Genomic DNA, 72,089 nt, shown 5'->3' with positions numbered 1-72,089 from the left:
GTCTTTTTAGCCTAAAAAAATAGTCTTAAAAAATATTCATTTTTGTACATGTTACTAACCACTAATTATATTTCATTAATTTTGTTTATCATTAACCTTTGTTATTGTGATTTTGGTATTATTGATTTATATTTGTTTTATATCATTTATATTCACTAACCATTATTATTGTGATATTGTTTCTTTATCTTGTAATTTACTTTTATGTCATTACCTTGTAATTTACATTAAAGGACTCATCATCATCATCATTGTACAAATTCATCATGCATGTTTATTTACTTGTTATTTATTTTATTGTCATCAAACATTAAAAACAACAAAAACATGATAAAATGATAAGACAAAAATATTCATTCCACTCTTAATCAACTTGGACTTAGAGGATTTCATTTTAGGACCCTTGCTTGGAGGTCTTTCCCTTATCTTTGTGATACTTTGTAAATGTTGGATTTTATTTGTAACTTACATTCATGTTGTAAGAATGGCATCATGGCACCACCTTACGCGGACATGTTTGTAAGACCATTATCCTTTGTTTAGATTAGGTCATTTTTGCACACAAAAGGATTTATCTTGGGCTACCTTACAATGAGACTCTTTAATTTCTTGTTGGTTACTTTGCATTCATGTTGCATAAGCCAAATTTCATAATCAAAATAAAATAAACCCTTGATTCAACATCAAGTGGCATTTTCTTAGCCAAATTCAAAAATACTTAATAATTACGATTATTATTGTGTGCCACGAGCCTTAAGTGGTGGAGAATGAGTGAGAATGGAGCATTCCTACCCTTACTCTGATTATTTTGGACGCAAGACACTTGACTTGTTGTCAAGAATAATCACCTCCGCTCATAGGCTTTAGTACAATATAATCACAAACACCCATTTCATAAAACCCTTATTCAAGGTAAGAATAATACAACTCATCAAACTCATTTTTGTGCCTTAGGGCATCATCCCGAAAACCCTTTTTTCAAAGGCAAAATCAATCAACACACAAACATTTTCTACTCCGAACTACGGAGCTCTGAACCCCGAATGAGTGATACGTAGGCACAAGGGCCCCAATCCTTGGCGAGCACTATAATAACAAAAACACACCCTTTTTTCACACATTCTTTTGAAAATAAAACAATGATAGATAAATCCCATGTATGTAAAACAACCCAAATGATTCCCATGGAGTACCATGAACGTAAGGGGTGTTAATACCTTCCCCTTACGTAACCGACTTCCGAACCTAAATCTCGGTTGCGAGACCGATTCCTTATTATATTTTAGCGCTTCCCGTGGGCTTATCCTTTCCGAGGGTTTTATCGACTATTTCCCCTCTCCTCTCTGATAGAGGTAAACTAAATAAAATTCGGTGGCGACTCTTCTGACTTTGCCTCTCTTTGGCATCTCTTTAATCCCGGTTTCGTTATCGTGAAATCCCGATAGCGACAGCTGGCGACTCTGCTGGGGACACCAAAATTCTCTAAGCAAGTCTTGCCTAGTTTGGGTTGTTTCTCTTTTACATACGTAGAGATTTATCTATTATCTTTTTTCTGTATATACTGCTTTTATTGCTAACCTGTACATATTTTCTTTGTTTGCCTATTGGTCCGAAACTTTGGTTCTGTGACGAAGAATTTTTGGAAGCAATAATGATTGCAAAGGAAAAAACTTTGTGTGAAGTACTCCCCACCCGAGTCTGAGAGTTTTGCTTGAGATAGGAGAGGTTGAGTAGTATTGATCCGCGAGGTGCCTTCTTCGTTAGGGTCGTACGAGAACCTCACTTAGTGGTAGATTCTCTTAAGGGGATTGATGATCGTCGTGCTTTCGGCGTAAGCATCTTTTCTTTTACTAGAGTAAATGACCCTAAGACCCCTTTTAGAACCTTTAAAACTATGGCTAGCCTAGACCGACGGTCACGTAGTATAGGCCACCGAGGTGCCTTCCTCGTAAGGGTCGATACGAAGATCTCACTTAGAGTAGATGACTTTGATTGAGCAGTCGCTTGGAAATTAAATTTACATAAGTGACTAACAGTCAAGGAAGTTCATGACTCTAGGTCCAGTGTCTTACACCTAATTTTCCAAAAGCCTTAGATCACACAAAGCGAGAACCTTGGTTTACTAAGCAGTCATTATTAACTCCATGCTTCGTCGCGATGGTCCAAAACCATGAACCCATGCCTAAAATCCCGTGGAAATAAAAAAACCAATCATTCATTCATACATTCATTCGTCATCAAAATAATAAGCAAAGCTCTTAAAATTTTCGTTTGTTCGGACGCAGAATTACAAGACTATTTTCCGACACAATCATGGATACTTCAACAAGGAAAAGCACTTCTACTTTCCGCTTCAAGAGTCCCGACATCAGTTCATTAAAGGTCCTCTGTTCAAAGGTCGTAGCTCTCAAAGATAACACGTTTAGAGCCAATTTTAGGAACATCGTAGATCTTCTAACCGAGAAGGTTGACTATGGTGATATCACTACAATGTACCAATACTATGACGTCCCTTTAAGATGCTTCACTTTCCCCGACTTCCAAATCTCTCCAACCTTGGAAGACCTCGAGAGACTCCTCAATCGACCAATCAAAGAATACAACCCATTCCCGAAGTTGGAAGAAGGCTTCTGTTTGACCGGGCTCTCACTCACCTTGGGTATCAACGCCAACAAGCTAGTGGATAATTGGGGCGTTAAAGAATCCATCAAAGGTTTAACTCAAAAGTTACTAGAAGCCCATGCTTGGGAAATGATTAAAAAAGGAAGACCCGACTTTTGTAGTGAAACCTTGGAACTTTTGATTCATGGAATTGTCATCTTCCCAAATGTGGACAAGTTCGTGGATCAGTTAGCAGTTGAAGTCTTTTTAACAAAGAATCCGGTGCCTTTTTTACTTGTCAATTTCTATCATACCTTCCATACAAAGCATGAGAAGAAGGGAGGTACTTTCCTCTGTTGCGCTCCTATGCTACATTTTGTGATGAGGGCCCGCATGCCTCAAAGTGGACCCTTCGCTGAAAATAAACTGACATGGCCGCAAAGATTCGCATCTCTCTCTTCCGACTCAATTATATGGTACAAGAGGGAATGGGATACAAAGGACGTCATCACAAGATGTGGAGAGTTCTCTAACGTACCCTTAATAGGAACGTGAGGTTGCATCAACTACAACCCTGCTATACTCAAGAGACAACTAGGGTACGCCATGACGAATCCCCCCGAAGAAAGAGATTTCATTCCACTCGTCATCAATATCGTGGATACACTTGATTCAAACGTGAAAAGAGTGAGAAAATCTTGGACAAGCATAGTCCGTATTGACCATGAATGGGGTAAGAAAAACATCCTAGCCAAGGAACCCTACTATGTGTGGGTAAAAGAGAGGGCTAGGATTGTTAAGATGTCGTTTCTTTTTTATCCTTCTTCATTCCCGTTGATGCCCGAGCCCGAGCCTATCTTACAAGAGGACATGGACAAACTTACCAGCCAAATCAAAGAGCTCGAGTTGGAAAACACTCAACTACGAGTCCAACTGAATCGTGCCAAGGGACGTAACCACGTCTTGGAGGATAAGGGTAAGCAAGTCTGTGAAAAATTTGAAGATAGCAAGAAAAGGCTCAGATTAGCCGAGGGACAAAAAGTTTGGGTTGGTGGAGCTTTACAAGGAGCTAATTCTGAGCTAGACTTCCGCAACAAAGAGTTGGATCGAGCGTCCTGAATCATCAAGGACCTTGAAAATACTGTCAAGAGGTCTAATGCCATGAAGAAAGAAGCGAGGGAAGATTACGAGGCCCATATTCTCGAACTAAGGACCACTCTAAAAGAGTATAAGGACTTTCTAGCCAAGGAGCAACTAGAGAAAGAAAAGATTCACCGAAGCTTCATGCGTGAGCAGTTCAACCTTGGACGAGCTTGCGAGCAAATCAAGAACTTGAAGAGGGGAATCTATGACCAAGCCTATGTAGAATTGCAAAACAACTGCAGACATTGGGAGGAGCGTTGCCATAGATTCGAACCTGCCATTGCTCAAAGGGACGAAATCATCCATAATCTCCAAGCCCTTTATGAAGAATGGAGGGACAAGTACACCCACATGACGGTATTAACTAACTATGCCCTTCAAGACTTTCCCAACAAGTTGAAGGAGGCGGATCTGATCATGTGCCCAGATAATACCCCCAAAGAGGTCTACCACTTCGTCAAGTTCTACAAAAGAACAATGGTCGAACTCATCACCGACATTGAGGCTCTCCGCAAGTCTCAAGGGGTCACTTTTAGGGTGGATATCTAGTTGGTTTATTTGCTTCCATTACTTGTATTTTGCAACTTCTATGTATTGCAGTCTATTTTCCCTTCAAAGGATGAATGAAAGTTGTGATTTTTCTATATTGTGTTTTCCTTTATATATGATTGTGAACGTGAATCGTCAAGTAGTTTTTGCAATGAATAAACATGAATAACTAAAAAGATCTTTGCTTTAACACAAAAAATTCATGCATCATCTGCATCTTTCAAAATACAAAAACATAAAAAAACTCATCCATCCACCCTTTTTTCTGACCAGAACTACTCTCTAAAGCTGACTTTTCGGTACGATACACGAGGACGTCGACAAGTTGTCATGGAGCAACTTCAACAGAACCATGTTGTCCTTCAGGAAGAAGTATCCCAGATGCAGTCCCAGATGCGGCAGTTGATGGAGACTATTCAATCAGTCGCAAGGCCAAGAGGTTATGGCAAAAATCCAAGAAGAAATTAACCAATGTGCCAGTACTACCAATCCTCCTACCCCTCCAGTGTTCGAGACTCCTACTCCAGTTCCTCAAGTTGACCCTCTAATTAACATTAATGTACCTGACGGTGTTCCAAACGACAATCCTCGTCCTCATGTGTTTGAGACAGACGACCAACACGATGCATTCTTCAGCCTAAGGGATGCTTCTCAAGATGACGCCTTCGGTTTAGCAACCAACGAGGTGGAGAGGAAGGTGAAGGCTATCGAGGAAAAGCTCAAGGAAATGTGGAGCACTGATGTTTTGGGCCTTGATGCGGCAGAAATGTGCTTGGTACCTGGGGTCATCATTCCAGCCAAGTTCAAAGTTCCGGATTTTGAAAAATATAAGGGAAATAGCGACCCTAGGACGCACATTAGGGCATACTGCCGAAAGATGGCTGCCTATTCCAGCGATGATCAACTTTTAATGCATTTTTCCAGGATTCCCTCAGTGGGGCATCTTTGGATTGGTACATGCAACTTGAGGGCAACCATATTCACACATGGAGGGAAATGGCTGAGGCATTCCTCAAGCACTATCAGTACAACACTGATATGGCACCTAATCGCACGCAGTTACAAAATCTGACTCAGAGGTCTGAGGAGTCCTTCAAAGAGTATGCCCAGCGGTGGAGGGAATTAGCTGCTAAGGTATAACCCCCATTGCTAGAAAGAGAACTGGTAGACATGTTTATAGGAAACCTGCAAGGTCCGTACCTTGATAGAATGGTAGGGAGCACCTCTTCGGGCTTTTCCGACCTAGTCTTAGCCGGTGAAAGAATAGAAAATATGATTAAAATGGGAAAGATCCAGAACTCTTCCAGTACTTCTAGTGCATCTAAGAAACCTTTTGTTCCCTACGGTAAAAAACGAGAAGGCTAGACCAATGTCGCCTCCATCATTCGAACAAGAAATCCCACTTATCCACAAGTAGTCGCCATAGCTCCCGTCCAACCAAGTCAACAACAACCATTTATAATTCCTGTTCAAACTCAACAACAACAACAACAACAACGGTATCAACAACAACCGAACCGTCAGCAACCACAGTATCAACAACAACAACAAAGGATGCGAAGGCCCGAGAGAAGATTTGACACAGCTCCCATGCCTTATAGCCACATTCTACAATATTTATTGAGGGGATCACTTGTACAACTAAGGGAGTTAAGACCCCCACCAACGGTTTTACCTCCCGGTTATGATGTAAATGCCCGCTGTGAATTTCATTCTGGCGTTCCTGGGCATTTGATCGAGAATTGTAAAGCATTAAAGTACAAGGTTCAAGATCTTATTGATTCTAAGGCAATCACGTTCGCCCCCAAGAGGCCGAATGTAAATAATAACCCGATGCCCCCTCACAATAATGCATCCGTGAATATGATGGAAGCTGACAATGGAAGGAGATTGATGTCCTGTGTGGACAAGTTAAAAACACCACTTATCGAGATCAAGAATGCTTTAATGAAGGATAATGCCTTTCCCATCTGTAGTAATGACTGTGAACACTGTCTAATTAACCTGCAACAATGTAGAATGTTGAAGTCTGTCATACAACAATTGATGGACCAAGGGATCTTGGTGGTAGACTGCCCGTCCATAAAAGAAGATGTGTCTACCCTCGAGATACCATACGACGAAGTCCCTCCTCTGCAAATTCCATATGACTTCTCTCAGTTAACTCTGTCAACAAATCTTGTTACTCCAATCATAATAACAGTTCCCACACCATTCCCATATGTTGACACCAAGGCAGTCCCATGGATGTATGACACTTCAGTCTACATTCATGGTCAGAAGATTCAAGAAGAACCGTTAAAGTCTAGTGATCCAATGATCAATATCCCGGCACTAGCGGAATCACGAGAAGTGGAAGGATATTTGCGTCGACACCCACTCTAATTAGAACTATCAATCCTTCAACTTCAGACAAAGGCAAACAAATTGATGGCGCTCAGCAAAGACAAGACCCCGCACCTTCCAATGAAGTAGACGAGTTCTTACGCATTATCAAAAAGAGCAATTATCGAGTAATTGATCATCTTAACCAGACACCCTCGAAGATCTCAATGTTGTCTTTATTAATGTGCTTGGAGGCCCATAGGGATGCTTTGGTAAAGTTTATGAGGACAGCTCACGTACCGCAAGAGATATCTGTTTGTCAGTTTGAAGGAGTAGTTAACAATATTGTTACTAGCTTAAGCTTGGGTTTTAGTGATGAAGAGCTTCCCGCTGAGGGGAGGAATCATAACAAGGCTCTCCACATTTCTATTGAGTGTGTGGACACAGTCCTATCAAGATTTTTGGTAGACACTAGGTCTTCCCTCAATGTGATGCCTAAGAGCTCCTTTGCTAAACTAATTGTTGAAGGACTCGTAATGAAGCCGAGTGAGCTTATAGTAAGAGCATTTGATGGGTCTAGAAGGACTGTAATCAGTTAGGTGAATTTTCCTATAAAGATTGGTCCCTATACTTTCCTTATCACTTTCTTCGTAATGGATATCTATCCAGCCTAAAGTTGTCTGCTTGGGAGGCCTTGGATCCATTCAGCTGGTGCAGTCACTTCAACGCTCCACTAAAAATTGAAATTCTTAGCCGATGATAAACTAGTTATTGTCGAGGGTGAGAAGGACATTGTGGTAAGTCACCTCGCATCTTTCCGATACGTTGAAGAAGAAGGGGAGATGAGGGAAATCCCATTCTAATCATTTGAAGTTATCAATGTTGAAATGGTTTGCCCAACAAGGGATGAATCAAAAGATTCCGAATCTTCAATGGCATCTCTTAAAGACGCCCTAAAAATCATAAAGGATGGATACCCCCAAGGATGGGGAAGATTGCTTGAACTTCCTACCAACAAGGACCGCACCGGTTTAGGATACAATTCCCAAAATTTGAAGAAGCCCGCGCCGATAGCTACAAGAGGATCAGTGCTCCCGTTATCCGAAAACTTCTCAAGTGTTGGTTACCTTGATGACAACCGTATCTATGTCGTGGAAGAAGAAGAAGAAGAAGATGATGGGTTGATCTTCACAAAGACTGATGGAAATGGTGCCACCAAATGGACCAATATTGAAATACATAAAGTGACCTTGATTGAAATGTAACTCCCAATGTTATTTTCCTTCCTTTTTATCAAAAGAACCCATGTCAATCCCAAGGCATGAGGCAATCATTTATAGGGCCTCATCAAATTTCCTTATTAATCATTAATGAAAAAAGGTTCATGTTCGCAATCAATTTTGAGATCCTTGTGTTTAATTTATTTATTTCACCTTTTTTAAATGGAATTTTTCTTTTTAAAAAAAAATCTTTTCAAATCATCATTTCTTTCATACCAATAAAAGTGTGGACCTTAAATCATGCAAATCATCCTCGAGAACCACCAATGACAATTCTGCTATGGTCTCATACGACTTTGACAACCTGATTAATCAAGCTGATGAAGAGTGTGAGAAAGAGGCCGAACTCCCAGAAGAGTTGGTAAGGCTTCTCAAGCAGGAGGAAAAAGTCATCCAGCCGCACGAAGAATCAGTGGAAGTGATTAACCATGGGAAAGATGAGGAAGCGAAAGAAGTCCGAGTTGGCTCCGCTCTACAAGACGAGGTGAAGACATAATTGATGGAGCTCTTGAAGGAATACAAAGATGTGTTTGCATGGTCATACCAAGATATGCCCGGCCTCGATACTGACATTGTGGTCCACCATCTACCCCTTAAAGAAGAATGCCATCTAGTAAAGCAAAAGCTACGAAGGACCTGTCCCGACATGGCTATGAAAATCAAGGAGGAGGTACAAAAGCAGCTCAACGCCGGCTTCCTAGCGATCTCCAATTATCCTTAATGGATAGCTAACATTGTGTTTGTACCTAAGAAGGATGGAAAAGTAAGAATGTGCATAGATTATAGAGATCTAAATAGAGCAAGTCCCAAAGATGACTTTCCACTGCCACATATTGACGTGCTAGTAGATAATACCGCTAAGTTATCTATTTTCTCTTTTATGGATGGTTTCTCCGATTATAACCAGATCCGCATGGCTCAAGAATATATGAAGAAAACCACTTTCATAACACCATGGGGCACCTTCTGCTACAAGGTGGTGCCTTTTGGATTGAAGAACGCCGGCGCCACATACCAACGACCCATGGTCACTCTCTTTCACGATATGATCCATAAAGAGATTGAGGTCTACGTCGACGACATGATAGTCAAGTCTCAAACCGAAGAAGAACACCTTGTCAATCTAGAAAAGTTGTTTGAGAGGCTGAGGAAGTTCAAATTGAGGCTTAATCCCAACAAATGCACATTTGGGGTAAGATCCGGCAAATTGTTAGGTTTTATCGTCAGTCAACGTGACATCAAAGTAGATCCCGAGAAAGTAAAGGACATACAAGCTATGCCTGCACCCAAAACCGAGAAGGAAGTTCGAGGATTCCTAGGTAGATTGAACTACATTGCTAGGTTCATATCTCACCTTACTGCCACTTGTGATCCAATCTTCAAACTTCTTAGAAAGGATCAAGCCATCATTTGGAACAATGACTGCCAAGACGCATTTGAGAAAATAAAGGAATATTTGCAAGAACCTCCTGTGTTGATGCCTCCTAGTACCTGGTAGACCATTAATCATGTATCTCACCATTCTCTAAGGATCAATGGGTTGTGTCCTCGGCCAACATGACGAGACTGGTAGAAAAGAGCATGCAATATACTACTTGAGCAAGAAGTTCACTGATTGCGAGAGTAGGTATTCGATGCTTGAAAAGACTTGTTGTGCATTAGCATGGGCTGTCAAACATTTAAGACAATACATGCTCACTCATACGATATTGTTGATCTCTAAGATGGATCCTGTCAAATACATCTTTGAGAAGTCGGCTCTAACCGGTAGAGTAGCCCGATGGAAAATGGCTTTAACTGAGTACGATATCCAACATGTCACTCAAAAAGCCATCAAAGGGAGTGTATTGTCTGATTATCTTGCACAACAGCCCTTGGAGGACTATCAGTCTATGCGTTTTGAATTCCCCGACAAGGATATCATGTTGATTAGGGATTGCAACATCCCCGGTCCCGAGGAAGGACCCGAGCCTGGATCCCGATGGACCATGGTTTTTGATGGAGCTTCTAATGCTCATGGAAATGGCGTTGGGGCAGTAATCACTTCTCCAACTAATTTCCACCTCCCCTTCACCGCCCGATTATGTTTTGAATGTACAAACAATATGGCCGAATACGAGGCTTGTATCTTTGGTATTGAAGCTGCTTTCGATCTTAGAATCAAAATCCTGGAAGTCTATGGAGATTCAGCCTTGGTAATCATCCAAGTCAAAGGAGATTGGGATACTAGAGATCATAAGCTCATTCCTTACAAAGAGCATATCTTGAAACTAGTCCCCTACTTTGATGAAATTACATTCCACCACATCCCTCAAGAAGAGAATCAGCTAGCTGACGCTTTGGCAACTTTGGCGTCCATGTTTAAAGTTAAGTGGAAGAATGAAGTTTCGTCCTTTCACCTGAACTACTTAGACGAACCTGCTTACTGTCTGGCAACAGAAGACGAAACTGACGGTCATCCTTGGTTCTATGACATCATGAAATTCTTAGAGAACCAAGAGTATCCTGCGGACGTGTCCATCACCGACAAGAAGTATCTTCGATTCTTAAGTGGAGGGGTATTATACAAGAGAAATTATGATTAAGTTTTGCTTAGATGTGTTAACAAGCAAGAAGCAAACCAGATTATAATGGAAATTCATGAAGGATACTTTGGGACGCATGTCACTGAGAGCACTATGATGAAGAAAATTTTAAGGGCCGGATACTACTGGATGACTATGGAGATTGATTGTCATCGCCACGTCTAACCCTGCCATAAGTGCCAGATCTACGCCGATAAGATCCATGTGTCGCCAACTCCTCTCAATGTCCTAACATCACCTTGGCCTTTCGCCATGTAGGGCATTGACGTGATCGGACGCATAGAGCCAACTTCCTCAAACGGACACCGCTTCATCCTTGTAGCCATTGACTATTTCACAGAATGGGTAGAAGCAGCCTCGTACGCCAACGTTACCAGACAAGTGGTGACTCGATTCCTCAGGAAAGAAATCATTTGTCGTTATGGGGTCCCCAACAAGATCATTACTGATAATGGATTTAACCTCAATAATAAAATGATGAAAGAGCTATGCCAAAATTTCAAGATCGACCACCACAACTCATTGCCTTATAGGCCTAAGATGAATGGAGTTGTTGAGGTAGCTAACAAAAACATCAAGAAGATCGTGCAAAAGATGGTGGAAACCTACAAAGATTGGCACGAAATGCTCTCATTCGCATTACACGGCTATCGTACTTCCGTACGCACTTCCACTGGGGCAACTCCCTTATCCCTGTGTACGGCATGGATGCAGTCTTACCGGCCGAAGTAGAGATTCCTTCCTTAAGGATTTTGACAAATGTTAAGCTTGATGAGTCTGAGTGGGTACAAGCTCGATTTGACCAACTAAACCTCATTGATGAGAAGCGCTTAGCAGCCATCTGCCATGGCCAACTCTATCAAAAGCGCATCAAGAGGGCACATGACAAAAAGGTTTTCCCCCGCAGCCTAAAGGCCGGAGACCTCGTATTGAAGAAGATTCTTCCAATCCATACTGACCCAAGGGGAAAATGGACGCCAAACTACGAAGGTCCGTATGTTGTAAGAAAGGTCTTCTCCGGAGGAGCCTTGATCCTTGCAACTATGAATGGTGAAAATCTTCCATCCCCAGTGAATGCGGATGCAGTCAAAAATACTATGCTTAAAAAAATATATATAGCCCGATATGTTGAAAACCCGAAAGGGCAACTTATGGAAAAATGGGTATCCCGGTAGACTGAAAACCCGAAAGGGAGGTCTAGGCAAAAATTAGGGATTTAATAAGAGCAAGAGACTGCATCCCGCAAGGAATCGTTCTTCATTCCTTGGCGAGTCAATTATGTTAGTCCCCAGCAAGTCAATCCTATCACCCTCCTTCAAAAAAGCAAGATCAAAGGGCGACCAAAGGCATAGAGGCTATAGCAGAGTCGGAATTTGGTGGTGTCGCACCTCGAAAAATGGGGATACGACTTTGAAGCGAAGCGCGATCGCACGCTCGCAATGATGGACTGAACAGAGTCGCCACCGAACTTTATTTATTCCTAAAAAGGAAAGGGGAAATATCGATAAAACCCAAGACAAATGAAAGGATAAGATATGGTCATCGCAACCAATATCAGGGTTCGGGAGTCGATTACGCAAGGGGAAGGTATTAGCACCCCTCACGTCCGTTGTACTCAACGGGAACCATTAGGTTAGTTGTGTGCGTTAGTGTTAGTTGAAATGTTAAGCTTTTCAAGTTATTAGGTGGGAAAGAAAGAGTAAAAGAGAGGAAAATGTTTTTGGATTTTTGACGAAGGACTAAACCTAAGTTTTTTATTAGTGGGCCTGACAAGATTTAAAAATCCTGCTCCTACGTATCTCAAAAGAGAAATCAAGGCTTACGTAGTTCTGGGTAGAAAAATGTTTGTTTGTTGGTCGATTTTAGCGAAAGCTATACTATATTAATCGACGAAAACATTATTTTACCCAAAACAGATGAGGAGTGGACGCATACCACACATCGAACGGATTTATAAATCTACATTCGGAAAAGCGTCATTTATCTCTACTCAACAATCGTGGCCGAAACATTGTTTTGTATCACTTAAGACAATATGTCTTTCATTTAAAAAAGGGTTCTTTGACTAATCGCACGGCAGCGAGAAAAAGTTTGATTGGTTGGATGTATTTTGAGGGATGGCGAGAACTTGGATGAGCGAGATATACATCTCGAATCCTAGCCTCAGGAGTGCATGGTATACACCATGTTCCATTTCCATCTTTATAAAAAGTTAAGATATGAATTAAGTATTTTTGGAATTTGACTGAGAAAGGGTTTGAAGAAACCGCATTGACAATTTTAGACGATGGCGAAAGTTAAGATTGGCGAGGCATACGTCTCGAATCTTAACCTCAGGAGTGCATGGTATACACCATGTTCCATTTCCACCTTTATTGAAAAAGTGTTAAATAAGATTTAGGTATCTTAGATTTGATTGAGAAAGATTTGAATGAGTGTTTGAGAGAAAACAAAGTGGATAAATTTGGATGATGGCGAGAGCTAGGATTGGCGAGATATACATCTCGAATCCTAGTCTCAGGAGTGCGTGGTATACACCACGTTCCACTTCCATCTTTATTGAAAAAGTCTTGACTATGAATTAATATTTTTTTTTTGAGTTTTTATTATGAGAAATGGCTTGACGTTGGATCAAGCATTTGATGAAGTTTTTTGAAAGAAAAGGAATAGAATGGAGAGAGAAATGAATTGATTTGTTTATTGAGAAAATACTCGACGTTGGATCGAGTCATATTTTTTGCATTTTTTGAAATTGTTGATTTTATTCTTGTGTTAGTATCTAAAATAGAAAAATAAAACAAATACAAAATTATATACACATTGGGGAAGTGGGGTACATTTTGTCAAATGGGGATTCAAAAATCATGAAGTAATTAAACCGGGCCCAAACAATAAAATGATGCGAAGTATGAGTGTAAGTGCAAGAGAACCGGCTCATTGTAAGAAAGCCCAAGAGTAAGCTATGTGAGGTTGATGGCGATGCTTAAAAAAGAAATCGACTTACAAGGGTGTGGAAATGGGCTCGATATTAAATCGAGAAAAGTATGATTTTTTATAGTTTTCAAATGGCTTCGAACACATGATGCAATTAAAAAGAAAAAACAAATCTATGTTATAAAAGCTATGAGTAATAAAACATAAACGTAAAAGAAAAAACTACACATAAGGGTATTGAACCCACTACACTAAAGACCTAGACACCACTCCCCTCCACCAGACCACTTACTAACTAATTGTTATCTTAATGCTAACTTAAATATATAAACTAAGATAGATTAAAAAAGAATTAAAATAAAAACTAAATAATAAAAAAAACTGTTGGTCTACTAGTAATTAAACCCAGCCGCATGGCTGTTGGGTTTACAAAGGGGAATAAGTTGGAAATGGTAAAAAAAGAACCATAGTTAATTACCAATATTAATATCTACATCCAAAAGTCACTAAATTAAATTAAAAGGTTTTTAACCAGACTTAAAGTGAATAATAAATAAAAAAGAAATTGAAACGAATTGGACAGAACTCTTCCTCTCTCAAAGCTCTCGATCTCGTCCTCTCCATCGCTGTCACCATCTCACGATTTTTCTCACCTGTATCTCTCAATCTCACGATCGTTTAACCTCACTCACCGCCGCTCACTCATCGCCGCTCACTCCCCTCTCCACTCACCGCCACTCTCCACTTCTCTCACTCACCGCCGCTCTCCACTTCTCTCACCCTATAACGCAAGGGTCCAAGGTTTAAGGAGAAGCAAGAAGAAAAAAGCTCACCTTTGGTGAAAACTACGGAGACGATGAAGATTCGAACCTCCCCCCCCCCCCCCTTCGCCTCTTCAAAAGGTTTGTTTTTGATTGATTTTTTGATTTAGGGTTTTCTGTTTGGCCGCCTCCCTCTCTCAATTTTTCCGTCTTTTTTCTTTTTCTTCTCTCTGAATCGCTCTCTTCCTTTTATCCTCACAGATTAGGGTTACAAAGGTCTTCCAAAGGTTCCAATGGAGAAAAACTCCAGAAGCGCTTTTGTGTGCTCAGAAACAAATTTATCCTGTTTTACGCTACAATCCGGAAACGGTACTATGAACTCAACCTTTCCCTTTGAGTTTTGTCTTTATCCCGATTTGGAATTTTTTTGGAATTTTACTGCTTGACAGTTATTTTGTTTTACTGCAGTGAATACATTGAAGATTCCAAAAGCATTTTCGGTTCTGATTACCGCTCAGGTTTTGGGTGGTGGAGGGATTTGGTCCAGAGACGTGGCTCGTTTGCACCTGCAGCTTGCAGCGGCATGGCCTTGCTACCTCTTTCAAAGGCAATTACCCTATTTATGTGCTCTTCATTACCAACTGTTTTTCGATACCAAATTTGTTTGCCTGCAAAGAACTAGTTGGACGTGAAGGAAATGTATGGTTGTACAGACCAAACTTGAGAGAAAAGGTTCAGCTTCCAGTTGGATCATGTGAGCTTGCACTTCCTATGAGAGGCAGAGGTATGCAATACTCACTTTCCATCTTGAACAATATTGTATTCACATGTACTGTTCCATTATCATGTTTGTCATAAAACTGAAACAGAATGAATTGAAATACAGAGTTGGCTTACAATGGAAATGCTCCAAGAGAAGCATATGCAACAATTCTGCATTCGGCTCATGTTTATGTTTGTGGAGCCATAGAATGAATGGAACTACAGCAAATTCAAGTTATGGCAGGTGTGATCGGTTATGGACCAGGTAAATTACTTGTTGGTAACTGAGGAGATTGTGAGTTTAGAATTTTCCCAAAATTACTTTCAGATCCATTAGTTGCATCTCTAACTTCCACTGAACTTTTTGTGTACCATGTAGGAGTGCTGACACAACATGTGGTGTTTTCTTCTTCCATGAGGTTTCCTTAATTTTGTAACAATTTGACATTATTTGTTGTTGTTTTTGGCAGGATATTGCTCTCACCCGGTTTCTTCTCTTTGCTGCTGTTGTAGTTTTAAGCTCTTTTTCGACCGAGCTGCTCTCACCACTTCGTAGGACAGTTGCCACACCAGCTTGATAAGCACGTAGTTCCTCCAGAGCTCTTTCGGCATTTGTTTCTGTGATCACTCCCGTTTCACTTCAGCAGCAGCATCTAAACATTCTGGTCTTGCATCACTTGAATCTATTTGCAAAGGGACGATAACTGGTAAAATATTGCGTGGTACTCGTGAAAAAAAGCCGACATCTTGGAGACCAAGCCTTGCCCTTCCAAATAACGTGACAGGCGAGCGATTATTCGGAAGAGCCAACTCTTCCAGTGCTTTCGCATCACTGTACAGCTTGATAGGTGATTTAGTTTTTCCACAAGGCTGGCACAAGATAACAGTTGGTTTGACAAATTCATCAACATTGCCAGAAGTTTCCACAGTCAAATCCAAGCTTCAACACAGAGTTATTGAGACCGAATTTAGAGTTAAAACAGTATTTCTTAACATAATTGAGCTCCATAGATTCTCGAAACATTCTGGATTTTGGGCTTTATCAACATATATCTTTGCTCCAAAGGTTTGGGATACTTGAATAAGGATGTCTTCCTGACCCAAGATATCACAGGTAAAATACACTTTCGACGCATCAGGATGCTTCCATATACAATTAACAACCTGTTGAAAGGAGGATTGTTTTAATTATGCCTTAATTAACCGTGTGTTACTCAATGTTGTAGGTTTTGTGTGTACTTGCTGTAAGCTCTGGTTGAATATGAACTCTTTTGGATGCTCACAACTATCCCCGCCATGAAGTAAGCACAACTTATATTCAAACTGCATTCCGACCTTCATGATTTGGTGCTTCCAAATGATCTAAACTCAAAACAACTATGCTTCCTCGAATTTTGCTAATTTATCAACCTTGATAGTTCTTTGCAGGATCTTTGGTAATCTCATGCAAGCCGTTATTTTGCAGGTTGCTTCATGTTTTGACTTGGATCAAGATTGCAAATTTGTTATGTCTTGGTGTGTTGGCGTGGTGGAAACCCAGCTTTGGCATCCTTCATGACTAATCAACTTGGAATTTGGGAACATGCCAACACCTATTGGAGAGCAGTTGAATGATGAAGAAATCTGAGTCGAAACGAGCATCAACAACAGTTGCAGTGAAGCCCAACAGAAAACATCAAAGCTAACTTCATCATTGCCTTCTTGTTTATCAACACCATCATTACCATTCTGTGTCTCTCGCTTTCTATTTTTTTATTATGATGCGTGTTTTGCTATAATTGTTCTTTGATATCTCTTATCCTCTGCTGATTTGTTCTTTGGCAGGTCACAGGTTGTAATTTTGGTGAAATTTGTTGGATAGTTGGAAGTTCGGTTTCACGAGCAAGGCGTTCAGCAGCATCCAATGCACTGCCGGTTTGAGTTTGTTTGAGTTTTGAATCTCTTGAACTTGGCCTGCTATGGGATTAACCAAACTCTTGGTGGTTAAAATCATGGACAAATAGCCATTGCTGCTATGGCGAATTTGGTTCAACTTTATTGGTTTTGCCCTTTGGACCGGTGCATCAACCATATTCTGATGTTTGCTGTTTGGGTTTTTCTTGCAGGCTTCATGTGTGTGGACTTGCTACAACTATTATTTCTGGAAGATCAACAGCTGAGGATTTAATAGGAATCAGACCATAAGCAGCTTCCCAAATGGTGCAAATTCTCCTTTCAACTTCTGGACCATGGGCACACAGTATTGATGCAACGCCTTGGGCAGTAGCACCAAACGAAACCTCGGCAGCATGAACTTCTATCTGCTTGTTGTAGGACAAAATATAACCGCCCAAAGATTCATGCTGAACTTCAACTCCATCAACTTGTCCAAGTGGAGGAAATGTGAGACAACTTCTCTCCACTGCTTAAAGATGTGCCACTTGCAGAAACGGTGGCGGGCGTCGGGAAATACTTGCATTAAGGCGAATTTGTATAACAGAATCATGGTCGGTAGTTATTGAGACAAAGTCCATTTGTATCCATTATTGTTGTAACATCCGGAATACTTGTGTCTGCTTTAATATTTGAGAGTGTCTAAAAGAATTTTGTATGATCAATTTGTCAACAACCATGTTAGTAAGAAACTCCAATCAGCCGTTTATTATACTTTGGAAGGCCAAGCTTTTTTTTGGTTATTATGTCTTGGTAGTCATCCATAAATCTTGATCCATATCTTTCCAAAACATAACTAGCCTCTTTGTTATTTATTAAATGAGCCGCTGCCAGTGATGTTGTAAACTGTGCGAGAATTCATAAACCCATGTCGGGCTAGTTTGCGAAACAGTACCCTCCATAATTACACTAACACCAAAACCAGTAATCTTCTTAATTATTGCAGCTGGACTTGAGTTTAATCCTTTAACTAATGCCACAACTAGTTCCTTTAACATGGATAACCTTTTTTATCTTCTCTAAATCTATGAGAATAATATCGGCTATATAACCTCCTCCGCCCAAAGCATGAAGCTTGTCCAAGGTTGGAATACTATCAAAAGTTCCTTGAGTTTTAGCTTCCAAATATTCATGTAAGATACTTTAAGATCATGCATGTAAATGAATGAATGACGTAATTGAAATATGAATGTGCGATTTTTGAATATGAAATGGGAAATTTTCCAATACAAATGAATAAACATGAATGCAAATTGTGAATGTGAAAAAAAACGAAAAAATGTGAAATAGAAAATATGAATATGAAAGACGGAATATGTAAGGAATTTTCTAATCTTGAATAAATGGAAGAATGAATATGAATGGAGAAATATGGAGGGAATTTCCAAACCTTGAATAAATGAATGACGAATGGGAAAAAATTTCAGGGCCAAAATCGGGGTATGACAGGTGAAAACCCGAGATGTTTCATTGCCATTACAATTATCGTTTTCTTTTCACAATCACCTCTTTTAGGAATTGTCTCCTTTGTACAAAATCCCCATTTTTTTGGGGACCACTTATCAATAAAATCATTTCCCTCACATGTGTTCCATATTTTTTACTTTTCTTGCTTTGTCTGCTAAATATGAGTTTTTGCCTAAATAATATTACATTGAAAACTTTCGATTAAAAGACCCTTTTCAAAAAAAAACTATAAGGGAGACAACATCGAATTACATTTCTTTCCTAAATTTGCTAAAGGTAACCAAAACGCATTTGGAATTTCCAACCCGGGGTGCCACACAATCCCTTGGACTTGGCCAATCATTCTCCCCATAGTAGGAATTCTCAAACATTACATTTTGCGCTTGCTCGGACGTCGAGCTCCAATTTCTCAAATATCATAAAGTCAGTACACTTCCCTCAATCACCTTTTTTAAGCCCAATCGACATTGGCATTCCCCAAATACACTCCTCCGCAAAGCCCAAACATACTTGGCATAACTTGCAAACCCTGCATTTCATATATTCCTCAGGAAAGCCCAAACATGCATTGGCATACATAACATCACATCATAAGTATCTCCTTAACTTACTCAAATTAACTCGTCAGAGTTCAGAATTTTCCAACTGTTGTTAGGAATTTTCCCCAATAAAATCAATGTTCACCCTCAAAACATTTCCCAAGCACAACCACGCGTTCCAGCCGTTGCTGGGAATCGTCGCTAAGCTGTTTCGTTTCATTGTCAAGTTTCCCCAGAGGAGTCAGGCATTCTAGCCATTGTTGAGAAACATCACTGTACTTCTTCTATCCCTAGAAAGTCACCAACATATTTTCCCTACAGAGTCAGGTATTCTTAGCCGTTGTTAAGAATCGTCACTGAATTCTCATTTTTTAGACTAGAGGCCTTTTGGGCTCATTCCCCAAGCCGAGTCAAACATTCATAGCCGAGAATCATCCTTGAATTCATTTTATCCAATAGATGTCAGGTATTCCAGCCATTGCTAGGAATCGTCACTTGAGATCTATATTCTCCTCAGTAGAGTCAGGTATTCTAGTTGTTGCTAACAATCGTCACTGAACTGTTTGATCTTTCCGACGGACTTCAGGTATTCTAGCCGTCGCTAAGGATCATCATTGTACCGTCATGAAGTTGTATCTCTAGTAGATTCGAGTATTTTAGTCGTTGCTAAGAATCGCCATTGAACAACCCATTTTCCCTCAAGAGTCGGGTATTCCAATTGTCGCTAGGAATTGTCACCGTACCTTGTCTTTTCTCCCCAACCGATTTAAATGGTACAACCGTCGCCAGACATCATCATTTGAAATCATTTATCATCCCCACTAAGTCGGGTATCCTATCCATTGCTAAGAATCATCACTGAATTCGTTTGTTTGACCCCCAATACATGTTAGGTGTTCCAGTCGTTGCTAAGAAACACCATGTTGTTTTTCCCCGACCGTTGCTAGGAACGGTCACCATTGTTCTCATTCCCTAGAGAAGTTTTATTCCCTTAATTTTTTCTTGGGATTTTCACATCAAAGTTCTCTCATTAAGAAGATACTTAGGGTGCATACATCACATTGCATGCATAATCATCACAACCACACATAAACCCCAACAAATTCTAACATTCTCCGGCAGGCAAATTTCTGGTTACTCCCATTAGTATTTAATTCTCTCTTACCTTAAACACATTGGAAGTCGTCGCTATCCATATATTCAGGTCCGTGAAAATTAAATAGGGGCACCTGTCATACCCCAAAATCCACCTTATCCCGAAACAACTTTCATCAGATCTATGATCATATTACACATATATTTATTCATTGCTCCATCACCATAATTATATTAACATTCATAACCAAAGGCATATTGCATGGGCTCAAGGCATGAGTTTAAAAAAAATAGGGAAATCGATTTACCCAATTAGGTAAATCGATTTCCCCTGCGCAGACACCAAAAATAAGCATTTTTTTTGCACAAAGGGTATTTGGTTCCCCCCACTTTCCCACTTTCTTTCCCTATAAATAGATGCACTCTTCCGCCTCATTTTTCATGCTTTCTAGCCCCCAAAAATTCTGAAAAAATATCATCCAACCCCTCTTCTCCAAACCTAAATCAAAACAAAAAAAACTTTTTTCTCCCAAAAGTCACCACCACCAACTTTTTTCCATTTTCATATTTTTTTTCCTCAAAATTTCTAACTCTCTAACACTCATGACTCAACCCCTTTACTAAGCTTTCACCACAAATATTTTCATCCCAAACCCATTGCTTCACATTCAAGTTCAACACCATTTCTACCTAGCTTTTTTCACATTTTGTGGGTAATGATTTTAACTGAAACTTTTTAACTTTTTGGTTCTTTTTTTGATTAAAAATAGTTGTTTGTTCTTGGTTGGTCTTTTGAGATGATTTAGATTCAAGCTTGCAAAAATGATTGACTATGGCTTACTCACTTTTTTTTGTTGAGATTTTTTACTCTTACTATCTTTTTGTTCACCTTTTTGTGGTTGATGTGTGTGTGTTATCATTTTCTTTTATTGTGGACTTGTTATTATATTTGTTTGGTGGATGAGGTCTATTAGATCATGACCATGGTTGTTTAAAGTTGATTAAATCTTCAATGTTTCAAACCTATTAATGGTTTATCAATAGATCATTCATGATACTTTGAGGCATTGATAGATTGCCTCTATTTTAACCATATTTGGGTCATTTGATGCATAGATGAAATCATGTCTTTACATTAATTTGCTAATCCATTTGCTTATTGTTACTAACTACTAATTACTAACTCCTAACATTTATATTATTGCACTTTAATTCCTTGCAATTTATTTTATTGTTCATTTTATTTCATTTATTTTATGTTTATGTTCACTAACTACTAACTTCTAACATTTATATTATTGCACTTTATTTTTTTTGCAATTTATTTTGTTGTTCACTTTATTTCAAGTATTTTATGTTTATGTTTATTGTTATCTAACTATATCATTTACATTATGCTAATTTATTTACTAACTTATTATCTTGTTAAATAAAAGAGGAATAAAAACAAAAGAAAGAGAACAAATCATTTTTTTAAAAATATTAATAGATGGACTTAAGGTTGCATAACTTTCTTTGTTACAAATCTATTGTTAGTTGATTTTTTAATCATCTTTAATACTTTGCATCAATGATAAGCTATCCCTTAATGTGTCATATTTTAAGTCTTTTTGGCCTAAAAAAATAGTCTTAAAAAATATTCAATTTTGTACATGTTACTAACCACTAATTATATTTCATTAATTTTGTTTATCATTAACCTTTGTTATTGTGATTTTGGTATTATTGATTTATATTTGTTTTATATCATTTATATTCACTAACCATTATTATTGTGATATTGTTTCTTTATCTTGTAATTTACTTTTATGTCATTACCTTGTAATTTACATTAAAGTACTTATCATCATCATCATTGTACAAATTCATCATGCATGTTTTTTTACTTGTTATTTATTTTATTGTCATCAAACATTAAAAAAAAAACAAAAACATGATAAAATGATAAGACAAAAATATTCATTCCACTCTTAATCAACTTGGACTTAGAGGATTTCATTTTAGGACCCTTGCTTGAAGGCCTTTCCCTTATCTTTGTGATACTTTGTAAATGTTAGATTTTATTTGTAACTTACATTCATGTTGTAAGAATGGCATCATGACACCACCTTAGGGGGACATGTTTGTAAGACCATTATCCTTTGTTTAGCTTATGTCACTTTTGCACACAAAAGACTTTCTCTCGGGCTACCTTACAATGAGACTCTTTAATTTCTTGTTGGTTACTTTGCATTCATGTTGCATAAGCCAAATTTCATAATCAAAATAAAATAAACCCTTGATTCAACGTCAAGTGGCATTTTCTTAGCCAAATTCAAAAATACTTAATAATTACGATTATTATTGTGCGCCACGAGCCTTAAGTGGTGGAGAATGAGTGACAATGGAGCATTCCAACCCTTACTCTGATTATTTTGGACGCAAGAGGCTTGACTTGTTGTCTAGAATAATCACCTCTGCCCATAGACTTTAGTACAATATAATCACTAACACTCATTTTATAAAACCCTTATTCAAGGTAAAAATAATATAACTCATCAAACTCATTTTTATGTCTTAGGGCATCATCCCGAAAACCCTTTTTTCAAAGGTAAAATCAACCAACACACAAACATTTTCTACTCTTAACTACGGAATTCTGATTCCTCATCCCCGAATGAGTGATAGGTAGGCACAAGGGCCCCAATCCTTGGCGAGCACTATAATAACAAAAACACCCCCTTTTTTCACACATTCTTTTGAAAATAAAACAATGGTAGATAAATCTCATGTATGTAAAACAACCCAAATGGTTCCCACGGAGTACCATGGACAGAAGGGGTACTAATACCTTCCCCTTACCTAACCGACTTCCGAACCCCAATCTCGGTTGCGAGACCGATTCCTTACTCTCTTTTAGCGCTTCCCGTGCGCGTCTCCTTTCCGAGGATTTTATCAATTATTTCCCCTCTCCTCTCCGATAGAGGTAAACTAAATAAAATTCAGTGGCGACTCTTCTGACTTTGCCTCTCTTTGGCATCTCATTAGTTCCGGTTTCGTTATCGTGAAATCCCGGTAGCGACAAGTATATAGTTTATTATGGGCGTCATCTCACTGGAGGTCCGTGAAAATTCAAGAGTATTGGTTTTCTCCACCTCAATAATGGGGGAGGTTATAGTTTCTTGAATGAGAGTCCAATTATGACATGATCTTTTGGTGTTGTAGAGCTTAGAGAGAATACAAGCTCTTGAATTTTATTCCCCGAGCACATAAGTTATCTCAAAATATTTAAAAGTTCAAATAACTCACGTACCTTTTTCAAATATTTGATAAATTAGAGATCCTTTATCTAGTACTCCCTAGCGACCTTATTTTCCATAAATTGTGAGTCACTTCTGGCCTTGAGGCTTGAAGCGCCAATCTCCAAGGAAAGGACCATGTCGACGATACGGGCTTCAAACTCGTCTTGGTTGTTACTGGTGTTAAACTTAAACCTCAAGGAATAGTCTATCAAAAGGTTGGATAATCCTTCTGGTACTCTTTCAGCGCCAATTTCTTTTGGTTTGAAGCATCATCCACATATAGTATACATATAGGGGGAATCTCCTTGGTGTTTACAAACTGAACGCCACAAAGAAGTAAGTCAACACTTGTGACTTGATACTCCATATTGGATATCATACTCAAATAACTCCAGTGACCAAGACACCATCCTTCCTAAGAGATCAGGCTTCTTCAGAACTTGGAGAATGGGGTAGTTTATCTTTATCATGACACGGTTCTTGATCGCGACTTAGTAAGTCTATGGGAATCTTGACTGCAAATGCACAGTCGGATCGCGTAGTTTTAAAGATTATCGAACCCACAAGGACTAATAATTGAACGTATCGTTATCTAATGTTACTATGTAAATCTAAGGCTGATGATCATTCTAAGATTGGAGGGATGAAGAGAAATAACTATAAGTTAAACAGAATATTAATAAAGATATTTGATAAAGGGATATCGTAATTTAACGCATCGAAATTTGGGGATTTGATAAATATTTGGTGTAATCTTATTTGTCAAAATATTCTTCAGTAGAAATTATTTATAAAAAGAACTTTGTCTCACACTCTCGTTTTATTGACTCTGACCATGCTCTTAAACCAGAATGCTTGGCTCTCACGATCTCATTTTGAATTATAAAGTAGTTTTTGAATATGAATAAAGTCTAATTAATCCTAAAGCGCTCTCGTTGTGTTTAGGATTAATGCCTAGTTTCAGTTATCTGGTTAAAATCTCAAACTCTCGTTCTTGTTGACAGTAACCTTTGTTTGTTTTGTACTCTCGTACGAAAAATAGTTTTTAATGAAATAAGAAACTAAAACCGGGAAAATAAGTTTTACAAAAACCAACACCAATTATTTACGAATCCCGTCATTTCGACGGTCTTTACATACCAATACCTAGGGGTTTAGCCAGACATGGATCCGGTAACAAACATGGTATTCAGAAAATCTAACATATAATAAGGCATAAATAAGTAAAATAGGTATCAAAATAAAACCTCGATTATGAATTGAGAACTTGAACTGAATCTTGATTATTCAAATAAAATAATGTCGGCACGCTTTGGAAAAGAGTAACCGTTACAATTGAATTTAAATGCATAAACAATAAGTTGCAATAGTCCCCGATATGGAGAACTATTACTTTTACAACGTAAGAAAACTGCCTAGAAAACTAACCAAATAGAATCTGACTAAGAATAATCGTCTCCTTCAAAGGAGAAACAACCCTCCTTTCTATATTTTCCACTTCCCTAGATTGTAGCGAAAAGGTGAGGGGAATTGTGGCTGAAATTGTGAGAGAAAGTAGGGAAGACCAGGTTGTGGCGGTTGCCATAGCCCTGGTTTTGATCTCCGTGGCGAGCGCCACCTTTTGAGGGATGGGCGCCACTACTTCCTTGCTTTGTGGCGGGCGCCACCACTCCTTTTAGATCATGTGACGGGCGCCACACATCCAAGTGATGGGCGCCACATGCCCATTTGGTGTGGTGGCCCATACTCTCTATTTTTCTCCATTTTCTTCTCTTTTTCTTTCCTTTTTGTTATTTTTCACTTTGCTTGCTTGTACACCTTTTATTCGATAAATACCTGCAATAACATAAAATAGTGTGTAATAAAAGTGTTAATCAAGTAAAAAAGCAATGCATATGAAGCCAAATATACGATACGTTTTCGCGTTATCAAACTCCCCCATACTTAAACCTTTGCTTGTCCTCAAGCAAATGCTGCGTATATGAATAAAATTTTTGGTAATATCTTTGCAGCATAAAGTATCAAGACTCGTAAAAGACACAGTTACATTCGGATACTCATTCTAGTCTATAAAATCCACTTTGGTCAAAAATTGCATTAACAGGTATTCACTTCCACACTAAGAGTATCGTCGGAACACATAGTCGCAATAGTGAAACCATAAGTCTCCATCCTATATAAACCAATTTGAATCATGTCGTCATGCATAAGCCTACCTTACTAAACTTTCTTTTTATCCTTTTTCATTCTGGCGCAATCACATTAAGCCCGTTATCCTTTCACATTCATAGCAAGATAATATGTTAGTGACTATGATCTCATCATTATTTATTTATTTATTTATTGCACTTTGGCTCAAATAACAGTTAAAGATGGTTATACCGTTGGGCTAAATGACCGGGTGAGGATCACCTAACTTAGAGGGAGCAATATGTTTCGTATATTTCGTCAATCTTTTTCTCTTTTAAGTCTGAGATCATACACTTATTTGCATCGACTTCTCGTGTAGTGTGTGCTTAGGATGGTGTTGACTGCTAGATAAACTACTTAAGGAATATTAAAGGATGGACTTTAAGGCTATGACATGACAAGTACTCAAATTTATCTTATACTTGGGAGATTTAAGGTGTTAAAACGATACCGATCTTGTAAATGTTTTCCAAATCTCTATAATTCAACCTCAGTTTTATTTATAGTTTAGAATTTTCAAAAGATGTACTGAATCTCTAAGTCTAGATTTTTGCAAAAAAAATTGGTATAACTTAAGCAAATGGGAGAATCAGTAAATAACGGAAACCACGTATAAAGACTCGACAGCACACTGATATTTGACTCAACTAACACTTAACAAAAATAAAATAACAAAAGGAAGTAACAATAATTTAAATCTACTTAGAAAGCGATAAATAAAAGCGGTAAAGCTTCCTCCCCCATACTTAAACTTTGCATTGTCCCCAATGCAACGACATAAGATAGGGAATAAAGGTAGAACCCGGGTAGCCTGCTACTGAAGTCTTCTACCACGTGTACATCCACGTCCACCGTTTTCTGGCTGGTGAGGTGGCGTATAGTCTTGTAGATCTTCCACACACACTATCAATGCTGCCATTTCATCAACCAAACCAAACATGTTATGTTCGGTTCTAAAAGCGTAGTTGTGCTGATCATGCTACATCTGGAGAAGGATTTGTATCATTTCTGTTTGTTGAGTTTCCATGTTTTGGATTTTTAGGTCCCGCTGAGCGTCTAATTAGCTATGCCGCAACAGTTCAGCATAGATCTCATCAAGAGTGGATGGTGCCACATTTCTTCTTCTGGGTCTTTGGTTGGAGGATGTACCTGCAACATTTTCAGATGACATGTGTGTGGTGTGTGGCTCAGCAGCTACATTCTCAGGAATGTGTGCGGGGACTGACGAAAATTTTCCTGGTTACCCACATCTGTGCGAGGTGGATTTGGGAGGATGAAATCTTGTAACACATAATTTGCAATTATTAGATTAAACTTATCGTCTCTCATTCGTTTTCCCAATTTCATGTTCCTCGCCATGTAATGTCAATGGCATGATGCGGGAGCAGGGTAAGCCTGGAGAATTTTTCTTCGAGTCCTAGGACTCTGGCTATGGAGGTTATTAAACCTCCAAAAATAATCGGCCCTCCCTTCGCATTGACAATGGCCTGCATGTGAGATAACATAAAAGGGACGGTATTCACCTTTTGTGGCAGAAAAGTGGCGAACAAAAAAGTGTTCTTTTTCGTTCACCTTGTTAGAATTTGCTCGGCCAAAAATGGTGGACGCCATTATTTCGCGGAAATATCGAATAGTCGGGTTGTGAATTAAAGTGGCTCTGTTTCCCTTAAAACTATGCGTTACTGTACCTGTTATTGCCATCCAAAATGGTTGAAAGGCGCGTTGCCAACCCTTAGTATCTAAGACCTCACTTACTACGTCGTCCCCATGGAGAAATTGTAGCGGGTCCTCAAGTTGGAAAAATGTAAGAGCATATTCAATGTTGAACAAACGAAACTGGACAGTCCCACTGGAACAGTTTGTGTTGGGTGTGGGACTAAAAATTAACGAACTTAGAAATTCTAGTGTTAATTGAGCATAGACAAGGTACTTAAGAGATAGGAAATAATTTAAATTTAAAGTGTCTACCATATAGTTAACACTATCTAAAATTCCTAAGGCAAATAAGCAGGGTTCATCGGCATACCTTGTTGATTCGATCTTTCTCGCGCTTAGAACCGTGTAAGTATCTTCCTGTAATTCACCCGGCTCGCCGTTTCTGAACACTATTTTGTATTCCCTCATTTGTGCCATGATGAATTTCACACTTCTTGTGTAATATAGTGAGAATATAGCAAGATAGGGGAGAATTATGCTTATGAGAGGTGTGGTTTTGTAAGATTATGTTGGTGGTTTATATAGAGATGGTTGTGGTTGGGAGTTGATGAGTGAAATAAATTTCATTTACGGTCTTCAATGTCGTGGTCAAAGGAAATTGAGAGTGGTTGAAGAGCTTTTATGGAGTGTCCAGCATGCAAGGGATAGGGCATTGAAAAGGGATCATGTGACATTAGTACAAAATAATGCATGTGGACGGAAATGTAGTGGCTGGCGCCACTTTTTATGCTTGTGGCGGGCGCCATAGTCTGTGTGTGGCAGGCGCCACATGCAGTGTGGTTTGTTCCCATGTGTGGCCCTCTTAGTGGTTTTGACCACAAATTTCCATTGAATTTTAATTGATCGGCATTAAATAAATAGTGGTTGTATAATTAGGTAGAAGAAAACCAACATAATATATAGGTAGGAATGAGAAACAAGATATGGTAAAATGACATTAAAACGCAAAATTGAAAAATGAGAGAATGAGGTAGACAGGAAAAGATGATATAATTCGTCTACTGGAATAAAAAGAAATGGATTAAATAAATAAATTCCCAATGTATAAAAACAACAATAAAATTCCAAATAAGTAAATAAAATAAATGTCAGTGAATCGGTAACATTCAAATAAATTAGTCGTTACGACGGCTGCTGGTAAGAGGAGCAAACGAGTAGAAGTGTTGGTAAATGTGATCCAGGTTCTCTGTCACTACATCCATAAAGTCGTGAAATTCCATGCGCAAGGTGCTCAGCTCACCTCTCAGGTTGTTGACGTCTGTCTGAACAGCTTCGATGGTAACATAATGATCGGTGAGAGGTGCAACATGTATAACTGGGGCGTGTTATTCAGCGTCAGAGAGATAAGTGTCATAGTGGTCGTATATTTGGGGTGTCTCTGGAGGAGAAGGTGGTGCGTCTGGTGGTCCATCCAAATCATAGAGCCAGTTGTTCATATCATGTACACTTGTCATGTGGTCTGGCAGGGTAAACAAGTGTACTACTTGGCGGTTAATTAGAAATTCAAACACATCCGGACCTAGGTTCCTAATGATACCAGTGTTGACACAGGATCGGATGTTCATAGGTCATATAACCCTGACGAGTGGGTGTTTTAGTCCGATGGCATTTGCTATCATGGTCACTAAGCCTCCCTCTAAGATTGGTCCATAGTTATCCTATGCTCTACGGTACAAATTAGCTATCATGAATGTACCGGCGTTAACAGGTTGGGCATGTGATTCCCAATACATTATAAAGAGTTCGTCTTTGGACACGAAGGTTCTGTTCTGTTCCTTTCCAAATAAGGTGTGAGTTAGGATCTTATGAAAGTAATGAATTGGTGGGGTTATGGATGTTCTCAGAATGCATAAGATCTGGCTCTGGATGGTCATTTCCTGTTATGCTACCCCAAAAGTGATCTAATTCAAGGTCCACAAGCCTGTCTTCCTGGGTGATGGTAAATGTATCAGCACCATTATGGTATCCTAGGAGTTCAGTTATTTCTCTATGGGTGTAGCGGTAGTCATTATCGAACAACCTAAAGTTGATGAGACCTTTGTTAAATCCCATACCATGGTTTGGCAGGTAAACTAGGGAGCTTAGGAATTCTAAAGTCAACCTACTGTAGGAACTAAATTTTCTTTTGATAGCAAAGGTGTCCCAGCCTAGTTGGTTAATTAGGAACATAGCATTGTCTCTTATACCTAATTTGGTCATGGTGCGTCCATCTGGGTATAAGGTTAGTCCCATTTCTCTCTGAGCTAGAGCCTCAAAACGTCTCCTTTGAGCTCTGCCTCTGAAGACTATATCCATGTAATTTACTTGTTGCATTGTGATGGTCAATAGCTAAATTAAATCAAGTAGATAACAACATTAAGTTAGTAATGGTCAACAATAAAGAAAGATACTGATTGACTTTATGAAAAATAAGAAAGAAAGAAAGAATGAAAAATAAGTAGTAGTAATAATCAGAAATTTAGATAATTAAATTAAAATTTAAAGATAGAGTGTGAGTTGTCTCCCACCAAGCGCTTTGTTTATTGTCATAAGCTCGATAGAAATAGAATAGATGTTATTCATGTGAATGAGTGGGCAGCTCTGCAAGCTTTAGATTCGCGATGAAATCATTGTTGTCAATGTTGTGGTAATGTTTCAAACACTGGTTGTTTATTATAAATGGTTCACTCGTTTTTCCCTTTATCTCTATAGCTCCATTTTGAAAGACATTGGTAATATCGAAGGGACCGGACCACCTAGAACGAAGTTTTCCGGGAAAGAGTCTGAGGCAGGAGTTAAACAGGATATGGCAAATTGGATTTTTGATCTGAACGCCCCTGAGGCAAATGAATGAGATCCTAATAATGGAGCAGATGAAGTCGAAGAGGAACTTGACCGAGGCATGCCACAACCACCTCCTGAGTACGCTGCGGAAACATCTTCCCGAGGCCAGCGAAGAAATGAGCGAAGATCCGCCACCATAGAAAACATCTACGCAGAGATGTTGCGACACAACCAGAGGATGGAAGAACGCCAGACATAAATGATGCAAACAATCCAGCAGATACAGCGGGATCAATACGACTATGCAAACTGGCACGACCAGGGGATGACAGAGTTTTCAAACCAGATGAGTGCCCTGACACATCGCGTCGATGCCATCCAGAAGTACACTCAGCATGTAGGATTAGATCCTACCCAACGAGGAAGAGGTGAGCGTGCACGAGAGAGAGTCAGAGCACGCAGAGGCCAACAACGCGGCAACGAGTAGCGATCTTCTTGTTTTTTCTTGTGCTTTATATTGTCGCATTGAGGACAATGCTTTGTTCAAATGTGGGAGGAAATCCTTATCTTTCCTTTACTTGTTTCTATTTTTAGGCAATACAAAAAAAAAATTGCTTGTCTTTATTAAATCGTTACCATCATTCATTCATTTATACCTAATTTGGCACAACAAATTTTTTGTCCTTAAGATTAAATGCATACCCTACGAGCATATAGGTTGTTTTACAGAGGTTCTGTTAGGAAACTGAGAAAAATCTAACAAGATTGATACCGTCCCGACACCTTAGATCTCTCACTTTTACGAGATCAGTTTGAATACCCATTATACCGATACCTTAAGTCTTCGTTATAGATTAACCCCTAGTAGTTTATACTAGCAGTCAGCACCGTCTCAAGCACAAACCACGTGAAGAGCCGATGAATATAAGTGTTTGATGCCTGCGAATTAAAGAGATCCTTCATACTTTTGCTATCGAGAAATTGATAAATGAACCATACAAACGGTTGCAAGATATACAAAAAGAAGGAATAGAAAAGAAAAAAAACCCGGCTGGTTGGTTCAGAGGTACCTGGTTCTAGACTCGGTAGGGTGAACTACGGTTCAATCCCCCACAACCTTCAAAGGGGATACATAAAGAGGTACCGCACTAGTGTACCAGACCCCGTGCGAAGAAAAGGATCAAAGTCACTGTCGCACCTCGAAAAAAATATGGGGATACGACTTCAAAGCGAAGCGCGATCGTACGCTCGGAATGATGGACTGAACAGAGTCGCCACCGAACTTTATTTATTCCTAAAAAGGAAAGGGGAAATATCGATAAAACCCAGGACAAAAGAAAGGATAAGATATGGTCATCGCAACCAATATCAGGGTTCGGGAGTCGATTACGTAAGGGGAATATCAAGAAGTTCTGACAGCAGGTTCAGGTATGTCCTAACAAACTCAGAAGAATTCAAGAAAAGTGTATCAACATGTTCATATATGACCTGATAATACTGGAACAAACATAGAGAAAGACTCTTCAGAACAGGTTCATGTATGACCTGACACCGGAATAAAGCTCAACAACAGGTTCATACATGACCTGAATAGTATTGAACAAACAGAGAAAAAAAATCTTCAGTACAGGTTCATGTATGACCTGACACCGGAATAAAGCTCAACAACAGGTTCATACATGACCTGAATAGTATTGAACAAAAATTGGAAAAACTCTTCAGAGCAGGTTCAAGTATGACCTGACACCGGAATAAAAGCTCAACAACAGGTTCATATATGACCTGAATAGTATTGAACAAAAATTGGAAAAACTCTTCAGAGCAGGTTCAAGTATGACCTGACCCCGGAATAAAAGCTCAACAACAGGTTCATATATGACCTGAATAGTATTGAACAAAAATTGGAAAAACTCTTCAGAGCAGGTTCAAGTATGACCTGACACCGGAATAAAAGGTCAACAACAGGTTCATATATGACCTGAATAGTATTGAACAAAAATTAGAAAAACTCTTCAGAGCAGGTTCAAGTATGACTTGACCCCGGAATAAAAGCTCAACAACAGGTTCATATATGACCTGAATAGTATTGAACAAAAATTGGAAAAACTCTTCAGAGCAAGTTCAAGTATGACCTGACCCCGGAATAAAAGCTCAACAACAGGTTCATATATGACCTGAATAGTATTGAACAAAAATTGGAAAAACTCTTCAGAGCAAGTTCAAGTATGACCTGACCCCGGAATAAAAGCTCAACAACAGGTTCATATATGACCTGATGATGGAATCAAGTTCAACAATCAATTGGACTTGAAAATGATTGCGAAAACCGAATGTTGGTTCAAGGATACCACAGACAAACTGGATTTAGAGGTCAAAAGACATAGGATCAACAATAAGACCTAGGTCAATGCATAATGAGCACGAAGTACATTTCGGCTATGCATGATTTGGATGCATGATATATAAGTGATCATGATTATGAGAATGCTGACATTGGGCAGACTGGGAGTTTGTAAAGGCTTTTTACGGAAGCTCATGATTCCTCAACACCGAGAACTCAACCAAATATTTTATGATAGATGTTGTCAAAGGAGGATTCTGTCCAGTTTGATAGCCACAACTTAGCCAATGGATCCTTTTGGAGGATTAATGAATCGTGCTAGCATAATTTTCGGGCACTCGTCTTAAACTCGCTGGTTGTTGACGTATGGCAGAATTTCTTTGAGCAGTTTGAAAGCACGAAGAAAGAGGTTCTGCCCTTCTGTGGCTCATCTTGCCCCAGTTTGTTGGGTCTTTGGAAATGTTCACCTTGAAAATGGGTTTGGAAACAACTTTCCATGAGACTACCTTGAGATGGCTTGCCCCAAGTGTTTGAAACTTGCAGTGGTCTGAACTTGACTAACCAAATGCTGGAATGGTAGACTCTTGATTGATTGTCCTTTGGATAGCTGGATTCATTGAGCTCTGAGGTGTCTTGCCCCGGTCTAAGTCTTGAAGCAAATTACTCTTGGCTAACTGAACCTTAGAGTGATTGGACTTACTGAGCTCTGAGGTGGCTTGCCCCGGTCTGATTCTTGAAGCAGATTACTCTTGGCTAGATGACCCTTAGGGTGACTAGCTCGAATTAACTGATGCTCAAAGTGATTTTCCCTTGACTAGACTTCTTTCACTCCATCAAGTTCCTCAACTGTGTATTGAATTTCTTTGACGCTAAGTGTTGAATCGCAAATAAGATTGTTCATTCAAAAATGGTAATTTTAATTCAATACTTATGCAAAATTTGAAATCAAAATTTATTGATATGATGGGTGAAATATAGTGAGCGGGTCAATGATAAGAACACAATGATGATCTAGTCATTCACAGTATGCAAGTTGGTGCCATCAAATGATTTACAAAAATCGTTTGGAGTCAAGTTAACACAACCTTGTTATAGTATGCTTTCAGAATAAACCCTGCCTCAATTAGGTCTTTTAAGGGTTGTAACGTGGTCTGGTTCATGTTTTTTTGAAACAAAAGGATATAAGGCTCAAAATTTATTTTTACCCACCCTTTCTTCTTGATGATCTCCAATTCCTATGTTCAGTTAATTCAATACGCGCATTCAACTTCGAAGGTGCGAAAGTGAAAAATGAGGATTCAAGATGGGATTTTCTAGAAATGGTAGTCACCTTATTTTGTTTTTGTTGAGGATTTTGGTGACCTCTTTTGATTGATTTTCTTTTCCCTAATTTTGCCTGGCCCGCTTCTCTGAAGCTTTTGGTCCATCGGGATGCCCTAACTTTTGCCTAAGTCATTTCGTGGTATTTGATTTAGCGGGCTTTTTTATTTTTTAAAGGTATTGACTGCCACCTTATTGGTGGATAAGGATCAACCAACACTAATTTTAGCTTTTCTCAACTTCTTCGACACTTCAACATGTGCGCGAAGGATAACATGTGGTTGAACCTAAATGGAGGGTGTTCATATGGACGATTTTTTTGAAAGATCGAATGCATGATCAAAATATCTGAACACAACTACCCTGCCCCAGGTTAAGATTAAGGGTTTTAGATCCGAAACAAACGCCAACTTCTAGGCTCAAAGTGTTTGTCTAGGAATTAACTCCTTATAACTTCAGTGTTTGGGGATTTGAAACAATGCCTTACATCATCGACAAGGTTTTCTTCAAAAGCATACCACAACAATTTCAGGTGTTTCGTTTTCATCATCCTCCCTCCAATCTTTGTTAACACAACGGTTTGATAAACAAAAATGAATGAGAGGAGTATTTTTGTTTTTGTTTTTTAACATAAATGAAAAACGAGTGAATACGAATGGATTAATTCAAACGATGCATAAACATTTCATTAGTCTTACCAATTCAAATAAAACAACAATGTTTAAAAGCAAATAACAACCAACATGCAAAGAAACTACAAAAGAAGTGTTGAAACAACCAAATGATTGCCGGCTCTAGGGAATTGACTTCTTCAAACTTGAAGGTTTGGATCAACAAGCTTTTCGACATTGGCATGATGATCTTCAAATTCTTTTCCTTCATTCTCATCGTTGAACGCAACCCTCTTGGATCCACTACTCACTTCTCCTTTTCTTTCATTGGTATGGGTCGTGACATTGGAAATCCAAGACGGTATCTCAATGCTCTTACCAGGAAACAATGATAGCTCATTAGCCACATCCCTGGCATCTTCCTTGTGGTACAAAACCTTGAGGGGTGTCAAGGGTCCTTTCCCTTTCTCATTACCTGGCTCAGAAATCAAGGCATATGTACCTGAGCCTTCCTCCTTGAGTGTTAGTGACCTTATGTCAATCAATCCTTGCAACTTGAGCTTAAAACTCTTGCATTCCTCGATGGAGTGTCCCATTGTCCCAGTATGGTATTCACACTTGACCTTGGGATGATCTTCTTCAAAGATCAAGCTCTTTTTGTTAATCAACCCTCGCACCAAGGCTTTCAGTGCTAAGCAAGAATCCAGGTCATGTCCCAATGCTCCTTTATGGAATTCACATGTTGCATTTGGATTGTACCATGACAGGTATGGTGACACAGGTGTGAGAGCTCGAGGGGTCACCAAAGCATTTTGGATCAGTTGCGGGTAGAGCTTGCTATATGGCACCGGAATCGAGTCATTGTGATCCTTGTTCCTCTTGTTCTGATTCTGATTTTTGTTCTGAACCTGGCTTTGGTGACTTTGAGGAGCAATAGCCAGAGGATGTTGATGATGACGTCTTGAGGGAGGTCCATATACTGGTAAATGAGGAGTTGCCAGATAGAACTTCCCTTGACTTGGGGTAACACCAAATGGGTGCGGGGTAGTAGCTCTCTTTGTTGCAGCAGTGTATATTGGGTGACCCTCTTTTCCCAACAAGACTTGCAGGTTTTCTAAGACCCATCTCATTTGGCTCTTCAAAAGGTTAAGTTCCTCCTTCAGTGCTTCTTGGCTTTTCCTTAGCTCGTCCATCATCTCCTGAGACATGGTTCTTTGTTCTAAACGCGTGTTGAGAATCACTTCGCTTCGGACAAAAGATGGATGAGTTTTTTTGGTATTTTGTCTGGAAAATGACATGCGTTATGATGAGATGCAGATGCAATGAAATGTGAATGAATGGAATGCAAGCCATGCATATTTGTGTTTTTTCTTCAATACACGGGTTCAAAAGTCCAAGGTACTGATAAATTTGATTGCTTTTCCAAAACGGGGTTCTCACCGGGTATGATCTAGGGCTTTGTTACAAAGGATCCCCAGAGTCATTGATTCACAAGAATGTTTGACGCTTACGGGAAATACTTTCCGGTCGTCAACTCCATCAAGGGAATCTATTCTGGGTGAGGTTCTCGTACCGACTCTTACGAAGTATTCACCTCGGGAGTCCGTACTACGCAACCATCGACTGGGTTCTAGACAGGGTACTCAGAGTCATGGATTCAAAAGACTGTTTGACGCTTACGGAAAATACTTTCCGGTCATCAACTTCATCTAGGGAATCTATTCTGAGCGAGGTTCTCGTATCGATTCTTACGAAGTATTCACCTCGGGAATCCATACTACGCAACCATCATTTCTAGTTGGCCAAAGGTTCAATGTTCTAAAAGGTCCTTAGAGTCACGGACCCTTTTGAAACATCGGCGCTTACGAGGTATACACCTCGGGCGACAATATTTGCAAAAGGATCTACTCTAAGTGAGGTTCTCGTACCGACTCTTACGAAGTATACACCTCGGGAGTCCGTACTACTCAACCATCGTCCTATCTTATGTTTTTTTTCACTCTAGACCCGGGTGTAGAGTCTTTCCCACATGGTTTGCAATCAAAATCCAAGTACCCAACACGGTGGAACCAATATACAACAAATATCAATATAACAATAAAGATATTAAAAAGCAACAAATAAGGGAAAAGCCACATAATTAAACAAACAAAGGCACACAAACGACCTAACTAGGCTTGACTCACTTAGGGTTGTTCCACTCCTCAGCAGAGTCGCCATCTGTCGCACCTCGAAAAAAATATGGGGATACGACTTCAAAGCGAAGTGCGATCGTACGCTCGCAATGATGGACTGAACAGAGTCGCCACCGAACTTTATTTATTCCTAAAAAGGAAAGGGGAAATATCTATAAAACCCAGGACAAAAGAAAGGATAAGATATGGTCATCGCAACCAATATCAGGGTTCGGGAGTCGATTACGCAAGGGGAAGGTATTAGCACCCCTCACGTCCGTTGTACTCAACGGGAACCATTAGGTCAGTTGTGTGCATTAGTGTTAGTTAAAATATTAGGCTTTTCGAATTATTAGGTGGGAAAGAAAGAGTAAAAGAGAGGAAAATGTTTTTGGATTTTTGACGAAGGACTAAACCTAAGTTTTTTATTAGTGGGCCTGATAAGATTTAAAAATCCTGCTCCTACGTATCTCAAAAGAGAAATCAAGGCTTACGTAGTTCTGGGTAGAAAAATGTTTGTTTGTTAGTCGATTTTAGCGAAAGCTATACTGTATTAATCGACGAAAACATTGTTTTACCCAAAACAGATGAGGAGTGGACGCATACCATACATCGAACGGATTTATAAATCTACATTCGGAAAAGCGTCACTTATCTCGACTCAACAATCGTGGCCGAAACATTATTTTGTATCATCTTAAGACAATATACCTTTCATTTATGAAAAAAGATTTTTGATTAATCGCACGGCGGCGAGAAAAGAATTTGATTGGTTGGATGTATTTTGAGTGATGGCGAGAACTTGGATGAGCGAGATATACATCTCGAATCCTAGCCTCAGGAGTGCATGGTATACACCATGTTCCATTTCCATCTTTATTGAAAAAGGTTAAGATAGGAATTAGGTATTTTGGAATTTGATTGAGAAAGGGTTTGAAGAAACCGTATTGACAAATTTAGGCGATGGCGAGAGTTAAGATTGGCGAGATATACATCTCGAATCTTAACCTCAGGAGTGCATGATATACATCATGTTCCATTTCCACCTTTATTGAGAAAAGTGTTTAAATAAGAATTAGGTGTTTTGAGTTTTGTTGTGAAAATGACTTGACCTAGATCCAGTATTGATGGACGTTTGAGAAATTTGAATGAATGTTTGAGGAAAACAAAGTGGATAAATTTGGATGATGGCGAGAGCTAGGATTGGCGAGATATACATCTCGAACCCTAGTCTCAGGAGTGCGTGATATACACCACGTTCCACTTCCATCTCATTGAAAAGGTCTTAACTATGAATTAATATTTTTGAGTTTTTATTATGAAAATGGCTTGACGTTGGATCAAGCATTTGATGAGAGTTTGAAAGAAATGGAATAGAATAGGAGGGAGAAATGAATTGATTTGTTTATTGAGAAAATACTCGACGTTGGATCGAGTCATATTTTTTGTATTTTTTGAAATTGTTGATTTTATTCTTTTACTAGTAACTAACTAAACAACCAAACAATAAAGAAATAAAATAGTACAAGATTATTACACATCGGGGGAGTGGGGTACATTTTGTCAAATGGGGATTCAAAAATCATGAAATAAATAAATCGGACCCAAACAACAAATAATGCATGAGTGTAAGTGCAAGGGAACCGGCTCATTATAAGAAAGCCCAAGAGTAAGCTATGTGAGGTTGATGGCGATGCTTAAAAGCAATCGACTTACAAGGGTATGAAAATGGGCTCGATATTAAATCGAGAAAAGTATGATTTTTATAGTTTTCAAACGGTTTCGAATGCATGATGCAATTAAAAGAAAATGGGCTCGATATTAAATCGAGAAAAGTATGATTTTTATAGTTTTCAAACGGTTTCGAATGCATGATGCAATTAAAAGAAAAAACAAATCTATGTTATTAAACAATAATAAAAAACTATGAGTAATAAAGCATAAACACAAAAGAAAATGTTAAAAGAAAAAAAACTAAACACAGGGGTATCGAACCCACTACACTAAAGACCTAGAAACCACTCCTCTCCACCGGGCCACTTACTAACTAGTTGTTATTTACAATGTCAAATAGGCTTTATAAACGAAGAAAAGATTGGAACAATTTTTTTAAAGAAAATAAACCCAAAATAATAATAATAATAATAAAGACTATTGGATTACCCCAAAAAATCCAGCCGCCTGGCTGTTGGATTTTAGAGGTTAGGAATTGGGAATATTAAAAAACATTTAACTAAAACCTAAACCAATAAATCACAATAAACCACAGTTAATGACTATTTAAAAACTCTAAACATTCACTTAATGGGATTTAAAAGTCTGTTTTTTTTTTAACAAGAATAAAGCAAAAAAATAAAGAAAAGAAAAAGGAATGAGGACGCAAACGAACTCAATCGTCCTCCTTTCTCCATCTCGCGCTTCACTCAATTCTCTCAATCTCACAAAGCTCTCTCATGCGCGGTACTAACTCTCAAATACCCTCAACCTCACTCAAATTGTGTAAGAATCCAATGGTTGAAACGAAGAAGCTCACCTTCGGCGGTGGCAACAACAACGACGAATCTCCGACCTCCCTCTTTCGCCTCTTCCCAATAGGTTTGTTTTTGATTTTTAGATTTAGGGTTTTTCTGTTTGCTCCGTTTTTTCAATCCGCCTCCCTTTGATTTCGTCTTCCCCTTTTATCCTCACAGGCTAGGGTTTCGAATTTGGTCTCCAGAGATCAAAAGAGGTTGCTGCCAAAACACTTTTTTTGTTTTCAGTATTGGATTGGTCCTGTTTGATGCTGCAATTTGAAAAGGTATTCTGAACTTAGATTTTTCTAATCGCTTTTGCCTTAATCCCAAATTGGGAAATTTCTGGATTTTAATGCTTTGCTGTTAATCTTATTTTTTACTGCAGTGAAAGATTGAACATCGGTTTCGGTTTTCTCACAGCCTTGTTGGTGCACTCGGTCTAACACCCGTCCAAGAAACAGACGAGTATTCTGTAAAGTTACCTCTCTCTGCGAATCGATTGACACACCCTGTCCTGGTGTAGAAACTGAGACCAGTGTTGAACTCATACCATATTGCAAGGGGCCGCTGCGAGCTTTGAATGAGGTCTGTGGAGCAAGAAACTTTTCTTCAGTTCCACTAATTCCATTTTCAAATGATACAATATCATGGGAGTGAGAACCGGTCAATGAGCTGCAACTTTGTAAAAGGGCTTCTAACACACTTAATGCCTTCCAACACAAAGTGCTTTCTACCAATTGGGATACAATTGCATAGATGTGTGGACTTTGGGCAGCATCCATTGGAGTGTGTTGGAGGAGAGCTTTAAGCATGAGCAGAATGACGCGTTGATACTCAACTGGTCCCTTTTCTAGTAGATTTAACAAGTGCCCGAATGCTAAAGTCGAGTGTTTTGGAAACCATTCATTACATAGCAGAGGTGAAACACATGCTAGAAAATTGTCGATGCTCTTGATCTCATCTCGAGAATAAATCATAAATACAGTAACTAATTCATCCAAGGATTTTGCTCGGCACCTTGAGCAAGTAAGGTGCAAAACACATTATCAGACGCATTACTTGGAATAGCACGAATCATGTAAGTAGGATCAATGTACTTCAAATTTATAGCCATTTTTTACTTCTTGCAAAGTGATCCTTAATTTTCAGAGATAACCAAAGACCAACATCATGAAACAAGTCATCTGAAGCAGCATCTGGCCTATTCTTGTTAGATTTGTCACTAGGAAGAATTAGCTCCTGACCTGCACCTTCCGCTATTACTATAACCGTGTGTCCTTGTTCTCTCAGTCTTTTCTCAATGAACTCCAATACTCCACCTGGTCCCTCAAGGTAAAACGGTGATTCCGGAATCAAACAACAGTCAACATCCCGGCTTGCAAGAGTTGCATACATGGCTATAAATCCACTGCAACTTTCAACCTTCGTCTTCTAATTTCCTCAAAAATCATAGCTGCTTCGTTTTGAGTTCCGAATCCTCCGAGTATATAAACCTGATTAATGCCTCGATCCTGAATACTGTCAGCAATCTTTGAGGTATCATGCCCTCCATACGATGTCTTCAAAATGGTTCCGCCGTTGATGCGTTTCAGTTGCCGTTGGAGTTGAACTTATGCTGCTTCAACAAAGCAACTCTTAAAGTGGGGGAAGCATTTGCGATTAAAGGCGGGGGTGGTGTCTCAGAAGCAGAAAATGGTTTCTTGTAGCCGGCACAAACAATATTGCAGTTTTTATAAACTTTAAAGTACTCATAATGTGTCCTGCAAAAACTGCACACAGTCCAAAATGAAGGTTGTTTATCAAGTAGGGGCATTTGGAGATTAGCTTTACTACGGTATGACAATCATTACATTACGCAAATTCTTTATTTTTCTGAATCTTCCTATGCTGATTTGTTCCTTGGCAGGTGGGTTTTACTTTGCTGCACCAATTGCTGCTAAAGACTCATTGCAGACCGCTGAACAATGTCATATAGAGACAGCAGAATTTCAGCATCAACCAATGTAATAATGAGCCACTCTAGGAAATCGGATTTCCTATTTTTGAAGAATTTCTTTTAGAAATCGGATGTTGTGCTCCACAAATTTCAACTTGAAATCAAGACTTGCAAATCTCTGAGTTAATCCAAATTCATCCCGGAGATACTCCCATATCTGGCCGTATTTGGCATCTTTCCATGCGATGTCTCCAACAGTAGCTACGACTGATGACGAGTTAATAACAGTAGGTACAGTTTCATCACCCTTTTTTATCAGATGCAATTACAGGTTCCTCGCTTTTATCTGATACGGTTACAGGTTTTTCACTTTCTGCAACAAAACTTGAGAATATCATCTTCATCCTGAACAGGTTCCTCAATACGTTGCAGGTTACAATCTTTAGCCAAAGAGCCAAATTTCATAGCTTCCTCAAAAGTTCAGTTTCGATTTGCATCTACACGGATAATAATCTGGCAGCCAACTTTCTTTCTTACTTTTTGTATTAATGTGGCATCTTGGATTATCCTTTTTAAGGAATATTCCTTGAACCTTGTTGTTTGGAGCGAAGCCACCAAACTTCACATTGCCGACATCGTTCTGATAAGGCAAGTTGTTGATATTATGAGAGTTTTGAGCTAAAACTGTGAATGGTGCTCTTGAAGTTTTGCTTGAATATTTATTTTGACATTTCACTTCTTTGATCGATTTGGTAGGTTGGTGGCTCAAGTTGTAAAACATGGGCATGGCGGAGAGTGTATGCAGCGGCATAAAAATCATTAACCATGAAACGTCTGGCTTCATGAGAGAATTGCCCCTTCAAGTCTCTATTCAGTTGGTCAGCAAGGTGACGTAAACAATAGCCATGGTAGCAGTTTTCAAATATTTCAGACAATGACTTGAGTTGAATCTCAATTTGGTTTTGGGTACTGACTGTCGTGTGATTTGGTTTGATTTTCGCAGGGCTTTGGTTGTGTTTGATGCAAGGTCATCAAATATGCCGACAATTCTGTTTGCCGCTGACCCACATTCTGCTCAAATTTGCATATCAGTATCCTTGAAGCAGTCTGCAAGCCACCTTTCAGCTGACTATAAGTCCTCGTAATTGGGAGCAGAATCACTATCCGAAACATCAGATATCCATTGTGACACTTTCGGGAAAATATCCGCATTGGAATTGCCCGTCCCATTTAATGCCAAATATGCTGAAGACATTTGTACATCAGCAAGGGAATGACCCGTTCTGATTGTTGAACTGCAGCATCCTCCGTCTCTTGGCTTGTGAACAAGTCTCCGAACTTTCCACCTCTTCCCTTTGAATATTATTTAATTCACCATTGTTGATACTGTATGCAAAATCCCTTATTTGTCTAGTAACCGTGGTGGCTCTTGAATATATTATGTTTTTTTTTGTTTCATCCTAAGCTTAGAACTTTCCGATATTCAATGGATGATTATGGTTAGATGAATGAATGATTTGGAATATGAATGATAGTGTGGTGATCTTTAAACATGAATGAATGGAAAACCTCAATGTGAAAATGAAGAAAATATGAAAATGCAAATTTAAAAATATGACAAATGTAAAAATATGAAATAGTAAAATATGCGCATGAATGAAAAAGTATGTATGGAATTTCTTTGGATTATGAATGAATGTTTACTGAATTGTATTGAATGGAATTGGATATATTGAATGAAGGTTTGAAAGTTTGAATGAATTGTATGCTTATGGTTGTAGTTTGAACTTGATTGAAGTGATGGTAGAGAATAAGAATGGTTGTAACTTGGTTTATGGAAATAGGTGTTTTGGTTATAAAATGGATTTGGATTTTTTTAGAAATAATCTAAGACTAATCTACATGTCAATTAAAAACAAAAACAATAAAAACCAATCAAAATCAAATTAATCTATAATTTGTTAAAACTACTTTGATATCAAATTCTAACATTTTATTTGGAAATTAAAAATCAATTAGAATTCGAATCATTAGTAAAAACACAATTAAGATTAACTTGAAATTTGGAATTAGATTTATTTTGAAATTAAAATCAAATTGAAAATTAAAAAGTCAAATAGTTAGAATCCATTTTATAATCAAAAACACCATGATCAAAAAAAGTTAGATAATGACCAATGTTTATCAAAAAAATATGGATGTGGGAATTGATGGTTGCCTTTGGTCATGAATGCATGCAAATGAACTTTAGGCCAAGCGCCAAATGAAAAAATTCAGGACCAAAATCGGGGTATGACAGTTGCCCCTATTTAAGTATCTTCAACTAGAGAATATGAAGCAGGACACTCTTCATATGATCATAGTAGGAGATGGTTAAATACTAAGAAGACCCGGATTTTGATCCTGAATCCCTATGACATGGTGTGATATGATATCATATGCATGACATGATATGCGTGATATTTTTTAATTTTCTTCCCTGCTAGGGATATGGTGGACCCTTGACAGGAGATGCTACTAGACAGACCAATATGTGGGGAATGCTGATGATCCACAGGGAGACAGACAAATGGTAAAAGACAAACTTGTTGGGGAAAACAATCCTGCTAGAGAATCAAACGCACACTGGGGAGTAATCGAAGTGAAATTTGATAAACGACACTTAGAATACAAGGGATTTCGGTGGTAAGTTCACATATGACTTACCAAACCTGAATAAGAAAGAAAATGCACAACCGGTTCAGACACAACAAACAGGTTCATATATGACCTGACAATGCTGGGGAATAATCATGGAGAATAACTCTTCAGTACAGGTTCATGACCTGATACCGGAATAAAAGCTCAACAACAGGTTCATATATGACCTGAATAGTATTGAACAAAAGTTGGAAAAAAACTGTACCTACTGTTATTAACTCGTCATCAGTCGTAGCTACTGTTGGAGACATCGCATGGAAAGATGCCAAATACGGCCAGATATGGGAGTATCTCCGGGATGAATTTGGATTAACTCAGAGATTTTCAAGTCTTGATTTCAAGTTGAAATTTGTGGAGCACAACATCCGATTTCTAAAAGAAATTCTTCAAAAATAGGAAATCCGATTTCCTAGAGTGGCTCATTATTACATTGGTTGATGCTGAAATTCTGCTGTCTCTATATGACATTGTTCAGCGGTCTGCAATGAGTCTTTAGCAGCAATTGGTGCAGCAAAGTAAAACCCACCTGCCAAGGAACAAATCAGCATAGGAAGATTCAGAAAAATAAAGAATTTGCGTAATGTAATGATTGTCATACCATAGTAAAGCTAATCTCCAAATGCCCCTACTTGATAAACAACCTTCATTTTGGACTGTGTGCAGTTTTTGCAGGACACATTATGAGTACTTTAAAGTTTATAAAAACTGCAATATTGTTTGTGCCGGCTACAAGAAGCCATTTTCTGCTTCTGAGACACCACCCCCGCCTTTAATCGCAAATGCTTCCCCCACTTTAAGAGTTGCTTTGTTGAAGCAGCATAAGTTCAACTCCAACGGCAACTGAAACGCATCAACGGCGGAACCATTTTGAAGACATCGTATGGAGGGCATGATACCTCAAAGATTGCCGACAGTATTCAGGATCGAGGCATTAATCAGGTTTATATACTCGGAGGATTCGGAACTCAAAACGAAGCAGCTATGATTTTTGAGGAAATTAGAAGACGAAGGTTGAAAGTTGCAGTGGATTTATAGCCATGTATGCAACTCTTGCAAGCCGGGATGTTGACTGTTGTTTGATTCCGGAATCACCGTTTTACCTTGAGGGACCAGGTGGAGTATTGGAGTTCATTGAGAAAAGACTGAGAGAACAAGGACACACGGTTATAGTAATAGCGGAAGGTGCAGGTCAGGAGCTAATTCTTCCTAGTGACAAATCTAACAAGAATAGGCCAGATGCTGCTTCAGATGACTTGTTTCATGATGTTGGTCTTTGGTTATCTCTGAAAATTAAGGATCACTTTGCAAGAAGTAAAAAATGGCTATAAATTTGAAGTACATTGATCCTACTTACATGATTCGTGCTATTCCAAGTAATGCGTCTGATAATGTGTTTTGCACCTTACTTGCTCAAGGTGCCGAGCAAAATCCTTGGATGAATTAGCTACTGTATTTATGATTTATTCTCGAGATGAGATCAAGAGCATCGACAATTTTCTAGCATGTGTTTCACCTCTGCTATGTAATGAATGGTTTCCAAAACACTCGACTTTAGCATTCGGGCACTTGTTAAAGCTACTAGAAAAGGGACCAGTTGAGTATCAACGCGTCATTCTGCTCATGCTTAAAGCTCTCCTCCAACACACTCCAATGGATGCTGCCCAAAGTCCACACATCTATGCAATTGTATCCCAATTGGTAGAAAGCACTTTGTGTTGGAAGGCATTAAGTGTGTTAGAAGCCCTTTTACAAAGTTGCAGCTCATTGACCGGTTCTCACTCCCATGATATTGTATCATTTGAAAATGGAATTAGTGGAACTGAAGAAAAGTTTCTTGCTCCACAGACCTCATTCAAAGCTCGCAGCGGCCCCTTGCAATATGGTATGAGTTCAACACTGGTCTCAGTTTCTACACCAGGACAGGGTGTGTCAATCGAGTCGCAGAGAGAGGTAACTTTACAGAATACTCGTTTGTTTCTTGGACGGGTGTTAGACCGAGTGCACCAACAAGGCTGTGAGAAAACCAAAACCGATGTTCAATCTTTCACTGCAGTAAAAAATAAGATTAACAGCAAAGCATTAAAATCCAGAAATTTCCCAATTTGGGATTAAGGCAAAAGCGATTAGAAAAAGCTAAGTTCAGAATACCTTTTCAAATTGCAGCATCAAACAGGACCAATCCAATACTGAAAACCAAAAAAGTGTTTTGGCAGCAACCTCTTTTGATCTCTGGAGACCAAATTCGAAACCCTAGCCTGTGAGGATAAAAGGGGAAGACGAAATCAAAGGGAGGCGGATTGAAAAAATGGAGCAAACAGAAAAACCCTAAATCTAAAAATCAAAAACAAACCTATTGGGAAGAGGCGAAAGAGGGAGGTCGGAGATTCGTCATTGTTGTTGCCACCGCCGAAGGTGAGCTTCTTCGTTTCAACCATTGGATTCTTACACAATTTGATTGAGGTTGAGGGTATTTGAGAGTTAGTACCGCGCATGAGAGAGCTTTGTGAGATTGAGAGAATTGAGTGAAGCGCGAGATGAAGAGAGGAGGACGATTGAGTTCGTTTGCGTCCTCATTCCTTTTTCTTTTCTTTATTTTTTTGCTTTATTCTTTTTTAAAAAAAAACAGACTTTTAAATCCCATTAAGTGAATGTTTTGAGTTTTTAAATAGTCATTAACTGTGGTTTATTGTGATTTATTGGTTTAGGTTTTAGTTAAATGTTTTTTAATATTCCCAATTCCTAACCTCTAAAATCCAACAGCCAGGCGGCTGGATTTTTTGGGGTAATCCAATAGTCTTTTTTATTATTATTATTATTTTGGGTTTATTTTCTTTAAAAAATTTGTTCCAATCTTTTCTTGGTTTATAAAGCCTATTTGACATTGTAAATAACAACTAGTTAGTAAGTGGCCCGGTGGAGAGGAGTGGTTTCTAGGTCTTTAGTGTAGTGGATTCGATACCCCTGTGTGTAGTTTTTTTTCTTTTAACATTTTCTTTTGTGTTTATGCTTTATTACTCATAGTTTTTTATTATTGTTTAATAACATAGATTTGTTTTTTCTTTTAATTGCATCATGCATTCGAAACCGTTTGAAAACTATAAAAATCATACTTTTCTCGATTTAATATCGAGCCCATTTTCATACCCTTGTAAGTCGATTGCTTTTAAGCATCGCCATCAACCTCACATAGCTTACTCTTGGGCTTTCTTATAATGAGCCGGTTCCCTTGCACTTACACTCATGCATTATTTGTTGTTTGGGTCCGATTTATTTATTTCATGATTTTTGAATCCCCATTTGACAAAATGTACCCCACTCCCCCGATGTGTAATAATCTTGTACTATTTTATTTCTTTATTGTTTGGTTGTTTAGTTAGTTACTAGTAAAAGAATAAAATCAACAATTTCAAAAAATACAAAAAATATGACTCGATCCAACGTCGAGTATTTTCTCAATAAACAAATCAATTCATTTCTCCCTCCTATTCTATTCCATTTCTTTCAAACTCTCATCAAATGCTTGATCCAACGTCAAGCCATTTTCATAATAAAAACTCAAAAATATTAATTCATAGTTAAGACCTTTTCAATGAGATGGAAGTGGAACGTGGTGTATATCACGCACTCCTGAGACTAGGGTTCGAGATGTATATCTCGCCAATCCTAGCTCTCGCCATCATCCAAATTTATCCACTTTGTTTTCCTCAAACACTCATTCAAATTTCTCAAACGTCCATCAATACTGGATCTAGGTCAAGTCATTTTCACAACAAAACTCAAAACACCTAATTCTTATTTAAACACTTTTCTCAATAAAGGTGGAAATGGAACATGATGTATATCATGCACTCCTGAGGTTAAGATTCGAGATGTATATCTCGCCAATCTTAACTCTCGCCATCGCCTAAATTTGTCAATACGGTTTCTTCAAACCCTTTCTCAATCAAATTCCAAAATACCTAATTCCTATCTTAACCTTTTTCAATAAAGATGGAAATGGAACATGGTGTATACCATGCACTCCTGAGGCTAGGATTCGAGATGTATATCTCGCTCATCCAAGTTCTCGCCATCACTCAAAATACATCCAACCAATCAAATTCTTTTCTCGCCGCCGTGCGATTAATCAAAAATCTTTTTTCATAAATGAAAGGTATATTGTCTTAAGATGATACAAAATAATGTTTCGGCCACGATTGTTGAGTCGAGATAAGTGACGCTTTTCCGAATGTAGATTTATAAATCCGTTCGATGTATGGTATGCGTCCACTCCTCATCTGTTTTGGGTAAAACAATGTTTTCGTCGATTAATACAGTATAGCTTTCGCTAAAATCGACTAACAAACAAACATTTTTCTACCCAGAACTACGTAAGCCTTGATTTCTCTTTTGAGATACGTAGGAGCAGGATTTAAATCTTGTCAGGCCCACTAATAAAAAACTTAGGTTTAGTCCTTCGTCAAAAATCCAAAAACATTTTCCTCTCTTTTACTCTTTCTTTCCCACCTAATAATTCGAAAAGCCTAATATTTTAACTAACACTAATGCACACAACTGACCTAATGGTTCCCGTTGAGTACAACGGACGTGAGGGGTGCTAATACCTTCCCCTTGCGTAATCGACTCCCGAACCCTGATATTGGTTGCGATGACCATATCTTATCCTTTCTTTTGTCCTGGGTTTTATCGATATTTCCCCTTTCCTTTTTAGGAATAAATAAAGTTCGGTGGCGACTCTGTTCAGTCCATCATTGCGAGCGTACGATCGCGCTTCGCTTTGAAGTCGTATCCCCATATTTTTTTCGAGGTGCGACAGTCACTAACCGGCTACTTCACTAAGTGCGTGCAAAGGCAAAGGGCTTAATGTGATTGCGCTAGAATGAAACCGGGTGAAATAGAAACGAGAAACACTAGGTTGAACTATAATATCATGATTTGAACTGGCTTGTACAAAGGAGAGACCTACGTTAATGCTTATTGCTTGTGTCATCACTGTATCTTTAGTGTTTTACTTGAGTATCTGTCATCTTAACAAAGTACCTAACAACCACGTACGAATTGGAAATGTATTCGCGTTTAACTAGTGTTTTCAAATTTTATTTGCTTGAGGACAAGCAAAGATTCAAGTTTAGGGGAGTTTGATAACCCGAAAATACATCGTATATTTGCCTTGATTTATACTCAAAGATCGTACCACTTTCGTTTATATTCCGATTATTCCGCAAGTATTCGAATTATTTTTACAGGTATTTCAATCTCCATGCATAAATGAGCAAAGTGTAGAAAAGGAAGAAAAAGAAGAAGAAAGGGGAGAGAAAGCAACAGCATAACACAAAAATTGTTGATGTGACGACCGTCACAAGGCGTATGACGACCGGCACGCCCAGCCTGTGACGACCGTCACAGGCCCATGACGAACGTCACACAGCCAGAATCAACGCCTTGAAGCAGTCAACAGAAACAACCAAAACGGGCCTAAATTCTCTCAACAGAACCACATTCCCGTGGATTCCTCACTCAACCGAGTCATCCTTGTTTTTCTCAACTACCATGACCTACCAGGAGATATAAAAAGGACGGAGGTTGGGAAAGTGGGTGAAAGGCTTAATTTTTCTCTCTGCAATTTATTTTCTACAGCATTCTTAGCTTTCTAGTATTATTTTCCTTCAGCAACATTGTTTCCCTTACCGCAATTCAGTTACCATTCCGTTTACAGTTTCCGTTTTTTCCTTTCCCTTTCCGTTTTTCAGTTAGCCAAAGTAGTAGTTTCCTACACTGGGGGACTACTACAATCTATTTAATTTAGTTTAAGCAATTGTTTCGAAGAAGCAGAATCCTACCGACCTGTGGAGGACTGCTCAAGTACTTCAAGATTCGACGTACTCTATTAATCCAATTGCCAGGTTTTTATTTAATTAGTATTATTATTGCTCTGTTATTATTATAATTATGTTTGTTGCACTGTTAATCTGTTTATGCTCGTATGTGTTTGCGCTATTTAACATGTTCGGCTAAATTACCGGTATCGGTATGTAACAATTTAATTAGACGGGATTTAATAATAATCGGTGAAAACTTCTTATCTCAAACAATATTTTCGGCTGTGGTTTTTAATTTAAATTTAATTAACTTTGTCACAAAAGTGAGAAGTTATTTAATACGATTTTGCCACGAGAGTGGGAGATTAACTAAGGTGAGAACCAACAATCGCGAGAGCGTGAGGCTTGAACTGGATAGTAAAAACTAGGCATTGATTTTAAAAACAGCGAGAGCACTTTAAAAGCAATTAGAACTTATCTATTTTCAAAAAGTATTTTTAACTTCAAATGGGACAGCGAGAGCGTACATTCTGACTTAAAGGTATAGGCCGAATTAACAATTATGAGAGTGTGAGATAAAGCCTTTTAAATAATTATTTTCTACTGAAAGATATTTGGTATTTAAATTATACACCAGTGACTTATCGAATCCTTGACGATTAATGCGTTGCATACTGATTCCTCCTATTAATTCTTTCTTAAAACTCAACTTCCCTTAGATTTAATTTTCTTCGACCAATCTTCTAAAAATCATTCCCTTAGCTAAACATAGTAACATCAGTAGCATTAGTTTGACCATCGGTCCATGTGGGTTCGATATCTTTTAAAACTAAAACGACTGACTGTGCACTTGCAGTCAAGTACCCGATAGACTATATTTTATATACAGTCACGAGACGTATCAGTCTACCTGTGATTTTATGCATTTTTCTCTCTATTGAACAGGTTTGAAACTCGCCTATTTTGTCTATTTTAGTTTCCACCGATAAACATAGCCATTGAAAAGTAAACATTCTAACTCTCGCCATATTGAATAGATCTACAGCTCATAGGAAACCATGATACACAAACAGGATAATAATATCAACAAGGCCTCAACAAGGTTATCGACAAGGTTATCAACAAGGTTAAACAAGACATCAAGATATATCGATGAGAATATATATCATATTCGAGAGTAAAAAAATTATCGATCAATCGCCTCAAAGGTTTTTGCCCAAATCTCCTTTGACCACAAACAAAACATCAATTATAGATTACAGTAAAAAGGGAGAAGACATAAGGGTAAGGACCTCCTCACTATTCCTCTATTTAAACACCCATATGTAAAGAGTTTTCCCCTACCTCGAAAAAGTCGAACGATGAAGCTTTTGGCTCTGGGATTTTGTTTCTGCCCCTTTCCAAATGATCGTTGTCCTTAGGTTTTTCTGCCGTTTGCTCTTTCTTAAATTTTCGTGTTCTATCTAAACTTCCAACTTAGTTATCTATTTATATTAACTAAATTCCATTATTTTATTTTATTATAAAATGAAATCTCAACTCTTGCAAAATCTTCTTAATACACTACTTTATAAAATATTTCTATTTCTCTCCCCAAATCAGAAAATCTCTAATTTTTTAATATATCTTATTATTTAATTAAGTAATAAAATTCTACATAAACTCTATTATTTCTAATTTAAATATATTTTTCTCTAAAGTCTAATATATCTCTTTATTTTCTATTATTTCAATTAAATTTACAATAATACTAATTAAATCTCTACCCCTCCTCAATCATTATATTTAATTAAATAAAGTACTCAAATAAATATTATAAATCCAATTAAAAGAAATAATTAAAAATTGGGGTGTTACAATTAATCTGCGAGTAATTGATATGATAATCATATTATAAATTATACATGTTGATTTATGTGTGATGGATGACTTGAGGTTAAAATCGGAGCTTGAAAGATCTCCAATGGTAGAAAATGTAGTTTTGCCTTCTGCATAGTGGTGACGGGCGTAACCACCATGTAGAATCAACCGTCTCCGCTTTGGGGAAAGATGACGATCGTCAGACAGGTGACGGGTCACCCGTCATGGTCTATAGAGCAGGCATCTCTAACGGTCGTCTCCTGGATGACGAATGCGTAAGGACAAGAATGACAGACATGTCATGATGGTCGTCATGATGATCGTCGTGATGGATGGGTTGACCGTTATGACCTGGGTTGACCTGTTTTGTGTCCCTCACTTGATTTTTCGAGGTTTTTCCTATTCCAATGACTGTTGGTTGATGTTTTGTTATGTTTGATGAGTTGGTGAATTAAATTAATATGCTCTAAAAGGTGTGCAAATACTTTATGAATGTATAATCATATGTTGTTGAATGCTTGAATAATTGGTAATGGTGAGTTATAATTGCATATCATACTTGTAATATTGATGTGGTGGCCTCATTGGTGATGTTTGTGGTTCAAAGGGGAACCAATAATGTTTATTGCATATGTATGAGTTGTTACATCTCATGCATCATGGTGTATGGACTTTAGTCCAGTGTATGGACTTTGGTCCAGTTTTGTGTCGCTAGTTCAGAAGAGTGGACGAGTGGCGAGTCGATGATTCAGAATGGGGGATCACTGACGAGTCCTGATTCAGAAGGGGGATCCGTGACATTCATGGTTCAAAAGGGGGGATATTAGGTGATGAGACGAAATCAGTAACATACCTCTGATGTCAAAATTGGTACCACATGCATAAAGAGTCAAGGAGTTGATGCATTGCATAAATATACATACTTTGGGATAGAGTTATCTTTATCATTAGTGCATCGTTGTGAATAATATTTGTGAATTGATGATTGTTTGATTTTGCTCGGTTGAGATATGAGTAAAATATTGTAGTTATGAATGATTTATACTTTGATGATTCATTATGTATGATGTTACCCTTGCTATCTTTTACGCCGTTAACATATTTTGAGTGTATTCTCACCCATGTTTTCTTTGTTGTGGTGTTTTGTACTCTTTCGGAGTACAAATAATCAGGTAGAAGAGTAGATGATATTTGATCTAGAGGACGGTGTTCAGGCCTCTTCATTTATTTATTGTTTTTCCGAGTTATTTAGTTTTTATTAAAAGCTCTAATATGTAACACTAAGACAAGTTGCTTTGTTACATGTCGGGTTTCTTGAGATGTTTTTGAGTTATTTTATAAGTACCTTGTTGAGACAAAATAAATGTTTTTCTTGAAGTTTTTTTTATGTTCCACTGATATTTAAAACATGTTATAGTTGGAGAAATCTGCATGTTATGAATGTGTAACACCGATGTTGTGTAAAGTTATATGTTTTATTTTTATAAATCAATCGGGTCGGTGTTGGATCCCACAAGGAAGGTGAAATGTGTTGGTTGACGTGTCCCATAAGCACATAGCAAAAATAAGCATGTGAGGATTGTGTGAGGGACCAACTCGTGACAACTGGATTAAGTCAAAAATGCCTAAATCCCTCCAAAACTGCTTCTTTTTCTCTTCAACTCTATTAAACCATTTGATGTAATCAACATCCTCAGTTGGAGGGGAAGAACGAAACACTATGTTTTTGAAGAAGTTGAAGTTGAATGGTTCATCAACGAGCACCAAGGGTTCATAACGAGAGTAAGTAAGAAAGAATTCCTTCAAAATGTGAGGTTTCTTGATGCCCCTCGGGAGTGGATCCATTAGCGCATGCAGAGACTCATCTAGGATGTAAGGGATGAGAGAAACACGGTACCGTAAGTTCCTTCTTCCATCCTTCATGGGAGGTTCAGGAACATAAGTACGACAATTGACGTAGAGTGATGCATCAATCCCAACAGCGAAAGGGGGATGAGACTGATATTTAGGCGCTATTGTGGTAGATGAAAGTTTCTTGAAGAAAATCTTTAGGGAGAAGAAAGGAAACTGCAAGAAAAACTCTCAATGACTCTTTGTTTTCGTTTTAGAGGAATGGAAATGTGAGAGAAAGAGATGTTGAAGGGTAACATGTTAAATACTCAAAGGTGAAAACGGTTCAATTTCTCCCTCAAAATGACCTTATCCACGTGGCACGTTTGAGTCAATAGATGGCGTATGAAAGGTCATGGGGAAAGATGAAAATGGAATTAATAGAATTTTTATTGACTTCATTTTTTATTAAAGCTCCTACGAAATAAGAGGTGATCATGATCATTTGCACGCATGTCTGTGTTAGCTGGGATTTTCAACAGAGGAAAATGCCTCAGCAAACAGATTAAAGTTAAAGACATCTTGACTTTGTGATAACTTGTATGTAGTTTTGGGTCTCAAACGAGGAGAAATTGGGATTTAGCATTTTTGGAATGTTGTGGAAACATTTCGACAACAGATTTCTCGACAGCAGTAAATGCATTGAGGAAGCGGTTATTTGGGCACACAGATATCACATTCAAATATGATAACTGTTTTTTTAGTTACACTCTGAAGGACACATGGAGGAAATGAAAAATGAGAGGCATGCAGGCTTCTACGTGGCGAAAGATAAAGATCTGAACATTGAGAACAGTTATGTCTTAGTAGTATATATAGGGATTCCATTTTTAGAATTAGAGGTGTATTCATTTTACTACAGAATCTCACTTACACTCGAAGTATCAGCGTTAAGAGAAAATATTCTTCATTAAGAGAATATATGAACCATGAAACACCAATATTTACTTTAATTCAAAAGTCTTTCAATTCAGTTTACTTTTCTAATCCTATTACTTTTGTTTACGTATCATTCGGTATTTTATATTCATTTTTGCTTTACTACAATAATTTGCTTTATTTTTGTCGAAACTACACTTTTTACATTGTCACTATAACTATTTCGACTGAGTCGAAGTAGTGTTCTTTCTCAAAAAGTAAATCATAAGTCAAGAATATTAGCACAATGTCCTAGGATTCACTAATCGATCCTGCCTATAACCTTTAATTTAGAGACTAGCGGTTGTTTACAAATTTTCACCATAAGCAGTCTATGACGTGACGTTTTGGTGTAAAGTGGTCACAATGACTAGAGAATAATGATTAAATATTGTGACGTTTCACTGAAGTGACGTGTGCAAATTGGGCAAACAATGTCGAAGGGTTACAGAAACATCATTTTTCTTTCATTTGATCGTATGATCGAAAGTGACATTTTTTGGGGGCATCTGTTGACCTGGGATTTTTACTTAGTAGAAAAATTCAAATGAATGCCAAAATAAATGCGGCATAAGTAAATGTTAAGTGTTAGCATTGATTGGAAGAAGCCGACAGTAATGCTAAGTTGACCAGGGCTTCCCGACTGACATCTTGAGATGTGGTTTGGAAGAATCTCAAGAGCAGGTCTTGAGATATGATTTGGAGGAATCTCAACAACAAACATAGGTAAGCACTAGACACCATGTCGAGGATGAGACTTTGACAAGCTCCAAAGACTTAGAAAATTGAGGAAACAAAAGACAGAAGGGACTTAACACTGTCAACAACTATCTTCGACGAACAAGCAGTTACTAGCCGCTAAGAGCAGTTGGAGAACATGGGATAATAGTTTTCAGCAGTTTCAAGGTACTAAAGATGTGGCAGTACATTAGTAGATGAGTTGCTTGAATTTGAAAACATGTGAATTCTTTAGGAGTAAACTGCTGGAAACTATTAGTTTTAGCTTAGTATATATAGCAGGCTCATATGTTGTAATCGAGGTCGCAAATTTCATATATTATCTCTATAGAACTGGAGTACCCAAGCCAAAGTGTGAAACAGTTTGTGGGTAATATGCGAGTTTATGTGTCTTTCATTGTACATTTGTTTTTGGTTTAATACATATTTTAGTATCTTCACTTAATTTAATGATTTGCTTTAGTCCCTTAACTAAAAAACATTACAAGTTAGTCTCTTAACTTCACTTATGTTACCCTATTTGGTCAGTTCTGTCAATTTCTGGAAAAAACAAACATTAAATTCTGGTGACTTTGCATGACAGCAAGGTCTTTGGTACAAATTTGAATCAACATATGTAGTTATTGTTTAAACTGCAGGGGTTTTGTTTTCGGGGCAACCTCGCAGTTTTAACAGTTTATCAGTTTTAAGCTAACTCAGATTTGTATCAATGGCGTGACTGTCACGCCACATCATCAGAATTTAACGATTTTTTTGCCACAAAATAGGATAACAAAAGTGAAGTTAAGGGACTAACTTGTCATATTTTTTAGTTAATGAACTAAAGCGAAACATTAAATTAAGTTAAGAGACCTGGTGATTAATTATGTCTTTTTTTTTTGTGTTTCCTTAATTGAAACACCTTTTCTTTTGTCATATTCGGCATTTGTTTAATGTTGTTTACTTTAAAGTTCTTTTATTTTAATTCAAATTTTATTGTCTTTAAAATTTGATTTTACATTATCGGCACACAAAGATTCGTAGTCACATCATACACCTACGTAATTTCTTATAAAAGTTTTATGTAAAAGATATTCTTAAATTTTTTTGAATTAATTTCAAAGATTTTTAAACTCGTGATTGTTCATTAAAAAGATAACACATCATAATTGGTATGCTTCTTATTCTCTTTCCTTGTTACATAAGAATGTATGATGAATGTTGATAATATTCAAAAACAAAAAATTGGGCTGTTACATAAGAATGTATGATGAATGTTGATAATCTCCAAAACAAAAAATTGGGGATTGAATGTCGATAATAAACCATAAATAATTTCATTCTGTTTTTTACCACATTCCTGTAAATCAACGTACTGTAATTAGCTAGTACTAGTATTTTGAAACATTTAAAAACGGAAGAGTATTCTAGTAGGCTACCATTCATCATGCAGTTACGGTACAAGTAGTAAAAAAATAGGCATAGTTGTTCACTGTCGCCTTTACTAGGCTCAAGTCTAGGTTGATTCATCGGAAAACAGTTATTGTCACCTGCAACTCCAATAGCCACTATTGTTCCCCACAACCCAACATTTTACTTTCTTTTCTGCAACATTAACACATCCTCACAGAAATCCTCATAAAGTACTGCAGTAGCTAGCTAGTAGTAACATTTTCCTTTGTACACAAACCTAAGGCCACTAGACACGTTTCCTTACAAAAACGTAACATAACTTAAAACTAGGTAGTATTTCAAAAACCCTCCCTCATCTTCCATCCAAATCATTTCCAAGTTTTGTTGACGATTCAGACTGCAACGGATCACGTTCTGTATCAAAAATAGTATCAACAGATTAGTAATTAAAATCTTCAACATAATAGGAGTAATAGGAGTAGTATGTATGATCCACCTAAACACTGAGACAGACACCAACACCAAACCTGACTCTCGCTATAACACATAATAATTTTAAAAAATTGAATAAAATATAACGTCACAAGTCAATATCGATAATAATTTAATAAGTCAATATCGATAATAATTTAATATATCTTTGGAATTATTATGTGTTACAGTGAGAGTTGGGTTTGATGTCGGTGTCTGTTTCAGTGTTTAGGTGGATCATAGATACTACTCCTATTATCGAGAATTAATTTACCTTTGGAAGCATTGAAGGAGCTCTTGCAATGCAAAATGGCACTCTGAATGCCATCCTGTTGCTGCACTGTCGAATCATCTCTTCGCCGCGACGATACCGCCGCTACTTCCGTCGCCAAAGACGCTGACCGGCTCTTCCCCAGATGTTTGCACACAACTCGCAACCCTGCAGGCAGAGGCAGAGTCCCCTGTTTCTGAGTTTTTACATTGTTCCCCCCATTTTCTCCCCGAACCTTCTCCGCCGCCGGTTTCTTCATCTGCGGCGAATTGAGCTGGCTAGAAGAAAACTTGAGCTTCTCCGCATATTTTCGAGAAACTTTTACATAAAGAGGCTTAACTTTTTTCAAATATTTCTGCATTACTTCCTTTGAGAAGCCTAGTTTCTCGTCAGAAGAAGCCGAAGAAGGTGAATGTAACTTCGATTCTTCCTCGGTGTTGTTCTGTTTCGTCTGCTTTTGAGAGTCTTTATCATCATTACCAGTTTTTACTTTATCTCTGGCAAAGAAGGACACGAACGGAACTTCATCTACCTTGAATTTCACAGTGAAGAGTTTCTTTTTCTGCGACTCTGATTTTTGAACGGTAGTGTCGGAGGATTTTGATTTGTTGAAACCAGACATGAAAACACGGAGCTTGGTGGCGGATTTCAAGAACGAGGCGGTGAACTGAGGTTTGGAGTTAGGTTCGGAGGAGTTCAGTTCCGACTGAACTTGGTGGTTGGTTAGAGGAGAAAGCGTAAAGCCGAGTTCAGTCTCAGACTCGTTTGGTTCTTCTTCTTCAGGTACAGTGAACTCTATGTCAAAGAAAGGCTCGTCTTCTTCTTCTCCTTCTTCGTCGGTAGTGGTTTCGACGTAGTCGGTGTCTTCTTCCGTAGGAGGAGGAGGTTGAGGTGTTGCTTCAGTTGGTTTCAAGTATTTGAGCAAAGTAAGAGCTTCCATGGTTGGAAGGGCCAGAATACAAAGAGGGAGAAGAAAGGGTTTGTAATGGTGTGAATGAAGGTTTGAGTGACCGTGGGTAACAGAAAGGGTAGGAAGATGAAGGTGAGTGAGTAACACAGATAAAGAGGAGAAGGTACTTTTGTTTTTGTTGTGCTTTTATTTTGTCTGTTTCCTCGGTTGCGGAGTCGTGTGATTGCCGATTTTATGTCTTTAATAAATCAAAAGAGTCCAATTAGTTTTGTTCTTATCAAAATGGTTCATGTTTCATATCTACCACCCTCTAATTTTCACATTCTAGCAACGATATTGTCTTATCAATAATAACTTCTTTTGGTCATACAAAATTTGTTTGAGAAACTTGTTTGACATTATTGACAGTCAATATTTATGAAAGTGTTTTAATATGACAAGAAGATTAATTTTTGAATTCAAAAATATATAATATTTATGAAATATTGCATAAGTTTTAACAAAAACTTGCAATTCTCGGTAAAAGAAAATTGTTTCATCAAGGGTCTATCGCAACCTTCTAAAACAACACCAATATAATCTATAAATATTTTATTTTGGATTCAAAAAATATAACAAAAAGATACATTCTCTTCACTAAAATTCTAGATATTTTTTCTTATATTTGAATTTTCATAGATTTTATACAAACTCGAATATAGGTTGAATCATTCTGAATATTTCAATGTTCCAATTTTAAGATATTTGAGAGTGTTTGAAATACTTCTAAGAAAAATAATTTTATACACATTCTAATCTCAATCAATTCGATTTAAATTAATTTTTTAACAATCTTATCAAGTATAATGATATAGCTTCGGTAACAAGAATCAAAAACAAAATCGTCATCTTGAATTTGGGTATATTTTTATATTGTTTCTCATGAAAAAGAATTAGAGTTATGAAAAATTATAATACCAAGATTCTAAATATAAACTTTTTATAAATTGGTATCAGATTATGATTATTGTTAATATAATTTTTCAGTAATGATTATTTGATATAATAGTAATTTAAATTAGATCCAAACAATTATATATGTTAAAATGTTATGTTTCTTTTGTACGAAAAAAAATCATTAACCTCGTACCATTTCGTATTTGGTAGTAGCATAATGATGGAACAAGTTCCTTTCATGTTCTATATAATATGTTATGTCTTGCCAACACATAAACATAACCAATATATGTTATTAAAGCATGAACAGTATATATTTGATATATGTATGATGTAGATATCATGTGGTAGTATATATATTAAAGTATGTCTAATGAATTCAATTTATTAGTATGTCTAATGAATTCAATTTATTAGTATGCATGTAACTTTATACTTTGAAACGAAGCACTGGATACTACAGTGGTGATGACAATTAATTTTATCCAGGGTTAATAAGAAGTACAGTTTGACGTTTTCTAATTGAAAATAAAAGGTTTAATTTAAGTACTTCAGTATTTTGCTTACTTCATTGAAATACTTCAATTCTCAGTATGCATATACATAGGTGTTATTTGTATTAAGGATCAAAGAATTATAGTATATAATAAATTCTTACATGTAATTTTTAATGTGTTTTGTCAATAAATCTCTATTAGTGCAGAACTAAATTTTAATTTTCATTCTCATATTAATCAATTGCATTGGTCTTTGTAATAAATGTAATAAATGATGCGTAAATTGACCATGAACATGTTTTGATCAAATATATATTCAAGAAATTAAATTCTTCTAATGTATATGGATTTGTTGATTCTTAAAAAGTAGTCAAATTTATGTTTTGATTAAATTTATTATTAAAAGACATATAAAGATCATATGACTTGCATAGACTTATGAATTTAGAGTTGGATACTGAGATGTAAAATTTTGAGAACCTTTTACGGAGGATAAGGAATTCGAGATTCCCACAAATTGAAAACCTTGTGAGAAATGTTTTCCGTGGATTATTGAAACACAAACCGAAAGTTCGTCAATGATTGTTGAAAAAACAACTCGAACTTAGAATAAGAAGAAAGTCTGAAAGGCTAAGGATCTAGGACCGAACAAAATCGATGGTCGATATATTTCTTTTATCTAGTAGAAGAAAATAGTGAGAATTTTATTTGTAAGATTCTTAGTATTCTTTAAGTGGAAGATGATCCTAAGATTTACAATGAAGAAGTAACTTCAAGGGACTTCTCTTGGAACAATGTTATCCAAGACGAAATGGATTCAATAATGTCAAACCACACTTGGGAACTTGTCGATCTACCTAAAGGATAAAAATCCATTAGATGCAAATGGATGTTTAGAAGAAAGTATCGTAGTGATGATACACTAAATACCTACAATGATAGATTAGTAGCCAAAGGTTTTATACAAAAGAAATGTGTTGATTATTTCAAAACATGTGCACCACTAACAAGGACGACGACAATTAAAAGTATTGTCTGCATTAGTTTCTTTGCATGATCTTATGGATGTCAAATGACATTCCTAAATGGAGATCTCGGTGAGGAGATTTACATGGAGAAACCAAAAGGTTATATACTTTCAGGTAATAGCGTGCAAGCTTGTCAAATCTTTGTAAGGATTAAAATTGGCACCGAAACAATGACATCAAAAGTCGGACTTTGTCATTGCAAGATTCACAAATTAAAGGGGAGACACATAACTTAGGGGGAGACTTTTCAATCATTATTAAAACAAGAATTCAAACAGATTGTCATCATCAAAATGGGGAGATTTTGAGGAATACATCTTATATCTAGTTCAATTTTGATGAAGACAAATATTATCAAATAAGAAAATATTCAAAAATGTCATGCATATCAATGATGAAATTGATCAATAAGGTTTAGCATAGAAATTCAAGTGAAGATTTGAGAGAAGCGAACATAAATAAGGTGTTCATTGCAATATATATTATATTACTTTAAATGGCTGACAAATTCATATCTCACTTCATCTAAAACCTTTCTTGCATTATCATACATGATTATCTAAAAACCTTATTTATCTAATTCTTGTTACAAGTGTTTGTACACAAAGTTGTGTAAGAACATTATGACTTTCCTTTGTCGCTATGTTGATTACATGTAGATCAATAGCAATGAGATGAATGAAATTTTATAAACAAAGAGGTTTCTAAATTCCACATATCAAAATGAAAGATCTTATACTAGTTGACACAATTTTGGGGTCAAAGTAAAGCAAAGTAGTGGGGATTATGAACTTAGTCAAACACATCATATTGATAAAATGCTTGATAAGTTCAAACACTTACACTTTAAGGAAGTGGCCACTTTATTTGATCCTAGTGTCAAACTTTAAAAGGATGATGGAAGAGTTGTTTCTCAATTGAAATATGTAAGTATATGCAATGTATTAGAACCGACATAGCATCTGCAATTAGCAAAATGAGTAGATTTTACTAGAAATCCAAATGGTGAGAACTAGAAGGACATCATTAAGATTTTCGGTTATCTTATGAAAACCAAAAATCTTGGCCTCCATTATGGTAGATTTCCTTCCATATTAAAATAATATACCTATGTGAGTTGGATATCGAGTGTTGAATATCATAAATCTACATTTGGCTGAATATTTACACTATTCGGTGGTGCAATTTCTTGGAAGAGAATAAAACAAATGTGGATCACTTTCTTAACCATAGAATTAGAGTTCAAGACTCTTGCTTCCGCTGGTGAATAAGATGAATGGTTGAGGGACCTTCTGTTGGAAGTTCCATTTTCTAAAGACAATGTTTAAAGGTTTTGATACATTACGGTAGTCAAGCCATTTTACCTAGAGTATACAAAAAATGTATAATAAAAAGTCTAGGCAAGTAGGACTTAGACATTCTTTCGTGAGAAAATTGATTAAGGATGTAACCATTTAATTCACATATATACGATCGAGTTATAATTTGGCTGATCCATTAACTAAGTCACTGGCCAGAGGCTTAGTAAAGGCAAACTTGAGAGGTATGGGGTTGAAACTCCTTGAGCAAGAGTTCTGACAGCGGTGGTAACCCAATCTTACGTTAATAGAACATTAACCTCAAGATTCAATGGGTAACAACAAGTCACTGGTTTAGATGTTTATAGAACATTTCATGATAGTGTTGACCTTTAAAACGAGGGTTGAGTTTTTATTTAAACTCTTAATGAAGTTCAATACCGAGGGTATGTGTCTCATGGAAAATGATACAATATGAACTTCACCTATGTGAATTTCGAGATGGTGTCGTCTCAAAGTGAGAGTTGGAGTTCCTCTCACGAAAAATTCATGAAACAGGAAAGCATATGGCCATAAGTAAGTGCTAGGCGAGATATGTAGGGGAAGAACCCTTAAAAATGTGTGTAAGGTAACGTCGATCTAATCATATGGATTAATGGCTTAAAAGCATTGATACCTAACATTTCGATCAGACTTTGCATTGTCCTCACTAAGGTTCAGTTTTAAATCAAAAGATATATAACTGTATTAACATTTTTTATATATTCTTTTCTAGAATTAGACTTGTCATTATTAGAACAAGTTAGGGATTGTTGAAAATTATGGACAATCAATGCCCATGGGGGTGTCCCAATATGACAAGAAAATATTCAAGTGAAGATTAATTTTTGAATTCAGAAATAGACAACACTTGCAAAGTGTTGCATTAAATTTGAATTCGGAAATAGGCAGCACTTCGTGAAGTGTTGTAGAATGAAAGTATGCAACTCTTGAAGAATGTTGTTGTAGGTGTAACAATGTAACTTTTGGTAAAAGTAGGTAACTTTTGGCAAAAGCTTGTAACTCTTGGTAAAAGGAAGTTGTTTCACCAAGGGTCACAACCTTATGAAACATCACAATATGGCCTATAAATACTTCATTCCGGATTCAGAAAAATATAACAAAAACATACATCCTCTTCACTAAATTCTATATACTATTCCCTACTGTCATACCCTAAATTTTGCCCCGCCTAAAGACATTCATTTATATTTCAAGCAGTTGTATTTATCAATTTGCATTCATTCATATTCATAAATTATTCCATTTTTTTATTTTATTTTAATGGTATTTATTTTTCATTAGAATTTTTTCTATTTACCAATTCACATAAAAAAACATGATCTTCATTCATATTCATAAATTATTCTATTTTGTATTTTATTTTAATGGTATTTATTTTTCATTAGAATTTTTTCTATTTATCAATTCACATAAAAAAATATGATCTTCATTCATAGGCATTCATATTCATAAATTATTCCATTTTTCTTAATTTCATTTTAATGACATTTATTTAATTTTCATTAGAATTTTTCTATTTATCAATTCACATAAAAAAAACATGATTTATTTAATATTCATTAGAATTTTTTAGAGTCATATGTTCTCATTTTTAGAAATTAGATTCTTTTTCTTTTTTGGTTTGTCTTGGTATTATTTTTAAATTTCTAACAATAAAGTCTTGTTATGTTGTGTTTTTGTTTAAATAGGTAATGACAAATTAAATTTTGTTTTGCATTTAAAAATTAAGACATAATGTTTTTTTTAAATGATTAATTATAATTTTTTATTTTACATTTCGTTCTACAATTTAAACTTCTTTTATAATTTGCTTCCTTCATTTGAATTTAAATAATTTTTGGGTCACACTTATAATTAGATTTCTTTTATATATTTTAATTTTTGAAAAAATGTTTTTGCCTTATTCTTTTTCTTTTCTATATAATAAAATCAATAAAAAGTGGAGGATTAAAATCAGCAAACATTATCACATTATCACATTAACATTCAAACTAGTTATTCAAATTAGTTACTACAAAACCAAGCTTTTTATAGCTTCAGTTTCTTTTACAATTTAGTTTCTTTTTTTATATACATTCAATTTCTTTTACAAAATTCCTATACATTAGTTCACATATCCAGAATGGCTCTTTGTCCTATTGCACCTAGAAGGCTCTTTGTTCTGTTGCTACAGTAGTTGCAGAATAGTGTAGTTAACATTTTTTTTCTAAGCAAAACATATTTCAAAAAGTCAATTACAGAAAGGGTATAGCAGAGTATCAACATTTGAGCATTTCAGCAGGAAACTTAATCAAGGTTGAGAAAAAAAAATCATATTTTATCAAATCACAAATCCTAATGTTTTTAATATATATAAGCAGAAGAAATCAAGGGAGAGGGGATAAAAAAAACGAAGAGATTTGAGCAGCAACAACAAAACATCACCACCGTGTGACAACCACAAAATCGCCTTCCTCCGTGTACACTCTTTAAACCGTTGCGTAAAACCTCAAACCTTTACCATGGCTCAGATAATAAATCTTTAGGGCTTCATACTCAAGATCTAAGTAAGTAGAGTTTGACCTTCTTTCATCTTCAAACATCACATACAGAACCTCATCAAAAAAAGGAAAACATAAGAGGTAAGAAGAATTGGAGTAGAAGAAGATGAAGAGTTAAAACAAGGCAAGTGAAAGCTAGAACATACCATAGGTCTTCGTGTCTCGTCAGAAAATCGACACCTGCCGTAATAGTTGTCGGAATCTAAAAGAAAAAGGTCCAAATTCTAATTAGGTGCCTTTTTCACTCTTTCTTAATAAAACCCCATGAAACAACATTTTATTTTGGTGCAAACCCTTTGAAACCGAATCGATTTAGGATTGATGTTATTGATTTTGTATTATTACTACAAAATTGGTTGTTGCGGATGAACTCTTGAAAATATTCACTGATTATTGACACAAAGGTTGTTGTTCTTGTTGAAAAATTGATAAAAATAAAAGAGAGGTAGAAATAGATTGAGAGATTTTCTGTTTCAATTTTTTGAGAGAGGATGATCGGAATGGAAAAATGATTTGGAAAATGAAATGGACTTGAAAGAGTTCGGTTAGTTTTTTTTTTGTTTTTATACTTTTTTAGGAATTTTTTTTGATGGATATTGGAGGGAGGGAGGATATTGTTTCAGATTGTGTGGAGAAGAAGAGACAATGTTTTACCATGTTTTTCATTTTGAGGGATGGTTCATCTTTTTATTCATTATTTTCTTTAGTTTTGTTAATTAATTGTATAATTACTTGACATTTAATTTCATTAACTAAACTCGTAGTCATTTATTTTTCTATATTTTATCATTATAAAAATTGAATGAAGGTGGAGATTGGAAAGAGGAAAGGGCGGCTCGTTCATGTGCATAGCCCTTGGTTTTCTCTTTTTCCACTCCCATAATCATTGTAGCTAATGTTTGTAGAATGTCTGAGATGTGGGCCTTTCACTAATATTTACCCTTATATTTTCTGTTTTATTTAGTTTTCACTTGTTTATGAATTTAGTTTTTTTCTTTTGCGACATTTTTATATCACAATCTCACTAGAAGAATCTCCCAAAGCTAGGGGTGTTCAAAACCAAACCAACCCAATAGAAAACCGCAAACCAAACCAAACCAAAACCGCAAAAAACCGCATTTGGTTCGGATCCGTTTGGGTCATTCTCTAACAAAACCGCACGGTTTGGTTTGGTTTGCGGTTTGTATTTTTCAAACCGAACTAAACCAAACCAAACCGCATTATGTTACAACTCAAACTTCAATTATCCCACATCCAATCCAAAACTCAAACTTAGTATGCCTTAACCTTACAATTAAAAACGATTTTCTCTTACTCACACTTAGGATATCAATTTCAACCTTCTTAAATCTCTCCCAGTAGTATCGCACATTCTTCTCATCTTCTTTACCATGTACGTTTCGCTTTTCCTACTCTAATATTTCATCTCTTATGTTCTTTCTTTTTTATCTTTTATGTTACTATTTTCTCTTCCAATTATATTTTTATCGCACATTTCTTCTCAATCCCGCATCTCATATGTTCTTTTTTTCATCTTCTCTAATCTCTCATCTCATATGTTTTTTATGTTTTAGTATAATGTCTTTGATATTATTTTATTCTACTATTATATATATATATATATATATATATATATATATATATATATATATATATATATATATATATATATATATATGTTTTTTATTCCATTTTTGTCTAATATAATTTTGTGTATATTGAATGCGAAGTTTTTGTCTAAATATGATAAGTTTTTATGTTATTTAGTAATGTATGAATGACTAAATACAAAGTTACGTTGTTCTCTATAGTTGTATGTATGACTCAATAAAAATATTGTAAAAAACCGAACCAACCGAACCAATTCAAACCGCATTGGTTTGGTTTGGTTTGGTTTGGTTTTATTTCTAAAAATCAATCGAACCAAACCGAACCGCATGCTTTTTTCTCTTGCGGTTCGGATGATTTTTATCGTCAAAACCGCTCAAACCGCACCGCGAACACCCCTACCCAAAGCTATTATAAGAACTTTTTTTTATACCATAACTCTTAGATTTGCATTTCCCAAAGTATTTAATTTGCATATTAATATTTGTTTTTTTTAGACAATTATCTAATCAAATCAGCCAAACTAGTATTTTTAGGGATAATTTAGGAGCTATCATATATTAGTGGCATCATAATGTGATTTTGTTTGGATCTATGTGTAAGGATGTATGTGTATGCTTAAGTGTATAGAGATTACTGTCAAAATACAAAATGAGTAGCTTGATTAGTAAGTTAATTATAAATCTTTTAGGAGTAAGTGGTCGTTGGAAAGTATTTAATCATTCATTAGCTCAGTAAGCATAGAACACCATCAATTAGTTTTTTTTTTCAATCAATTTAATATGAAGCATACTTGTCATTCAATCAATCCGTTTTTTTCCAATCAATTTAGAAGATATATCTTTCATTACCAACACTTCATCCCTAATTTTTCTAACGTACACTCTTTTGTTTTTTTATTATTATTATTTATCTTAATAAATTATATTTTTAATGAGTTGTTTAGTATAGTTAGTAAATAATAATTGGCTAATTGTGTATTTTATTAATTGATTAATTGTGTTTTTTTTAAATATGTTTAATTAATTGATTTATTTTCTAAATTGATTAATTATTTGATTTTTTTTTCAAGATGATTAATTGATTTTTTTTAGTTTGATTAATGGCTTATTTGGTCTACCCCAAACTTATTGAGTGGGTTGATTAGGCAATATTATTCTGAATAATGTTTATATCATCACACCTATGAACATCTCACTAACTTCAAACTATTTTTAAAATTATTTTCAATTTCAATTTTAAAACCAAATGAAACATAAGATCGAAAATCTTTTTTTAAAATAACTCGAAAGAAGAGGACCATTGGAATCTGGTATTCCGGTGGGAACCCTCGAATGGTCGGTCCCGAGCCTCACGTTTTGGATTAACCGTTCACTCTTTTTTTTTGTCCCTAAAACCCTTTAATTAACTTGGACAAAATAAGGGTCGTTGGGATCAAGCATTCTGGCGCAACTCTTTGAACAATTGATTCTTATCAAGCGTTCGTTGTCCATCAAACAATTTTCTCAATTAATTTGAATGAAAAAGGACCGTTGGAATCTAGCATTCCGGTGGAACCCCGAGTGATTGATCCCGAGGCTTATGTCTCGTTCTCATCAAATGTTCGTCATTCACCTATAAAATACATCCAACACATCAAACTCTTTTCTCGCCGCCGCATGATTAATCTTCAAAACCTTTTCAAAAACGAAAGACATTTTGTCTTAAGATGATGCAAAGCAATGCTTCGTCCATAATTGTTGAGTTGAGGTAAATGACGTTTTTCCGAATGTTGATATGTAAATCCATTCGACGTGATGTAGATGTCCGCTCCTCACCTGTTTTGGGTAAAACAATGTTTTTCGTCGATTAATATAATATAACTTTCGCTAAAATCGACCAACAAACAAACATTTTTTACCCAGAACTACGTAAGCCTTGAATTCTCTATTGCATCCGGAGATACGTAGGAGCAGGATTGTGAAATCTTGTCAGGCCCATTAATAAAAAAAGTCTTTTTTTTAGTTCTTCGCCCCCTATTAATAAAAACCTTTTTAGGTCCTTTCTCATTGATAAAAATTCAAATATATTTCTCTTATCTCTCTTTTCCTATCCCAAATAAGTAGAAGACTAGAAACTAACATAAGCTAACATTCAATTCAAAACCAACTAAATGGTTCCCGTTGAATACAACGGACGTGAGGGGTGCTGATACCTTCCCCTTGTGTAACCGACTCCCGAACCCAGATATTGGTTGCGATGACCATATCTTATCCTTTCTTTTAGGGGTTTTATCGATATTTTCCCATTCCCTCTTTGGGAATAAATAAAGTTCGGTGGCGACTTTGTTCAGTCCATCCTGCGAGCGTGCGGTTGCGCTTCGCTAAGTCGTGTTCTCATTTTTCGAGGTGCGACACCTACATTCGAGTTTTTGTCGGTCGTGTGCAAACTCGGGTATAGGCTGAATTATCCTGGGTATTCATATGTTCCAACTCTAAGACATTTGAGAGTGCTTGAAATATTTATAAAGAAAGTGATTTCGTTTATGATTCTATCCTCGATCAATTCAATTTAAATTAATTTTCTAACAAAATTGTCATCAATATTAACATTTATGAATTTTTTTCATACATTCATTATGACAAAAAGTATTCAAATCTTTTAGTTAAGCAATCCATAACTCCGATGCCTCTTCTAATATGGATGGTATATAAGTTACTATGTTAAATTGAGAGGTTTGTAGATATAATGTAAGATTTGAGATCATTTTTTTATGTTATAATAATGCGTCGTTGTAATATTTATAATTTGTCGTTTTCTTCTCTAACAAACCTTATGGATATATTTCAGTCTAATGATGATCACATTGACTCCACTATCAATAAGTTGAAGTTTGGAACTTAATTTCTTACACTATGATTAAGTGAAGACAGGTACTCCAAAATGTAAATCACAGATAAATATTTGTATATCACCCTCAATGTTTTCTAAGTTTGTTGTAACTGATGAATGTAGACAAGTGATTTATTGTTAAAATACAACCAATATAATTGAAATTTGATTTGTTATGTAAAATTTTATGAAAAAATATTTGAGGTTAGTTATACACTTTGGATACAAATTCATCTTTATTTATCATTTTGAACACATAAATCATGTGTTTCTGTTAGTTGTCAATGATGAATATAATGATATATGTTGGAACAAATTTGGGTTGTACCATATCTCTAAGGTTTTAATGATAACAATATATTTAAAGAACAATTTGGTATACTAACATATGTTTAATTGTGTAGGATTATAGACTAAAATTTATGATACAAAGTCACTTCTTATACTAAAAATGAACATTTAAAGAGAAGCTAAAAGATCCAGAATCTGAAGGATCAGAATCAAACTCTGAAGACTCAGACTCTGAAGGAGGTCAACTTTTGAAGATCAGACTCTGAAGAAAGTAAACCTCTAAAGACTCAAACTCTGAAGGATCAGAACCCGAGACTCTGAAGACTCGGACTCTAAAGCCAGTCAACACAAGGATGAAGAAGACTCTGATAGGTCACTATCAGACTCTGAGGTCAATTTACATAAAGATCGAGAAGACTCAGATAGGTCACTTTCAGACTCAGAGAGCAATTTTCCTTTTTTTGATCACGAGAAGATTTAAACAAAAATCTTCACAGATAACTAGGATGCAACTGATAATTACTCTAAAAGTAAAGAGATTTCAAATATATTTTCAAATGGATTATCCATATCAAGTAACATTCCAACATGTATGATCAAGTTTCTCCAAGACTTAGTTGTGTTCTTTAACGACACTTTTCTATCTCTCTAAATAAGGAGCTGAAGACTTGAAGAGAACAACTAACCATTGACAATAAAAGAGTCGTTACTTTGTCAAATAAAAAGCATAAGTTTAACTTAGAATTTATTATCATTTGTATGTCTTAGAAATTCTTAAGTCTTAAAGAGTATTATTGTGTTGTATTTTGTTTACACCTCTGATTATATATTAAGTGTAATAAACAAACAATATTATCGCACCTCAAAAAATGAGAACACGACTTAGCGAAGCGCAATCACACGCTCGCCGGATTGACTGAACAGATTCGCCACCGAACTTTATTTATTCCCACATAGGCAAAGAGAAAATATCTATAAAACCCATAAAAGAAAGGATAAGATATGATCATCGCAACCAATATCAGGGTTCGGGGGTCGGTTACGCGATGGGAAGGTATTATCACCCCTCACGTCCGTTGTACTCAACGGGAACCATTTAGTTAGTTTCGAATGAATGTTAGCTTATGTTAGTTTCTAAACTTCTACTTATTTGGGATAGGAAAAAAGAGAGAAAAGTGATGTCTTTGAATTTTTATTAATGGTAAAAGACCTAAAAGTTTTTTATTATTAGGGGGCAAAGAAGAAAGGAACTAAACCTAATTTTTTTATTAATGAGCCTGACAAGATTTCGCAATCATGCTCCTACGTATCTCCGGGTGCAATAGAGAATTCAAGGCTTACATAGTTTTGGGTAGAAAATGTTTGCTTGTTGGTCGATTTTAGTGAAAGCTATCTTGTATTAATCGACAAGAAACATTGTTTTACCCAAAACAGATGAGGAACGAACATATACATCACATCAAATGGATTTACAAATCAACATTCGGAAAAATGTCACTTACCTAAACTCAACAATTTAGGACGAAGCATTGCTTTGCATCATCTTAAGACAAGATATCCTTCTTTTATAAAAAGGTTTTTCAGATTAATTGCACGGCGGCGAGAAAAATAGTTTGATTGGTTTAATATTTTTATAGGTGAATGATGAACATTTGATGAGAACGAGACATAAGCCTCGGGATCAATCATTCGGTGTTCCACCGAAATGCTAGATTTCAATGGTCCTTTTTCATTCGAATTAATTGAGAAAATTATTTGATGGACAATGAACGCTTGATAAGAATCAATTGTTCAAAGAGTTGCGCCAGAATGCTTGATCCCAACGATCCTTATTTTGTCCAAGTTGAATTAAGTGTTTTAGGGACGAAAGAAAAGAATGAACGGTTAACCCAAAACACGAGGCTCGGGACCGTTCCTTTGAGAGTTCCCACCGGAATGCTAGATTCCAATGGTCCTTTTTCATTCGAATTAATTGAGAAAATTGTTTGATGGACAACGAATGCTTAATAAGAATCAATTGTTCAAAGAGTTGCGCCAGAATGCTTGATCCCAACGGTCCTTATTTTGTCCAAGTTGAATTAAGTGTTTTAGGGACGAAAGAAAAGAATGAACGGTTAACCCAAAACGCGAGGCTCGGGAACGATCCTTCGAGGGTTCGCACCGGAATACTAGATTCCAATGGTCTTTTTTCATTCGAATTAATTGAGAAAATTGTTTGATGGACAATGAACGCTTGATAAGAATCAATTATTCAAAGAGTTGCGCCAGAATGCTTGATCCCAACGGTCCTTATTTTGTCCGAGTTGAATTAAGTGTTTTAGGTACGAAAGAAAAGAATGAACGGTTAACCCAAAACATGAGGCTCAGGAGCGATCCTTTGAGAGTTCCCACCGGAATGCTAGATTTCAATGGTCCTCTTCTTTTATAGTTATTTAAGAAAAAGATTTGATTTTATGTTTGATTTAGAAAAAATTACTCGATGTTTGATCAATGTTTGATTCATATAAATGAGAATGTATTTGAAAATAGTTTGAGTTGATGAGATTTTGAAATTTCAACTTGATGCTGATCAAATGTTTGTTCTTGTTTGAAAAATTGTTTTTATATTTTGTTATAAATTAAGATTAAGTAAAATAAGACATGCTTCCTAAATAAAGATAATAATAAGTTATAGAAATGAAATTATGAAATAAAGTGAATAAAAATTATGAAAAATGGATGAAAAAACTAAGGGAGCATGAAATGGATTTCTACACACCAATTGGCTTTTGAGCCCATTTATTAACTTCTAACATTAACCAAAAAAGAAGTGTAAATGGAATTTAGGAGGGTGCATTTAAATTAAGCCCATAATTTGAAACATAGTTTGCTTTCCAAATAATAAACTTCACCTAAATCTAAATAGTTTAAGAAAAATGCTATCAGTGACAACAACCAATTCGTTGAAATTGTGTGAGTAAATATGGTGGTTGATGTGAGCCATAATTCAATCTTGTTTTAATCTAGCTTCACTCTTATTCAAAAATTAATTCATATGGTATCTCTATTTTTCTTATGAAGTTTAGAAAATACTACCATTAAGAAAGTGACTTTTTATGAAGTACATATCATTGGAAACATAATTTGATCTAAACATCCACTCTCAGTCAATTTGATTGCACCGAAATTAC

General features: G+C 36.7%; 2 protein-coding genes and 2 pseudogenes across 2 annotated transcripts; 2 read left to right on the top strand and 2 right to left on the bottom strand.

Annotated features, from left to right (window-relative positions):
• The first annotated feature begins 2,313 nt into the window (after nt 1-2,313).
• LOC127101962 (uncharacterized) lies at nt 2,314-3,156 on the top strand. The gene has a single exon (XM_051039384.1). It carries the CDS (start codon nt 2,314-2,316, stop codon nt 3,154-3,156), a length of 843 nt encoding a protein of 280 aa, XP_050895341.1.
• A 36,714-nt stretch (nt 3,157-39,870) lies between these two features.
• Nucleotides 39,871-41,605, bottom strand: LOC127101961 (ATP-dependent 6-phosphofructokinase 1-like; annotated as a pseudogene).
• On the top strand, nt 41,604-44,962 carry LOC127101960 (ATP-dependent 6-phosphofructokinase 1-like; annotated as a pseudogene).
• An 11,167-nt stretch (nt 44,963-56,129) lies between these two features.
• LOC127105909 (probable membrane-associated kinase regulator 2) lies at nt 56,130-58,059 on the bottom strand. The gene is made up of 2 exons (XM_051043122.1): nt 56,881-58,059; nt 56,130-56,549 (listed from the first exon to the last, which is right to left on the bottom strand). The coding sequence occupies exons 1-2, from the start codon at nt 57,815-57,817 to the stop codon at nt 56,488-56,490; spliced, it is 999 nt and encodes a 332-aa protein (XP_050899079.1). The 5' UTR covers nt 57,818-58,059; the 3' UTR covers nt 56,130-56,487.
• Nucleotides 58,060-72,089: the final 14,030 nt, after the last annotated feature.

The sequence above is a fragment of the Lathyrus oleraceus genome, chromosome 7 (genome assembly GCF_024323335.1).
Source record: "Lathyrus oleraceus cultivar Zhongwan6 chromosome 7, CAAS_Psat_ZW6_1.0, whole genome shotgun sequence".
Lineage (NCBI taxonomy): Eukaryota > Viridiplantae > Streptophyta > Magnoliopsida > Fabales > Fabaceae > Lathyrus > Lathyrus oleraceus.
The sequence above is the reverse complement of the archived record's forward strand: the minus strand, read 5'-3'. Positions and strand labels throughout refer to the sequence as shown.

What these genes read in the sequence shown, in the direction of transcription:
- LOC127101962 (XM_051039384.1), top strand. Translation starts at nt 2,314, where the DNA reads ATGGATACTTCAACAAGGAAAAGCACTTCTACTTTCCGCTTCAAGAGT.
- LOC127105909 (XM_051043122.1), bottom strand. Translation starts at nt 57,817, where the DNA reads ATGGAAGCTCTTACTTTGCTCAAATACTTGAAACCAACTGAAGCAACA. An exon ending in CTCCTTCAATGCTTCCAAAG is followed by an intron (nt 56,550 to 56,880) that starts GTAAATTAATTC and finishes TTTTTGATACAG; the next exon opens with AACGTGATCCGTTGCAGTCT.